The sequence below is a fragment of the Chelon labrosus genome (assembly GCF_963514085.1).
Source record: "Chelon labrosus genome assembly, chromosome: 1".
Taxonomy (NCBI): Eukaryota; Metazoa; Chordata; class Actinopteri; order Mugiliformes; family Mugilidae; genus Chelon; species Chelon labrosus.
Genome location: NC_140337.1, coordinates 8505011 through 8559520, shown reverse-complemented (window position 1 = coordinate 8559520; position 54510 = coordinate 8505011). Strand labels below are relative to the sequence as shown.

General features: G+C 41.4%; 3 protein-coding genes across 10 annotated transcripts; 1 reads left to right on the top strand and 2 right to left on the bottom strand.

Annotated features, from left to right (window-relative positions):
* Window positions 1-1422: 1422 nt before the first annotated feature.
* On the bottom strand, window positions 1423-44889 carry clcn3 (chloride channel 3). Of its 8 annotated transcripts, none has more exons than XM_084544769.1 (15): window positions 44584-44889; window positions 30586-30767; window positions 18802-18962; window positions 16321-16420; window positions 14297-14484; window positions 13789-13911; window positions 12457-12663; window positions 12262-12342; window positions 11901-12153; window positions 11483-11775; window positions 11222-11408; window positions 10720-11118; window positions 10415-10631; window positions 9426-9501; window positions 1423-4514 (listed from the first exon to the last, which is right to left on the bottom strand). In XM_084544769.1, the coding sequence occupies exons 2-15, from the start codon at window positions 30746-30748 to the stop codon at window positions 4308-4310; spliced, it is 2655 nt and encodes an 884-aa protein (XP_084400895.1). In that variant the 5' UTR covers window positions 30749-30767; window positions 44584-44889; the 3' UTR covers window positions 1423-4307. The 8 variants fall into 8 exon arrangements, with proteins under 8 accessions (XP_084400895.1, XP_084400898.1, XP_084400899.1 ...); XM_084544772.1 differs by lacking the exon at window positions 44584-44889 and adding an exon at window positions 29296-29455 and having other exon boundaries at window positions 30586-30714; XM_084544775.1 differs by lacking the exon at window positions 1423-4514 and adding an exon at window positions 7301-7708.
* Window positions 44890-46976: 2087 nt separating this feature from the next.
* nit1 (nitrilase 1) lies at window positions 46977-50745 on the bottom strand. The gene is made up of 6 exons (XM_084554424.1): window positions 50306-50745; window positions 49780-50013; window positions 48906-49009; window positions 48668-48804; window positions 48123-48248; window positions 46977-48053 (listed from the first exon to the last, which is right to left on the bottom strand). The coding sequence occupies exons 1-6, from the start codon at window positions 50392-50394 to the stop codon at window positions 47787-47789; spliced, it is 957 nt and encodes a 318-aa protein (XP_084410550.1). The 5' UTR covers window positions 50395-50745; the 3' UTR covers window positions 46977-47786.
* A 329-nt stretch (window positions 50746-51074) lies between these two features.
* On the top strand, window positions 51075-54002 carry pfdn2 (prefoldin subunit 2). The gene is made up of 4 exons (XM_084552414.1): window positions 51075-51175; window positions 52452-52540; window positions 52736-52859; window positions 53025-54002. The coding sequence occupies exons 1-4, from the start codon at window positions 51095-51097 to the stop codon at window positions 53214-53216; spliced, it is 486 nt and encodes a 161-aa protein (XP_084408540.1). The 5' UTR covers window positions 51075-51094; the 3' UTR covers window positions 53217-54002.
* Window positions 54003-54510: the final 508 nt, after the last annotated feature.

Below are 54510 nucleotides of genomic sequence, written 5' to 3'. Positions count from 1 at the left end.
AAAAGTCCTGCAGGGCTTCTGGGTTCATTCTCCAACCGCTTCCATGAACATGCCCTCCAAGAAGCTGCGCAACGTTAGACAGGCCTACACCCAAGACGTCCTGGTCAAGAGTCTCAACAGTTTTGCTGCAGACCTGCTCAACACCATCGTTGATGTTGCAGCAGCAGAGATCTGTTCATCGTTTCCTCCATCTTTCCTAAACACCGCAGTTGAACCACCAGTGCTGCTGTACACCTGCCTGGATGCAGCGGAGGAACAACGTTCATCCAGTCAAGATTTCTTTGTAATTGTTTCATTTGTTTTGTTGTCTTGGTTTTATTTCAATACATTTTTGATGATTCTGATTAGTAATTTGTTTTTCCGTGTTAGCCCGGTGATATACTGGCAATCTGTCCAGTTCATTTTGAGACCATAGCAGAGTCAATTAGACCCTTTCGGGCCACCATAGTAGTGACATTATATGCATGTTTTGGTTTTTTTTTGACCGACTAGTCATTACAGTAGTTGATGACTAGTCGAGTATCAAGATAGTCGTTAGTTGTAGCCCTAAACTGTTAAACACTACATGACCAAAACAAAAGTCACCACCTTGATTTAACTAAGGAAATAGGTACAAGCCTCCTATTGGATAATTACTGCGGTGATTATCTTTCAACCCCAAATGATGCAACGAGTAGCTTGTCATTTCTTAAACAACCATGTTGAAAAGTTGCTAGTCTGTTTGAGAAGGGTCAAATCATTGGCATGCATCAAGCAGAGAAAACATCTAAGGAGATTGGAGAAACTATTATAATTGGGTTAAGAACTGTCCAACGCATTATTAAAAACTGGAAGGATAGTGGGGGAACCATCGCATCAGGGTAAGAAGAGAGGCAGATGAAGTGATGCACCCATCATGCCTAGTGTCTACTGTACAAGCCTGTGGGGGCAGTGCTATGATCTGGGGTTGCTGCAGTTGGTAGCTCGAGCTTCCATCAACAGAAAATTAATAATTCAAGGCTCTTAAGCACTGAACATTTTCTGTTTTTATCTCCCAAATATTTTTGGGACATGAAAGTCAGAGATGTTTCTTTGAATTTTACACTAATGAATAGTCAAACATGGGATAGGAAACCATATTTAAGACTTAATGACACTATCTAAGACTTAATAATTACGTTAATAATTGTTTACTTTTCCTAAATTAAATTTTTGCGCTGCCTTTTTTTAAAACTTCCCTTTTCCTGTTTATTATTATTTATTTTATTTTTTTTTAACAAACTTTGAACTTACTAGATCTTTTCCAGCTTGAGTCGAATACTTGGGATGTTAACAGTTGAGCTCAACCAGGTGATGAGGAGCTTTAATAAAATCTGTGGAGGAGATTTGGAGAGAGGAAGTTTGACATGAGGCCTGAACCGAGACCCAGAAGTGGAGCAGGAATCGTTTTTTTTTCTTTTAATTTAAAACAAAATTTAATCTTTACATACTTTGTTTTAAATGTACAATCAAACAATCAGTGTAATAATACATAAAATTCTTCTTCATAATAATAATAATAATGCACGACTCTATCGACACTACCCATAAATTAAAAAAAAAGAAAAAAAAAAAGAAACATCGAGATCAGTATGAAATACAATGTTAGGCAACACCACTGGTTAACAAAGACGATGCTCTGCTCCCCGTCAGCCCACAGCAGGACAGTCACTGCAACGCAAAGACGTACACAGGACGACACACACCTTCCTCTCACACACACACGCGCGCGCATACATTCTCTCTCTCTCTCTCTCTCTCTCTCTCTCTCTCTCTCTCTACAGGTAAGGTGCTACTGTTTGTCCACGCCGCTTCATTTCCTTTCACCGTGCCCACTAAACGTGCCAGGCGACAGAAAGGGGAAACACAGATGAGCGTGAGAAGCCTAGAAACGTTTGCCAGGCACTTGGCACGTGGAGAGATCGGAAACCAGCTGCATACGAGAGCAGATGAAGACAGATGTTTAGATTTTCAGCTTTAGGGGTCCAAGATGGGGAAACTTTTTTAAAAAAAGCTGTTGTATGAGAAATCTATTCAGTCTTCACATTAAAAATAATCTCAAATGTCTGCTTTATCTTTGATTTCTGAGCTTTTCTTGACCACATATTATTGTTTTATTTAATTTTTTTCTAAAAGGTCAAGGGAAAAGGAGAACAATTTGAATTATTTTAGTTTTATTTTTGAACTGTGGAGCTGGAGGACATCTGGTTTAGCTTAAACTGTTGATGATCAATCATTTCAGATGTTTATAAAGCTGAATATTTTCTGGTTTTCATCTAAAATAAAAGGATTTAGTGTTTTATGATTTAAACTTTCGGTCGAACACAATTTAAGAGAGATTATTTCTCATCTAAATCAGGCTTCATTAATTGATTGGTTAATAATTACACTTTTTGGCACACAAACCAAATATTAGATCAACTGTGAGGAAACAGGATTCAGCTGAAGTGTGAATCAGATCAAATATCCCTTTTCAGCGAGGCCTGGTGTGAAGCTCAGTCTTTAATGTGGAAATTAGGTCAATCAAAAGAAGACTGGCTTGTATTTACTTAGCTGAACTGAGGGACGGTACCTACGTAGGCCAATCAGCCACAACATTAAAACCACCAACCTGTGAAGTGAATAACACTGATGATCTCTTTAACACTTAATGTTCTAGTGGGAAACCTGAGTCCTGGATGTTATTATGATACGTACCACCACCTGAACACCGTCACAGACCAAGCCCTCTCTCAAGGCGAGGACGAGGGGTTGTCCTTTGCATCCCAGTACCATATGTTCCCCAGATAAATGATGCACTCTGCACATTCATCAGACAGACACCTTCCATCACTCCATGGTCCAGTCAGCATGGACATGTCAGCTGCTCTGTGGCTACACAGCCCCGTACAAAACAAACTGCCTGCTCTGACACCTCTGTATTACAACCGCTGTTGGATCAGACCAGCCTTCACTCCCTGAGAGCATCACTGAGCCCTGGCTACCCGCGACTCTGTTGCTCTCCTTCCTTGCACCACTTTTGATGATAGTGACCACTGCAGACTGCTAACACTCCACAAGAGCTGCTCCGACTGTAGCTATTAAAAGTTAGGCTTTTTCAAAGACGCTCAAATCCTTCAAATATCACACTTTCTGAGATGCAACAATAACGAGATAATCAGTGTTAATCACTTCATCTGTTAGCGGTCATAATATTTTGAGTCATTATATAAAGATGTGGACAAAGGATAAACAATCCCCGTGAAGCGTTACAATCACCCTCCCCAAGCTGTAGGTTGTAGAAATAGTAACGGTTTTCTGTGACACAGTAGAACTCGACCTGGACGCTCTTGCTTTTATTTTACGTACACACTCAGCCTTCCTTCACACTGAATGAATGAACAGGACACACACACACACACACACAGCTCAAGCTGGCTCAGACATGAAAACACAAAAAGGTCTGTGTCACTTCTTTCCTTCAAAAGGGGAACTTCCTTTTTTGTTTTGTACTTGAAATACAGCACCCTCTGTGTCTCTCTACCTCCCTCTCTCTATTCCACACACACACACACACACTAAAGCCATCTTGTTTAGATCGAAACCCGGGGGAGCAGCCATGTGCCATGACGCGATCATGGGATGAGGAGCAGCTGCACATCCTCTCGGTTCCCATGGTAACCTGGCTGGAATGTAGCGGCGCTAAGGTAACACACACACATTCTTCTCTCACACTGAATTCACAGGTAAACAACAGATTTTTCTCTGGAGGACGGACGGGTCAGGTGTGTGCAGGGGTGAGGACAGTGAGTTTTTTTTTTTAAATTTTTTTTAAATTTTTGTTTTTAAACCTGGAGGTTTCGAGGTCCCTCATCGCGTCCCTGATCATCGGCGGTTCATTCTGACCTTTGACCCCCAGCCTGGCGACGGCGTCACCACGACCTCGGCGGAGACAGGACAAAGGGTGAGGCACGTGAAGAGTGCAAATGGGTGTCACTTTACAGGATAGGGAGTCTTGTGTCTGTGTGTGTGTGTGGAGAGACAGCATGCATGTTTGAGTAGTGTGCGAGTGCAAAAGTGTGTGTTGTTGTGTTTTTTTTTTTGTGTGTGTGTGTGTGTGTAAAAAGTGCATTCATTGTGTGTGTGTGTGCCTTCGAGCCGTGACCTCCGTGTGTCCTCAGCAGCTAGACGAAGATAAACAAAGTCTTTTATCGTCGTCGTTTCCCTCTTGTGGCTTGTTAAGTCTCTGGAGGCCACAGTCAGTCCACAAATGAAAACTAAAGTAAATCAAAAGAAACGCGGTCCGAATGTCAGAGATTGGAGCCGTTCAGGAGGCACACCTCTTCTTCCTCCTCTTCTCCCTCCTCCTCCTCCTCTCCCTCGCTGCCGCCTCTCCCTCGCCCCCAGCCGTCCTGGAAGGAGCGGATCAGTTGAACATGATGGACTCTGGATCTTGGTTTGCCATTTGAGCCATGTGACGGAGGATATCTTTTTTTGTGATAATACCAAGAAGCCGCCTGTAGGGGGAGACAAAGGAGAGGAGGACAGAGACAGAGACAGAGACAGAGATTTAGAAATGTCAGGGAGACTGGTGGTCAGCAACCAGAGCAAAGGAGAGAAAACAACATCGCGTTTTTGTTGGCAAGGAAGTTTTCAATCAGAGAGGATGATATCAGTTTGGTTTATTGGATATGAATGATTTTTTTTTAAAAATGGGCCAACAAAAATACGAGTTCCTGAGGAAGCAAAAGTCAGCAGGAGGAGAGGAGGAGGAAGAGGAGGAGGGGGTGAGTGAGTAATCCCGGGGAAAAAAAAGAGATGAAAGCAGGTCAGAAACAGCACCCAGCTGCTACCCACTTCAGAGCAGGGTGTCATTTCGGAAACTGCTACCTCCCCCCGGACCTTTTTACATTTTCGGTCCGGACAAGCTGGTGAGAAAAAAAAGAGGAGCTGGATCCTACAGGGTGAGACAGGAAGTAGTGAACAGGATGTGGAGACGAGTTCGATCCTCCTGAAGCAGGAAATAAAGGGGACGCACCTGTCGCAGGAGTCAGATGCAGATCCCTTAACGTTTCACTTTTCATGATTTAATCTCCAGTTTTTGTCTTTTTCTTTCGTCATGTATTTGTTCACGCAGCAGCCAGAATGGATATTAAATCTGTAGCAAATCTAATTAAATCAGCGAAGAGCATTTCTAGTATGTTCTAAAGGGTAATTCCAGTTTATTAAAACTATTGCTCATCATTTCTATTGATTATTAACCACTCTAAATTAATTGCTGAGATCTGGGAACACAGTGACGTTGCCAGCAATTAATAATAAGTATTATATATACTAAATAAGTATTTAGTTAGAAGTCTTTCCATAGTTTAACAATTTTTTTCCCCCAAAAAGTTAAATTCATAGACTTTTAAAAGTTCCCTACGTAACTGTTTTAATTTTGCATTATTTGTTTTTGTATATTTAGACGTTCAGAGCTAGGGAAGCCGTCCCCTCCTCCTGGAAAGCCCAGTCTGCTCCGATTGGTCAATGAGCAGGTCCGCCCACATAGATAATTAATACACGGCCATTAGTTCAGGATGAGTCATCAACATTTTTCAATACTTTTTCAGGAAATTACAAACTCCAAAATACCTTTAATAATACCGTTGAGTTCCATAGAGAAATGTTCTTTATAGCGCTTTATGATAATGTTTTTCTTTGCATGTTTATTCCAAAGAAGGAAGAACATCAACTCAACTCAAAAAAACAAAGTAGCCCAAGTCTTTTTAAATCCTTAGTAATGTCTGTGGGTGTTAATGGGGTTTTCAATCCCCAAAACAGACATGGCAGCCTTCACATAGCCTAAAAGATAGGACCCAGGGTGGAAAAGATGGTTATGGATTTCTCCAACTGGACAGCCAGAAAACGACTATCACAGAGGTGTTATACTTCTAGATTTAAACGTTTAGCTGTTTCTTGCTTCATCCGATTACTTTTTAGAGATGGCGCCACATTCTGCAGATCTCAGCATTTAACTTGGTATTAGTATCATTCTTCTTTTAATTATTAACAGGAATCCAAATAAAACTACAAAATAAGAGACATGTTGTGATAAACTGGAATTGTGATGTGAAAATAAAAGCAATAAGACCCAATTTCTGACTCCTGTGACAAGATGGTCTCCATCTCTTCTTCTCCCGCTGCTAAAGCATAAAGAACATTTACTTATTTGCTAAGTATTGAGTCAGTGAAGGTTATTCCTGCTGATTCAAGAGCACCAGCGAAGCTTATTATCTGATTTTAAGAAAATGCTATTTGAACTTTAGGAGTGATAACAGAGTGCTCTTGAATTCAGCTGTGAGTGAAGTGTGAGTTCAGGTGAAGAGAAACATCTGAAGCCAGAAAAAGCTGCTAGCAGTGAGAAGGTGCTATTCATCTACCAGAGAGCTCAGATAGTGCAGAGCTGGGTCCAAAAAGCTTAGTGAGATTTGTTTTTATGCCGTCAGGTGTACTGTTGAATTTGAACCCTAAAAGGCAAACAAAACGCTGCAGTAATGAGCAGAAGGAAACGTTTGAACCCAGGTCTGAGTGAGAGGAGATGACCTGAGGGGGGGTTGGAGCTACAACTACTGAGCAACAGGAGGCATGAAACACTGGCGACACATGACAAAGATCAGACCCGGGTTCCCCAAGAACTGCTGACATCCAAGACTGTTGACTTTCTGAGCAGTCACAGATGCTTGGGATACCAGGTACAGATCAGAGTGTATTGGGTGAAAGGGGTAAAAACACAATGTTTCCTGTAAAAACCAGCAGGATCCAGTCCTGCCCCATGTTTCTGTTCCAGATAATGACTAAAAAGGCTTCAGACTTTTTAAACTTCCTTTTAAAGTCCACAAGAAACGCCTAGTGAAGTGCAAAATTTCTCTTTTGTCTGTAAAAACCCAAAGCTATGGAGGGCCCTCCCAGTCTGCTCTGATTGGTCAATGGTTTGAGTAGGCTCCGCCTAAAGGGAGGGAGGGAGTTGAAAATTAAAGAAAGCATGTTATTGGATAAAATTAGTACACACCCCTAAGTACAGGATGAGTCATCAGTATTTTTCAAGATGACAAAAACTTTTTTGTCATTGTTGGGGCTAATACTGCTGCATAGTGGACATACAGAGCAAGATATTTACATATATATATATATATATATAAACTGTTTGGGGACTTAAAATGCTACAGTAAAATGATATTTAAAACCTATTTACAGGGTATTAATTAATCTTGTAAATCTTTAGATTTTCTCCACTGAAACCAACATCCAGCATACGGCTTAAGAATTCCTCATACATACATACATTCATTATATATACACTGATTTGAAGAACCCAAAGGTTTCTTGTGGAATATAAATCTTTGCAAACATTAGTGTTTGTCGAAGGCAGGACACTGCTGGTTAAGAGGAAACATTGTCAGGTTAAAGGACTGTATCAGTCATTATCAAGGGATAACACGCTAACTAGCTAGCAGCTACTAGCAACAATCAACACACCAACGACACTCCACTGCTACCACTACACAATGAGGGGAATATATGAATGATTCATTTGACTACAGAGCATCTCCCTCCCTTCTAACGACAAATACCACCCTGTATATATATTAAAACAACCGTTGTCCGCTTTCCCAAGGCGGCTAACTACTCGCCAAGTGGTTGTTAAGGCGACGCATCAGATGTCGTCAATCTGTGGAGACCCAGGGTGAAACCGTGGGGTCGATAGGGAAGAGGGGTTCAAAAAAACAAAAGAAAACAGAGTCGTTAATAAAAACAGAAAAACTAAAACAAAATAAAATGTTTTGAGAGGAAGATGGGAGGCAGGCATCATGGTTACATGACTGCAGACATGCTGAAGAGGTCAATCTCTAACTTATTACACAAATCCAGCTATACATACAGTAAAGCTAAACGGTGACCTTAAATAAAAGTGCCGTAAAATGGAGTTTGAACGTGAAGCAGCTGACACAGCACTCAGATACAGTAGCTACTAATGCAGTTTAATGGGATGAGCTGCGAAGCTGCACTGAGTCTACGGAGCCCCTTTCAGACATGGAAGGTGCAACGTCACTGGCTTCTTCTGATAATGGCTCTTTGAGTTGAACTAGTATCAGTTAAAGGGTAACAACACGTTGAGCGTGGCAAATGACGTTCAGATGCTGTTTCAGATTCTTTTGTTTGAAAACCTTTAAAAAAGAAAAAAGAAAAGCTTTTTATTAAACCCTGAAAATCTGCGAACAAATAATTTTTGTGTACTGTCTAAAGACACATACACAATTACTTAGTTTATTGATTTATTCTTTTCTCTATTTTTTGTTATTATTATTCACAATTTCTACTTTTTGTGTTTAGATTTGAACTGCTGTTTTATCAGTTATCACTAAAACACTTTAAATGCCACTGATCTGAACACAGGGTGCTGTACAAATAAAGTTTTACTGACGGGGTAATTTATAATAAATTTTATGTTTTGTCTCTTCTTATAGCTAAAAACACAAAAGTAATACTTAAATCATTGCTACAAATCATTCTATACAGTTTAACTTATTTTTAAAAGTCAAATACAGACTGCTGCCACCTGCTGGTGTGAAGAGGTATTTCCTTTCACCCAGATACAGAATCTATGTGCCAGCCGGCTGTATTCAAGTGCAACTTTTTGGCTCAGACACCAGAGGCATGAGGTGACGTCGCAGTCGGACATTGGTGCCGGAGGTTTTTTGATGTTGGTTTAGCGTGTTTGTACCTTTAAGGATTTTCTTGGTGGTTTTAATACCTTTCTAAACTCACTGAACGTTGAACACCTTTAGTTACATATTTACTACATTTCATGATTATTTAAACAGAATGTTTTTGGAGCTCCATCAGCGGGCTGCTTTAAGTTTTTATCATTAGCATCATTAGCATATTGTTAGCTAGTTTTTTGGTACTGCTGGTGTACAAGGTTTTGGCAAATTAACATTGTGCTGCTGTCCACTTAATGTTTGCGAGGTCCTTTCCCAAACATGAGATGAGCCTTTTGAATGCCAGCACATTTACAGTAATGATGTCTGAAAGGGGCTCTGGAGTGATGTGGGTGACAGTTCCCATTGAGGTCCGACATTACAGGACCCGCTAAACGCCACACAGCTTTTCTACACTTCAAAACTGGACCAGCTACCATGAAGATGAAGGTCAGAGGGCGTCTACCTACAGATGACGTCATTAGAGGTGAATCCACGACAAACCAAACCCACGAACAACAGAGTCAAGTAAGAAAGAGGAGCAGGAAGGCTTCATGGTTCAACAGGGAACTGTCAACAGTTTTTCACACCACGTTTCATGCATCCCTCCTGAGAGGCGGAGCCTAAGAGACAGGTGCGAAAGTGGGGGAGAGGAGGTCACGTGTGTAAAGGGGCGGGGCTAGTCACCAGGGGCTCCGTGTGCTGCTTGAGCTCCTCCAGATGCTCTAATATATTCTTCTTAGTGATGATGCCCAACACAATCCTGAAACACACACCCGTTACTCGGTAAACTGCCCAAAACAACAAATAAACAAACAAAAACAGAGACAGAGAGAAAACAGACAGCAGCAGCACAAAAAATACATAACAGGGTGTAAATTAAAACTCAATGTTAACACAAAATGTAACTCAAAATTACACAATTAACACAAAAACAATTAAAGCTGATGTTAGAAATGAATTAATAGTACGTAACTGATAAACTCTTATTAAGTCTGGTTATATTCTGTATTTCTTCTGTCAACAAATCACATGAAAAGACCAAAAACAATCATAAATAGATCGACATTAGATCATTTTTTCATGAGATTTGTTAAAAAACAAAACAGAATAAAGCCAGTCATTTCCATTCAAGACATAAAATCAAACAAAAGTTAACCATAAAAATGTAAATAAAAACAAACACTGCTGCTCAGCTCCTCTCTAGCGGCCGTCACAGCAAACTGACAGCACAGTCTGTCTGGTCATTTCTACGTCACACCAGCAGGCGGCTGAAGTGCGCACCAGAACAGAAGAACTTGGTTCCACTTAAAAACCTCTATCTCTAAACGTTGTCAGATTCAGACCACCCATCAGCTGACTGTATTCACTATGTTCTCCCTTCGTGATACCTGTTATGTACTTGTGGTTAGTTTTAGACAGCAGCTCAGTCTCTTCTGCTGAGGAGACTTCTCTGTTATCGCTTGGTAGAAGGATAAAGGAAGTGCAGCACAGCGGTTAGGCCAGGCCATGCAGATTACAGGGTAAATCTGAGCGCCCATGCAACACCAGACAGTGTGTACATGTGTTTGTACGACGTTTGTCAACCTCAGACAGGTTAAGCAACCGTGGAAATGAGGATGTGAGGAGGATTCGGCGTCCTTCCTCCCGAGACCAAGCGTTCGCTTCCTACTTACCCATTGTGAGTGACCAGGCACTGGCGCAGCCCCAGCTTTCTGAAAATATCCACCACGATCTCCATGGGGGTGTGATCAGTGACGGTGAAGGGGCTCATGTCCAGGATGGAGCGCAGCTTGAGGGGCCGAGGGCTGTCGGCCGGCAGGGTGGGAGCGTGCTGCGTGAAGTACACCCTGGAGTTCAGCATGATGCCCTCCTGCTTGCGGCGAGCATTTTCTGTTGGAAGACATGCAGGCAGGGAAGGCAGTCTTTAGAACTATACATATTTTGGTCGATCATCAGAATATCTTCCCTGCACTCTTACCTATAGCGATAGTGATGTCCCTGCGCAAAGCAAAGCCCACCAGCCTCTGGGACTCCTTGGACACTATCACAGGGAAGCCATTATAACTGGTTTCATTGATGACGCCCTGCAGCTCCTCCACCGTCAGGTCGTCCTGCGTCAGCACCGCTAACGGAGGGTCACTGCGTCGGGGCCTCATCACCTCTCTGGCCAGCGTGGTGTGTGTGAACTCCTCTTTGGCGTCCAGGAAGGGGTATCCGTTCAGGCGGATGTGAGCCTCGTAGATTCCCTCCCGGCCAAACGCGTCGCCCACCCATTTGCTGGTCATGACGGCGGCCATGAGGGGGACGATGTACTCCAGGCCACCGGTCAGCTCGAACACGATGACAACCAAGGAGACAGTCATACGAGTCACGCCGCCTGCAGAGGGAGGGCATTAAGAATATACACATATATTAACAGGCTTCCAAGTAATAGAAGCAGAGATTACAAATAAAGAAATATGTTGTGAATGTTGACTCACCCAGACAAGCTGCTGCGCCCACCATGGCGTAGAGCCCTGGAGTGATGCAGTCGGCTCCCACCTCGCACCACTCTTTAAACAGGAACCAGTCATGGTGGTAATAGGCGAGCTGCTCCACGGCGATGCCAACAATTCGCCCTGCGATCGCCCCGATAGCCATGCTGGGGATGAACAGGCCCGACGGTACCTGAGGATGATCAACGGATTTTTAGCAATGATAAAAAAAAGAAAAACTGCATTATTAGTAAAAAAACAGCTCACCTTCAGTCCAAATGTGAATATAGTCATGATGATTTTAAAGATGAGTGCCAAGCAGAGCTGCCACATGGCCGCGTAGACGCCGGGCCCTGCCGGCCGGTTGGGGTTGTCTGTGAAGGCTCTGCTGCCGTTCATCTGGCTGCGGTACTGGCAGAGCTGCGATGACTCCAGCGGTCCACAGTCGGTGAAGAGCTCCTTGATCAGTTCGCTAGTGTTCTGGCGCGTGTAAGGGTTTGGGAAAGCGACCACGGCGGTGATGGCTGCCACCAAGATCACCTCCAACACCGGGTACTTGCCTGAAGAGAGAGAGATGATTACGTCAGACTGTGCATCTGATTTGTCCTCCCAATCTTCCACACAGACCTATCAATCGCAACACTCGACACATCTAAATTTAAAATCCTGCAGTCAAAGGACTTGCCGAAGCGCGTCGACTTGCGCCGCCGGCACCAGGCGATGTTGGCTCGGATGAAGAAGGCGCCCCAGAGGCCCCCGAAGACTCCCAGCAGGATGAAAGGGATGAGCTCAAACAGGTACCACGGCGTGTGGTACTCCACGTAGAACAGCACCAGGCGGCTGTTGCCAAAGGGATTAATGGAGCGCAGGACGAAGGCCGCCACCAGGGCAGCAAAGAAGGAGCGCCACAGGGTCTTGAGAGGGAAGTAGTAGCTCACCTGGAGGAAAGACAGAGAGTTAAACATTCAATTTACTCTCCTGCAATTTCTTTCAGGATTATGTTGTGGTTGCTGAACGTAAACATTTTCAGTAATTTGATTTTGTACCTCCTCTAAGCTGAAGAGAACTCCTCCGATTGGCGCTCCAAAAGCAACAGACACCCCAGCAGCCGACGCAGCAGAGAGAACCTGAGAGGGCAAAACAAACACACCTCAGCTGATTATGACATGCACTTCCAAACAACTAAATCATTACCATAAATGAATTAATGCTTAAATACAAGGATAATGAGCATATCTCACCTCTCGTTTCTTGGCCTCGTTCTTGCTGTACTTGGGGAAGAGGTAAGAGAAGATGTTCCCACAGCAGCAGGCCACGTGGACCAGGGGGCCCTCCTTCCCCAGGCTGAGGCCAGACGCCACAGCCAACACCAGAGTGATGGTCTTGATCATCAGGGTCCACTTGCCCAGGTATCCCCGGATGATAAACCCACTCAGGATGGTCTTGATCTGGAGAGGAGAGCGGCGAGTAGGAAGGTTAAACTGAAACTGAGCTGCAAGGAGGGGTTTGGTTCCTACTGTACATGGATCAGAGAGGAAACATCTTCACAGCAGGGTAAGGCTTTGTGGAGATGTTTACCCGACAGAACCTCACAGAGAGAAATAAAAAAGAAAGTATCAATTAATTGTCTCTTATTAGGAGAAAAATGTTTTGTGAAGGAACGTTGGTCTGGAGTTGCTCCGTTGGGAACCGATTACGCTCCAGGAACGATCTGCCGGGCCAATCAAATTGTTTGGGCGGGCTATATGTGGTGATGGAAAAAATTAATTCAAATGGCTAAATTATCATATTCATAGTCGGATAAGAACACGATGCCTGAATTGTGCTCTTTTCTTACATTTACTATTAAACTTGTCTGAGATTTAGTCATGTTTAACACATCAACACATTCTTCTATTCAAACAGTTTCAAGTGGTCTTCTCAGGTGCCCTTTCTTCTATTCTGTTGTAAACATACTCAAAGTCACCCACTAACACCGGCTTTGCTCTCCTCTAGCAGCTTTTATGTTCCCATGGCAACTAAAAGGACATCTCTTTCAAAGCTCTGAGCACTCACCTTGAAATAGCTTTTTCATAGCAAACCTTTCACATCTCAACCGCTACCCACTGAATTAACAGCTCTAAAGCACTCTGAGACTTTATAGTCCACTGAGAGTGGATCCCTGAAAGTGCACACAACCAATTAGGCCACTTCCACGGCGTGTTTGAGGGCGCTGCAGAGAATTCTACACTTTTTTTTCTGTATTATTTGATGTGCTGCTCTGGGACATTCACAGCAAATCGATCAGAGGTTGAGAAAACAGAAGATAAATAGTCTGGAGAAATCCCAGAAAGACAAACTCCTCACTCAGACACAGGAAAAAAAATCTGTCAAAGTTTGGGCTTATGTCACTGAAAGAAAGATGTGATCTTTCACTGGAGGAAGATGTTTGGCAAAAATACGATGCCGTTTCAAAGTTTCCGGAAAGAACGGCAATGTATCTTTAAGAAAAGGTTTCAAAATGGACCGTTACTAAAAGGTGTCAACCATACATTTGAAGAAGGGATTTACAAAAGCGAAAACATTTTCCTCACCTCGGGTATCCCTGAGCCGCAGGCGTATGGAGCAAACACCTTGACCAGACAGACGGCCAGAAAAGCAAAGGACAGAGCCCAGTAGATGTACATGAAGTAGTTCATGATGTAGGAGCCAGGACCCTGCAGAGAGGAGGAGCAGGAGAAATCAAAATCCAGTGTGTGGACGCCTGAGACAGCGTCAACTACTCCACAGTAAGAAGTGAATTATCTCTGAAAACATTCTTCTTTATCCACTGCTTTCTGCTACAACAAGCTGAAGTCTTGTTCTTTAACACTCAAACCCATAAACAGTAAAATGACTTTTAGGGTGGTCCAGGTAAATGAAAATAAATCAACACATTTTTGATGGTTAGATGTTAGCGATAAATTCAGACAAAAGTTTGGGGATCTACTACATGGTTGGGGAGCCAGAAAGTGAGTAGTGGCTACACTTATTTAGTAATACAGTGATCCATTTAGTTAAATGTTCGGGGAAAAAAGCTTTCATATGCCTGCGCTAATCTACCTCAGCCTGCCCCAGTATTAGCTCAGCCCAGCTATTCCACTGAGGACACTTGTCCCTCTCAGCGAAGGTGGTCTCATTGGAGGTCCAGCAGCACTGCTCGTGGTTGAACCACATGGCGCTCAGGCACACGCCCTCCTTCAGGTCGTTCAACCAGTCAGCAGCAATGTCAATCAGGCCAGCCAAAGCACCTGGCAGGAGGAAGGGACCAGGAAGGAAGGGAGGGGCAAGGAAGTGAAGGCAGGGAGGACATAGAAAGAGAAAGGTGTTTGTTGGTACATCTTGGTAGTTATACTACCACGTGTTTTATGAACCTCCGCTTGTTACAGGCTTATTTAAAGAGACTGGAGAAATACAAAATAAAACCTGATAAACCACCTCCAATATCTGTTAAGTATCTGCGTGCTAATTCTGACTAGAATCATGCTCTCTAAGGCAAAGTCCTCACCTGGTATTAACATACGTCCAAAACAGTCAGATCATAAGTACGCTCTAAGTACAAAATGTGTCTCCAAATGCATCTTGAGCCACCACATTTCAGTTTTGCTCTGTATGTGAATAAACTCCATCATCTTTTGGGACACAGCTGCTGCCTCTAATGAATCTCTACCTACTCTTGTTTCAGAACAATGAACACCGCTCTTCGTTGTGTGTCCATCCAGACATGGGGATCAGGGGTCGCGTTAACCAAATATTTTCCGTCATCGACCGTATTTTTAAAACAGTGACGGAAAAATCTGAAGGCCATCTGTCATTTTGACAGATTGCAATTCACACCCCTGACCACTTGGTGGCGAGTGACGTCATTAATTGGCTTTTGTCTCTAATTACAGTTTGCGTTCCAAACATCGCAGAACTTTTGGCAGTACACCATTTCCTGGTACACCGATTATACTAATGCACACGTCAGAGCTTGGCTAACCATAACAAATAAATATGCAATATATATGTATATATGTCTATGCGGCTAACGGCTAGCAAAATGGAGGACTCGGATGAAAGCACGTTGCTAGGACTGATGGAAGGCAAATTTTATTTTAAAAAACTACCTGATGGAAACCTCGATAAAAGCAGAGTTTTGTGCAGATTGTGCAAAAAAAAAAAAGTTTGCATACCATCAAAGCACAACAACCCTACGCTGCCATCTAAGAGCTGTTAGCGATAGCAGTCCCGGTCCGAGTACGGACAAGACGTCTTTTCTGGCGATCGTTATGAAAAACACATTGTGTGTTATATTCTGAATGAATGAGGCAAAACTCTGCTTGTGTTTTCACAGCGCTAAAATAATGTGGTCGCAAACGGCCCAGACCATCTCCAAATACAGTCTGAGCAATTTGAACTGCAAATGCATCCCCGATGTGCGTTCACACCTGTACGGAAACTGGTCATTTGTGATCAGATCACTCAGGACATGTTAAATGCTAGGGCTGAATAGGGACTAAGGCTCAACCTGCAAAAACTTAAAATAGATGGTTTCATAACCCTGAAGGAGAGGCTTTAATCAGTACAAAGGCTCTGCAGACTCATTTTAGGATAAATAAAACTACAGATTTTGTTTGAAACAATTGAAATCCTTAATTTCACCAGTGAGGCTGACATGTTCCAGATCAAATTAGCCTTTAAGGTGCTTTTAGGCTGAATAATGCCAATCTGTACCCCAGACAATTCATGAGTGGAGAACAGTAAACTCAACTGGTATGTTCTGAAAATATCTCCCCCTCTGAAAACTGGATCTTTCCTTCTTTTCATTAGCAAGTCAGCAGCTTGATACAAAGGCTTGTTGATGTTCCCTCTTTTAATAGTCATAAAGACATAAATAATTGAGGCTTAGAGAAATCGGCTCTGTCTGGTGAAGCTCCGCAGGAGGGACCGCATGCTTATGAATGGTGGGCAACAGACAGAGAGAGAACAGGAGACAGAGTGAGCGTGAGCTGCCTGAGGCGAAGCATGTGAGAGTCACCAGCAGAGCAGATAACAGCTGAGTGCGTCTGTGTTTTTGTACGTATGTGCGTGTGTGTGTGTGTTACCTGATGCCAAACCAGTGAGCGTGACCACCAGCCAGCCAGACCAGGCATCGTACAGGCTCTTGGTGAACTCCCATGCTGACTCCTTTTTCTTACTGTTGATCTGTGCATGGAAAAAAAAGTCTTTAAGAAATGTTTCATTAACTGAACATACAGTAATGGAAGTAGGTCAAAGGTTTCTAACTATCGAATGACAAGTCATTCAACAATCTAGTCTGGTGGCAGCATTTCCATTGTTGTTTCAATAAAACGGCCGATTATCACATTTCCTGTACGGCAGGTAAGACCAGGTTACCAGGTAAAATATTTAAATAACATTGGAATAAATTCTCAGAGCTGTTGCTTCCTGTGCTATAACACTTGGTAGGGTGCTATAAAACTGAGTCAATATTTGAACAAAAGTGTTGACAGAGGGAGGTTGAATCAGAGACAGGGAAATGAAGGGCCGAAGGCCGACAGTTTATTGTGCGTCCATCACGTTCTACGAGTGGTGAAAACATAAAATATATCTAGGCAGTGGATATTTGTAATGTGTGAGGAGTTTCTTTATTTTAATCTAGAAAAAACAGTGGTTGTCTCAAATAATTAAAAAAAATAATAATTTTAAACCAGTGACATTTGATATTGTTTTGTTTGGCTTTTCTGCTTGCGAGCTTTTCCTGCGTATGAGTGGTGTTAGTTTCTTCCTCTGTTAAAAGTGCTGATTCAGTCAACACAATTCTGTTTGTGTGACCTACACAAACTGTTGCTGCTGCACAGGAAGTGTGTAACACAATGCTTCCTGTGCAGCAGAGGATATTTTTTGCTGACACTGGCTAGATAAAGTCACAAGAAAATAAATCTGTTGAGTGCTGTGGATTAGTTTGAATCACTTCATAGAAAGAAAACCGTCCATATTTTGTTTACTAGAGACTTCCTGTACACTTAAAACCATAGACTGTATAAATATGGACAACAAGTATGTTGTCCATAATCAGAATCAGAATACTTTATTAATCCTTCAAGTTCCCACGTCCTTGCATTGGTCAAACTGAAGCTATTTTTGCTGGGATACGGGCAGCGCCATCTTGCGACTTTGGAGCCAGAGCCTGCACAGTACGGTCTGAGCCACGATATCGATGACCGAACCACACTTCCACCAAATGCACTCGCGTTTTCATTTAATTAATACTGCACTCTGCTCTATCTCCACCAGTTGCAACATTTTTTTAAATTTTCTTTTATAACTCTCACAGTCCCACGGGACCGCTTTACAGCACGGTTGGCATGGCAGCTGGTGGTCAACATTAAGTCACATCCTGTTTCCATAGCATCAAATAACTAACTAAAACCAAACGTATCCATAATCTAGGGCTGCTGGGCAATAAAACGATAACGATATCTATCGCGATAGACATGTGATCAATATCAATAGAAAATACGTTCGACAGAATGTTCGATAATTTCACATGAACTCCGTTAGAGCAAAATAGGAAGAAAACTCTGAGCCAGAACTGCGTCATTCTGGGGGATGTAGGCAGAGGAAGGGCTTTAGCCTCTCGATCTATCACGGCCCAGCTAAGCCAGGTTGGTGGCATCAACAACAACAACAACAAAAAGAACGGCGTGGAGTGAAAGGAGAATATGAGTGTGACAGCGCGAGAGGAAATTGTAGATAAAAAGGGAAAGGTCACGTCACCAGTTTGGCAATATTTTGGTTATTTTCTGCAAACTTGGTGACGAGTGAGCGTATTAATTGGCTCTTGTCTCTCTTGATTAGTAGTGTAAGAGTCGGTTGAGTTTCGTTTATCTGCCAGCGGAGTGAGTGGCTGCTGACTTTCGGTTGAGCAGGGATCCACAAGCAGCGGTTATGAGTCGGTTAAGTTTCGTTTCTCTGCGTATTGTGCGTAAGAGAGCGAGTGTCTGAGTGCCTTAGTTTGCAAGTGGTCAAGTTGGGTAGTACGTTTTGTTTCTCTGCCGAGTGAGATGAAGATGTTTGAATTGTGCCGTTTATTGATTATATATCAATCAAACGTGGTAGGACTCAAGAATCATGAATCTAGAGTCTCAGCTGATGATTCTTGAGTCGTCTTTGATGGCTGGTTATATGAGCTGAATCTTTTTTTCCACTGCTACTGAATATTAATTAAAAATGACTTTTAATTACTTGAACATGCATCAACCTTATATTAACTACTTAAAATGACAGAAACCATCTTGAAAAAATAAATTTTTGATGTGTACTTCAGTGTTTTAGTTCGGCGCAAGTCCCATCCACTAACATGGAGGGGGTGGAGCTTATGACCTATACTGCAGCCAGTCACCAGGGGGAGCTCTACTTGCTTTGGCTTCAGTTTTAAGGAGCAGTTCCGACGTCCATATATTTATGCAGCCTATGCTCAAAACCAACTACTGGCAGACCCGCTATCGAAGTTAGCTTCTTTAAGGCGTCCTTGTATTTTAAGTATACTTTAAAAGGTGTAACATTGCTCTCTGCGCCCTCACCTTCCGGTGTCTCTCGCGATCCTTGCACTTCTCACGGACCCAATCTATGGTGTGGAAATCGTCGTAGGTCCCCACACCTGGAATGGGCTCCTCTAGGAAGTCCAGCAGGTGGGTGGTGCTACTCGGGGCCCCGCCTCCGTTAGACATGGCGTAGTTAGACGCTGAGGAGACAAAACAGGGAGTAATGAGCAAAAAAATTAGCAAAATTCCATAATTCTATTTCCACAAAAACAGTGAGATTCATTTTTTAATTATCACAATATATAGCTCATCCTTTTAAAAGTATAAGCTAGTTTCTCAGTAGGCCTCAGTGTACATGCGAAAATCACCACAGGTATTTATTCTGAAGTAATGTCTGATGTAATATCTGTACTATTTGTTTTTTATTTGATTAAATAATGCGCATCTGGAAAAATATGCATCTTGGCACAAAAGACTAATGTCGGTAAATTATTCAGATGATAAAATGATATCTAATCGATGCTTACAACAAGGACAGACATACTGTATTTTGGCCATGCTGCTCTGCCGTTCATCTGATACTTAACGATACAGAAAAGGAAAAGAGCTCCTTCACAGTGTTTCTTGCAGCTGGCTGCACATTAGAACTAAACCACCTCAGTAATCCAGCCCACTGGAAACACTGCAGAGCTAACTGCACAGTCACCACTGAGATTTAATGAGACCGCTGGAAACAAAGTCCATCATCTGCTGAAACATTTTACAGAGTAAACCCAGCTGAAATGCCTGGTGGAAATCTTTATCTATCAATAATCACACCTACACTGGATGCTTAGGGTGAAGTAAGAAGCACGTATGCATTGTAGCAAAGCAGCAGATTCTCTCTGCAGGTCTGAGGTGCAGATCAGTAGGTGTGGGTGGACGCTTGACATTTTGCCACAACTTTGCTTGGGTCCTTGTCCACTTGGAAGACCTATTTGCGACTAAACTCCAACTTCCTAGCAGCTGTCTTGAGATGTTGCTTCAATTTATCCACATTTTCTTCCTTCCTCATGATGCCATCTGTTTCCTGAGGTAGACCAGTCCCTCCTGCAGCAAAGCAACCTGAGAACACGATGCTGCCACCCATCATGCTTCACGGATGGGACGGTGTCGACTTGCAAGACACCACATATTTCCATCAGACATAACGATAGTCATCATGACCAAAGAGTTCTGTTTTTGTTTCATCAGACAAGTTCCAGAGCAGTGGCTCGTTGTTAATAAGAAATCAGTTTTAATGAGTTTTAAAAAACTCCCAACTTTGACTGTAACCTTTAAAAAGGCCAGCTCAGCGACTACAACTCAAACCTGTTTCTGTAAAAAACCAAGCTGGTTATTTCTAAGAATTCAAGTACATGACATTTTAATAACATTTGTGGCATTTCTCAGAGCCCTAAATATGCTCTATTTTTACAAACTCTTTCACCCTGCTCTATCGACAACAGACTGCAGAACGATGCCACCACTTAGAGACCACATAACCATGTAGAGTCAGTGAGAAATGACTATGTTATAGCATTTATTAAATGATGAAGAAACAAAAAAGAAAGAAAACATTGTCCACTGCCCTTTTCATACATTCAGTACACTGACTAGAACTGCCGAGCATCAGTGGTTAAGTCTGATATGTTCTGCATGGATGCACAGACTAAACAGAAGAGGCTAACATCAAAACATACTGACTCATATCTACACACAAACACACACAGACACACAGGGTGAAGAAAAGCAGCCAGGGGGCTGGTTCTCTCTCCATCTTATCTGAAAAACACCACTGCCATTTTGCTTTGGCGACGGAAGTTGGAGGATGAGAATTTTCTTTCCATTAAAGCAACGGCAACGATACGACCTGTGGGATGATTAAAAATCCTTCCACATCATCCTCGTAATGCAGGAAGTAATGCAATTCTGCTAGCTTTAAAAAGCACTGCGCCATGTTTAATCTGCCCCAAAGCCTGTTTGATAAATGAGGGAAACCATCCTCTGACATTTGAAAATTTCTAAGCCTCCTACTCCTGATGTCACAAATATTCATCTACAAAGGCAGTATTGTCCCACTGAGATGAAATGAAAAAAGCTCCAGATAAACACAAATTGCTGTCAGTCTAAATACTAAAGTGGAGCCTTACATGTTCAACTGGTTTCTGCTCCTTGTGCACAATCGAAGACATCAGATTAATTCATATGGAGTAATTGCTGTGCTTGTTGGTTGCAGTCAGGTTGACAAATACAATAAGACAGCTCAAAGAGCTGTAGGGTACGTTCAATGAGGAAATTACAAAAGAGACAAAAGATAAGACCTGGTATTTTTTGCTAACTTTTAGAGTAACGGAGCCAAAAGGAACAGTTTCACAAAACATTTCTACATGCATTGAGGGGCTCTGCTGGGTGTGGTATCAATGCTGCGAGGTGAACATTTCAACTGACAGAGCTGAGAAACTAAATATTGCCCGATGGTGTTCCTCTTCAAATATCTATAGTGCACAGTAGAAAGCACATTTAAGTTTCATCTCCACTTCCTCTGCCACTATCATTCATTCATTCATTCACTGAGGTGTGACCTCACATCACCCAGGTACGCTGAATTCCTCAGCATCGTGTGATGAGACACTGTTGGCAGCAGAGGCGATTACTGAGGGTTTAACAGATCCTAGAGAACAGATGATACAACTTTAGAATAAAACCTTAGAGCTGCAGTAGGACGGTTAGTTTCTGAGGGGCGCTCTCACACCACATCAACCGAGTCGACAACGGTTAGAGAGAAAGTCTCAGCCCGCTTGCAATCACACGGATTCAACCTAGTCTACTATTTATACGCTTACACTGTAATTGTATAACCAAGCAGCACACTTGATGTCCCAATCAAGGTTAAGCTAAGTTGAAGCAGAGGCTACGGCGACAATGCAGAGACCTACGCAGAGCCTAGTGCTGTAACTGACGTACATCTTGCCAGAAATGCAACTACGCGACGCATAGCGAAGGGCTGTGATTGGTCCGCTTGGTAATAGCGTGTTTCCGCTTTCGTATTTCCAACTGCTTCTCCATCTCCGAATTGATTGGTCTGGATCAAAAAAATCTGTAAGGTTAACTGAGGAGGTTTGGAGATTTGGAGACATTTCTATGACTCGTGTTCTCCAAAATTCGGTCAAAATTTAATCGAAAGCTTCAGTTGCCATCGTTGAAAGTGAAGCAGGAAGTGGAAAGTGAAGCAGGAAGTAACCCGACTGGCAAAAAAGACACAGCGCCGACGAGCATTTGGGTGGCTCAAGCCAGTCATTTTGAAACTGCCTGGATCAGCCCTGATACATCCTTAGTTGTACACCTCAAGAGCACATCTCCTCCTTCTGAGATACCTGGCAGCAGCAGTGAGACTTCTCAGTATATACGCTACACATACCATAGATGCTCGATCAAACTGAACATGTTGTTCATGCACAGAACACTAGTACATGAACCACAGAACAGCAATAAATGCCAGTTCCCACAATTGCTACGGATTATGACCAATCACTAAACTGTTTGCAAGCACGTTGGGTTGACAGCGGGTCAGAACTTTGTCTCGATTGCCCTCTGAATATAAACCGAAACATCGTTAAATGCAACGTTGCGACATATTGTCCACATTCCAGTCCACATTATATACTTTCACCCACGTTTTTAATCCCCTGTGAACAACTGGGACAGGGCCGTGACTATAAAACAAAGGTTTGTTCATAGCTGTTAACCCTCTGTGACCAGCATTAAACATAAAAACCCTCTGAAGGTTTTGAGTGGGGCTGTAAAACAGGTCATAAAATGACATCAACACATCTGCATGATTTTCCTACTAACACTTACTCAACTACAACATCCGTACTACCACTAATAAAGGTCATGATGGAGGCCGTAGACGGAGCTACTTATTAGCTCATATAACTCCCTTTGATGCTTGATGCAACGTGGGAGCGGAGAAATAAGTCAAAATTCCATTGGCAAGAATTTCACTAAGACTCAGGGACAACGTGATCAAGAGTATCTTTCATCTGACTAGGCAATCTATATCCTGTGTGGCAAAGAGAAAAGAGAAGTGAGTGTATTGTAGCTGTTGCGGAGTCAGCAGCAGTAGGGGGGGGCTGACAATTTTACTCTACAGTTAAATTCCAAAGCAGATGGTGACAGTGAATGAAGGGGAGCTGGGATGAAGATGATGACTCAGTTGTTGACCCAACAACAGCAACCTGATACAGAGATCTGGGTTTAGTTTTGTAAAGGACTGATATCTGACATTGCCTCTGCTGTCAATGAACCAAATGCAATTTTAAATAAATAACCATTGATTATAGTACACTGTATATTTTCCTGTTTCCTTTAAGCCATCTAGTTTTACATCTGGATAGTAAACACAAGCGAGCGACTAAGGACCAACAATCTTTACACAACATCTCTTGAAAAAATTTAGTTTAAACACCGATCAGCAGAAGTTGGTTTCAGTTGAACGCCCTGTAGCTACAGCAACCACAGCTGACACAGTTCAAATTTAGTCAACATTAGGCCTTCCTCAATAAAGAGTACGGAAAGATTGAACTCAAAAGAATGGACGGATGCAGGATACGCTTAATTAACCTTTTTGGACAACATGGTCAGATTGCACTTTAATAAAACAGTAGCGGTGAGATGAAGTCAGAACATATTTCTGTTCTCTCTCATATTTGTATCTGCACTAACAAAAAAAAAAAGAAAAATTATTAAATTCAGATTTGAAAATTACTTTGAAGGGACCGGAGTTTCAGTTTCTGTTGTCAAGTCAAAGAGAATCAAAAAGTTATGAGGTTGTAACAGGCCTTTCAAAAGCATTGACAAAAGGAAATGGTGGCATTAATGACTTTGCAGACCATCTTAAGGGGTGTACACATGGGAAGAGACTAGCAAATGATTTGGTGACAACCAATAAGTGCTACTAATGCAGTTGATTGACACAAAGAAAAAGCTCCACAAATAATTTACAGTACAACACCGTGCATAACTTTGGTTCACCCACCAACTTCACCAAGGTGACAGCGAGCTAGGATCGTCCGGTGAACCCAGATGGAGCAGCTAGCTCTGTCCATGGACAAACACAGCTGACATAAACAAACGTCAGTCTGACAAACGCAGTTAATTTTGGCCAGTTATCTCACTCTAATGATGACAGAAAAAATTCTCCTGAAGGACACATATAATAAGATAAATGCTCCGTAAGCTTCAACAGAGAGGTAAAATCCCAACGATCCAAGCTTCATTACTGTTCATCGTGGAACCACTGTAGATAATTTATGAGATAGTGGAACTAACCCAGTTGAAGAGTGGCAGAATATTCACGAAAAAATAAATGAATAAAAAGCACATCCTGACACCAACATTGCAGTGTCAGTCTATGACGACAACATATGACCAAGACTTCTGCTTCAGAATGAACGTATGTTATTTGGAAAGGAACATTTTCAGCTGCTATAAAGAAAACCACAAATATGTCTGATGAGATAAACCAGAAAAGCCCATCCTGATGACGCTGCGCTATTAGAGACCCCTAAATTGAATCAGAAGCACAGAGCCAAGTGATAGTGACGCCGCAGAAAACAGAACCCGAAATCTACGTCGCCAGCATCATGCTTTTACGGTTCAGCTGTCAAGTCGACGAAATGCCTTTTCTCTCACACACACACATAAAAATATGGCTTCGGTTTCATTCTGTGCATCACTACGGTGATGCTGCGGTTCTGTTTTGACTGCATCAGGGCAAAAAGCCACGTCAGTGCGCACACTTCTCTAAATGAACAGCGTCTGATACAACTACGGTCAATGAAGTCAGAAATGACCATCAGGCAGTCGCTTGGTGAATTACTCCATGTTTACTTCTCTGCATTCCTCTCTTAGGCCTACCTTGGTACTGTTGAGTAAATCAGATCAGAAAGGTTTAGAGGCAACTGGGTAGGACACCCTGGATCAGCAGGGCTGGAGTAGAGTTAGCCTGCTCAGCCATCATGTGACCAGCATCATAAACTGACCCCGACAACCTCATTACAGCCCAAAGAGCCCTGCTGGTGAATGACGCCGGCATGCTGACCAGACGGGTGGATTCCCCGCTGGTGGATAAATGGATCGGAGTCCAAAAAGACAGAGGACTCCAAACTTTTACACAACTTCCCCTTGTTTGTTTACACATGCTGGTATTTGAGACAAGGCCAGTGTGTTCAAGGTAAATGAACTGAAGGTGAACAAATTCATGTTTTGCAATACACTCAGTATTGTGTTCTGTTATTTAGTTATATGAGGACACATTGTATATCAAAAAATGTGTCTGCATTAAAGTGTCTGTTTGCATAGTGGAAAATATCCAGATATGTGACTACCACAAAAACTGAAGACTCTAAAACTGTATGTCTGCAAATAAAGTAAACGCATAGAGACGTTTGCAGACTGAAGCCTTTGTATAAAGTGAATGCAGGCATCAGGGGATGTGTCCTTAACTCACCAGGGGTCTTTTGTCTAAGCTCACTCACCGCAAAAATCTAACAAGGCCTGGAGGAACCAAGAGACGCACACCCATAAATGGGAGGAAAACTCCCTAAAGGCCACACGTTGTAAGAACCTAAAATTGTTATATAAAACTGATGATAATTTGGCAACAACCTGTCCCCTAGGGAGCCTGTTATATGTGATGTGCAGTGACATCCTGAGTCTCACCAACAGGTGTCCTCACTCTGCAGGAAGATGGTGAAATCCTCCAAAAAGACAGCTTAGATATATAAATGCCCTGCTAATGCATGTTTGTCTTTCTGCGTGGACATTAAAATGGATGCCCATGAGGTTCTCTTACGTCGTTGCTGCTGCTCACAGGCCCAAACTCAAGCCCCCACATCAAATAAAATCTATCTCATTATCTTGAGCTGACGTGCACACACTGCGGGTTAATCAACAACAGAGATGGTGGAATGAGCCGGCCAGATAGCTCCTGTCGTTAGTAATGGCAGCTACTAATCCACACTGGCTCTCCGGTTTCCATGCCTGACTAGCAGCAGAGGAGGAGGAGGCAGCGTTTGTTTAGCCCTGCACTGCCATATGGTTACATGCACTCGTTGCACAAGAAGAAGGAGGCCGGTGATCACAGCACCAAGAGGGAATAAGAGGGAAGGGGGAGAGAGACAAGAGGGGACGTGGCGTACCTCTTTTAGGCATCTCCTGCAGGGGGATGGTGTCCCCTCCCCCGTCGTAGGGCAAATAGGGGTCGGCTGCTGCGTCCTCCTCCTCCATGTTGACAGTTTAGACGGAGGCTAAGCTAAACTAGGCTAGGCTTCACTACGCTCTGCTTGCTGCGTGTCTCACTGTCGCTGCCATGTTTACCGGAGGAAGACAAGCGAGGCTGTGTTAGTGAGAAAGAGTGTGTGTGTGTGTGGTGTGTGTGTGCGTAAGCGCACAATCCTCTCTCTCTCTCTCCCTCCCCTTTCTTTCTTGCTCACCCTCCACTGCAGCAGCTGACTGCTAGAGCTGATGTCGTCATCACACACACACTCACGTCTCCATCTTTGTGAGGACCTTCCACTGACATAATGCATTCCCTATGCCCTAAACGTAAATGTAACATTTACAACTGAAAAACCGTGCTTAACATGTTTTAAAATGTCTTAAAAAGTTGTGGGGCCCAGAAAGGTGGCCCCTCAAAGACAACATGTCCCCACAACATTAGTATTCTACAAGGGTTTGGTCCCCACGACCTAATAAAAACAAGAATACACACACACAGCGAAAGACGATCACACCAGGCCGGTCAGTCCTCCCTGCCTCGTTGCTAGGGGAGATCAGTCAGCCCTGCCTGAATGGGAGAGACCATAGTGCAGGTCACACGGTGTGTATGTGTGTGTTTGGGAGGGGTGAGCTCTAAAATGGAATATACCATTGTGAGCAATGCAGGGGTGGTCAAAGTAAGGAAATTTACTAGACTGATCCATATTAAGTACAACAGACTGAGAGAAGCTATCAATAAAACATTAATTAGCAACAAATTTGATGAGTCAATAAGGACGAAATAATTTTTCCCAGAAAAAAATACCAAAAATTAGCTTGAGCCTCTCAAATGCCTTGAAATTTTGACTGGTGATTGTGTAAAACCAGAAGATTTGTGTAGTATTTTCTGGCATTATATAGATCTCAGCAGTATTAGCAGATTCATCAGTTTAAAAGAGGAATATGAGATGGGGTTATATATGCATTAGGCGTCTAATCCACATTAAGAATATTTTTAAAAAAATCATTAATTATTTTGAATAAAATTATATTTCTTCTGTTTTTAAGTTTAATCTTATCTTAGAATTAATCAATAACTATTCCAGTGAGTTGAATACAGTCAGGCAGACTTTAAATTTACAATACAAGTTGCTTTTTCACTAGCATGCCTAGTTGATTTTTTGAATAAAATCAGTACAAGTGCTGCCTTGCCTCCAACATGCAAGGACAAAACTATAAAACTTTGCTGGTGGCTGTAACATAATTGCATGTTTACAGATTTATAATCCCTCAGTCAGAGAAGCCGATTTCACAGTTAAATCCAAAAGTGAGCACAGTCACTGCCTTTCAAAGGTGTTTTGTAAACTTGACGTAGTTAAGTGTTATTGTATGAAACACAAAAGCTTAGTCAGGTTCCTCCAAATCCTTTGCGGTTCCAACGTTACAAGGGGATTCTGAGATTTTCAACCAACCTTAGACCTTCGTGTCCCCTTACCTTTCTGGCAGGGCTTCTGTTGCTAAGCAGCAGCACAGGTGATATTGGCCATAGTTTGCCAACTCCCTCCTCAGGAATTCCCAGTGAGCACGTCCAAACAGCAAATCCTCAACAACATCACGTCAACACATCAAGTTTTTGTAAAATCCATTTTCCGGTCAAGGACCATAGTTTTTCAACTCAGTGCTGTCTTCATCTCCGGTACTTCATCTGAACCAACAAAAAATTGAGAACAAAACTCACAGGCACTATACAGAGTGAATCAGCCCCTTGGTGACACTGCAGTCTTAGCCCTGAGGAAGGCTTGACAGTTTTCTCTGAACCCACCCCTCACCACTACGTAAAAATAGCACAGAGGCAGGCAGCACACCAACTTCAAGGAAGGATATTCACCCAGAGACTTCCTGAAACACTCACTCACACCGGTTGGCAGCAAAACTGGTTCATGGGAATGTTGTTGTACATACATTATGCAGAAATCAAGAATGACGAGACAGGTAGGTGCAGCCCCGGATATAGAGTAGTACAAGTATGGCAGAGCAAATAATGCCTGATTGTTGCAATATTAGTTACGATAATACTCTGTCTGCAGTAGTAGTGACAGTGTCAGTGGTGGAAAGTTAGGGTTACTCTATGCTTTCACCTTTTGAAGGCTGAAATGGATGCCATTATGACATGCATAAACTCACACACGGTACATAAATGTAACCTCTACTACCTCTGCAGATAAAACAATATGGCACAAACACAAATCATAAAATATAAAACCCCAAAGAAAGTAGCACCTAATAAAATGACATTATAATGCCATTTTAAAATACAACTAATAATTTGGGTACTACATTCAGCAAGTAGCTCAAATAACAAAGAGTCTGGTTTTATCTTTCTGTAAACACAGTATATCGCCACTTCCGACGTGTATGGAATTTCCAAACACTGCATTCATTCAGTACATATCTTGGTCAGTGAAACAAAAGATCAAGATTGATGATGTGTTTATGTAAAAGCTGATTTTTGTGTCACAATCAGTATTGACTGTGTAAATATTGATCAGACCAACACTCTTGGTTGCTAGTGTGCGGATGAAGCTAGGTATTTAGCCATCACTGTTATATTTAAAGTTGTACACTGTGTTTTTTAGTAGCAAAACATTTGTGGAATTTTGTGTCATATGTCAATTAACTGTCACATTAATCAGTCACTCCAATAGGTCACCACCTTAGTCGCGCCATGTCAAAGTTGAGATTACTTTTACTTGGTACCTGCCCACATCACATTGCCACTGTTTTTTTGCCAATCATCCCCACAACTCTCTATATTTTATTAACATTCAATGGTTTCTTGTCACCACATCACTGCTAGACTCTTCCTGTGTGTACTCCTCTTAGTCAGTCTAGACACAAAAGCTGTTATACTCTTGATTGTTGAGCAATTCTGTCAAAGCAAAGCCTTTATTTATACTTGAGTGTGCTCTAAACTGGTAGAGTTGGTCTATAATATTGTAGTTCTTAGTGGTGCTTCAAAGTACAAATAAATGTTGTCAAAGGATTAAAATCCATGCAGTGGCGTGGCATGAAAAGGTAAGTACTACAAGTACTTGAAGTTAATAGTTGTACCACAGAAAAGGAAGATTACAGTCAAACAAGCGCAGAGAAAACCTCACTGTTCTCTCTGTCTTGAATCCAATGAAAACAACAGATTCCAACTATCCAATTCAAACAGGAAAAACTATTTATCCCTTGAATAAATGCACTCACCAACTACAAAGCTCATTGTGCATTCAAAGAGCAGCCACTTTAGTGCGTAGGGATTCTAACTGAAGACGAAATGTTCATATTTGAAGAGTCAAGCTCTGCCGGCACCTCTGACCCGATCCTCAGCATGTGCATTTTCTGTTTGACCAGCTGCAAGTCAAAGCTAGAAGAGAGTCCGCAAATTTACTCCGACAAGGAGGAGCAAACAGGAAGCGTCAGGTCAGATGATGCTGATGGTACAGATACTACTGTAGAGCGCTCACGAGGCACTGAATGAAAGACAAAACTGGTGATTGTGCTGAAAATGATAGGCATGAGTAGAATTATGTAACATGGCTAAAATCACCTGCAGCAGTTTCACTGTGAATGAAAGGTAATGACTGTAACCTACCATCTAACTTTATGCATCCTGAGTAACTCACACCACAATTCAGTCATTTATCAGAGCATTTTTGACAGGGAAAAAATCCATGTATGCAAAGAGACAGAAAGTAGGGGAAACAACAACCAAGGCCAAAGGAGGCACATGAGTAGTAGTGACGCCGCAAGGCAAACTGCAGGAAACAGGAAGCCATTCAAGAGGTGATCAGCTCGAGATGCTCGATAGAAACAGTACAGTGATATATAAAGAGTGGAAAAGAAATGGTGACAAATCAGGAAACAAAAAATATGAAAACATGCAAAGTTCAGTGGCAGTTATGAACAAAACGATGAGTAACATGTGCAAAACAACCAAACAAATGGCAGTACGTAACAAAAACCAAACCTTACAAATGGTTATAAAGCCATTAATTAACTAATGGTTAAACAAATTTACAAGTGCACAGACTAAGTTGGTTACAAATAAGTGAGCTTGGCTCTCTTTAAACTCATTCCCTCAAAGGTAAATAACACTTTTTATAACCATTTGTAAGGCTGTAAAGGTCAGACTGTGATGATGGATGGACGGATGGAAGGCAGAAGGCTTCTCCAGGGTTTGACAGATCACCTAAAGCAGCTGATGGGGATGGACGGAGGCGAGGAGCCGAAAGACAGCAGCACACATAAGCAGACACACACTTGATGCATCTTCAGCAGCAGTTTTGCTTGGCCGAGAGTGAACCACAAGATAACTTCCACTTTGGATCTGAAGAAGATGCAACAGAAAGGATGGGGCACGATGGGAAGCTCACTGAGAGTTCAAGGAGAAGTCCTACGAAAGTTCACCAAGCTTGGGATATGGAGGGGAAGCTCAAGACGTTCAGACCAATCAAACTGCTTGCGGGGGACTTGGAGGCATCCCATAATCCCTACCTGGGGAGGCAGCGTCCCCATCCAGCAGGTTGTCGTCCTCGGTGGTGTGAAAGTCCATGATGACGCCGGCTCCATCAAGCAGCTCCTCGTCGCTGCTGGCGCTGGCGATGCTGTTGTAGCTGTTCCTGCAGTAGCCTCTGTGGTACAGCTGCTCCGACTCCATTTAGCAACGCGCCGGTACCCTGGATGATAAGGGGGGAGGAGGGGAGTGGTGGAGATATACATACTGTGTTGTGAGGAGGCTAGGTTACAGAGTCTACAAAGTGAAGGGAGTCTATCAGGTAGAAAGACGAGCAGGCAGGCGTTGTTAACATGCATGTTAAGAGAACTCCCTAGCGAAGGTGTCAAACCTTTATAGTCCAGAAACTCCACAACACAACAGACAAACAAGGTCTGGAACTAGTTCTCAGATCATCGTTCAACTTTCAATACTGCAAGGTCACACAGCCCTTCATTTTATCCAACTATTAGGAAACCCAAATAGCAAAGGTACCCGCAAAGCTGACAAGGTTCATCTTAAGAAACTTTTTTCATCCACAATACAGGTTTATCCATCTTTTATCTTTATTTTTATTAAGGGATATTTCGATTGTAGACAAGGCAGCACACAGACAAATAGCTGCAACTAACCTTGAAAGGTAAGAGATGCAGTTTGACAGAAATACTGGAAAAGTGTTCGGTGATGGAGGGTAAACTAAAACAAAAGATGAGAGGGACGGATACGGCCATTAGGCAGCAGGATGAACGTGGAGTATTGCGGCTGATGAGAAGACTTAATTCCAAAGATGAGGCAGCATGACTGATGACAAATACTTCAATACCAGACCAGAGAGGCAGGAAGCAGTAGGAAAACAGATTTAATTGTCGAATTCAGATCATCGATTAAATTAGCATTACCTTTGATGTCATGTCATTTGGAAATCACCCCCTATATGTAGCACTCTGTGTTTGAATCTACCGACATTATCCTTGGATTTGACATCAAGGCTTTGTGTCCACTCCGCCACATGTCGGAGGTAATTATTGTACACCACTAAACCATTAGTTTTGCAATTTTGAAATAATAATAGAAAATATATTATAAAAAATAATACTGATCCCGCAAGAAAATTCCCAACTGCTCCACCTTGGCCTGATGAGATGAAAGCAAAACGCATCAATAAATAAAATCCAATGCATTAATATGTGCCGCATGTTATCCATCCCATCACTGTTCAAGACTTTATCAAATATTATACTATTCCTATGGCCTATAGATGGGTCTCCATGCACCCAAACTGCTTTCAACGTGTTTATTCGAAAAGAAAACGAAAGAGGCAGGACAAAGATGCAGAAAAAGAAAAATATGGTCGATAATGTGCTGTGTAATTTATACTTTACAAATTAAAGACAAGGCCAGTTCGCATGAAGATCGCAGTTGTTCGAACGGATATCGTTTTGGCTCACAACTTGGGATCATATTAGTTAAATTGATCTCCAGGTGAAATACTCCTGGGTAAATTTAGGTGCTGCTTAGGGTCTGGAGTTGCAGTTAATAACTGAAAATAAAATGTCAAATGCTACAAAAATATTTATAATCCTTTAATTACTATGTCTAAATTCTCTCTGGTAATACTGAACATAGCTGATATTAAGCTTAGCTATTGCTTTCTATTTTTTGTTTCTTAATTTGTTTCTTCCGTTCACATAATGCTTGCTAAAATTTTAGATCAAGATATTTGGCAGGGATGATGTAATAATCCAAAAACCTTTGTGCGCTGTACAGCTAAGTGACATATTTATAGACAGAGATTAAAAGGGACATGCTCACTATGACGGCGGGATGATCATGACTATATTCCTGATGGAGTCAAGAGAGCAAGCGACACACAGAACCGTCATTTGCTCTCAAATCTCGCCCCCATGAGGAAAATAGGGGAACTACACCCCGTGACTCAGAAAGCGACATGACCTAGAATGATCCTGGCTGCACACAATGACGGTCCAGTGACGCCTGAAAATAAAAGATAAGCTTGTGATATGAATAGCAGTATCAGCCACGAGACATGATGAGTCACCAAGTAATAATGAAAAAGAGAGACAGAGGAGCCCAGCTGATCTTTATGAATCCTTCAGTGCCTGACAGGTGACTCCTTATTCCTGATATCTTTGTGAAAGCACACCTAGGCGTAATAGGTTTCTTAGCTCCCTCCATGCTCCCTCCCTTGCTCTTGATTTGTGTGTGTGCGCTGTGTGAGGCATGGCACACCCAGAATCAGACCAGGACTGTTGCTGTTCTGACACTGATGTCACCTCTGTCTGAACACTACAGCCAATGGCCAGCTTGTACAATAGTTCTTCACTGGCGTAAAAGGAAATAATTCTTCAGTAGGTGGCAGTAGTCTGTTTTTGTCATTCACCAAAAGAGCTACTATTAGCTAGGAGGCTAGGATTAGCTAGGAAGAGCTACAAAACATCATACAGATCTGGCCTCTCCTGAATCATGTTGATCAGCAGTGCCCTTTGAACTTAGTTTTGTTTACTTCCAGTTCTCTTCTTGTGCACGGATTTGCTAATTTGAACAGGAAATCACAGTGATCCGTCTCACTGACCACTTCCACTGCCAGTTCAACATGTTGGTTTAGCTGAAAAGTCAGGGGCAGGGGTCAAACTATTGTCGACAGTGTGGTACACCAGGGAGAACCTAGGGCTCACTGATGCTCACTGACAGCCCAAGACAGGAAAATGGCTGATTGTCAGCTTGTCATCGCATACTCACTTCTTTTTTTTTTTTGAACTTTATTGCCCATATAAAACTTTGCAGGCAATTTAAGCATTACAAATCAATGCGAACACACACAAAACTAAAAAAAAAAAAAAAAAAAAAAAAGGTTCACCTTGTAATACATCACATTCAACACATATTGGTTACATATTCACACAGTATGTCTACAGTATTTAGTACAGTATTAGTGTAAGTTCATGCCTAGAATGACTGGGGTCCATCGTCTTATGAACAGCGATACTTTCAACTGTAATATAGCTGTCATATTTTCCATTATATGAACTTGTTTAACTTTTTCTATCCATTGATCTTTTGTAGGGGCACAGGGCTGCATCCAATTAACAGTGATCATTTTTTTGGCAGTCATTAGCAAAATATGTAACATGTAACATTGGTCCTTAGAAAGCAAGTCCTCAGGTACTTTCTCCAGTATAAAAATTAAAGGGTCCAGTGGGATATCAATCCCAAAAATGTTGTCTAATTCTTCTTTAATGTCTTTCCAGTATGTCTGTATCACCGAACAGTCCCAGAATATGTGGGTATGATCACCCACCATGCCACAGTTCCTCCAGCAAACATTGGGGGCATTGTTTTTAAACCTTGCCACCTTAAGGGGTGTTCTAAAGATTCTCAGTTTCATCTTCCAGTCAAATTCTTTCCACATCTGACTTCCAATCCCTTTATGACTCGCTATACATATATTTTCCCAGGTATCATCATCTATCATTGTATTGAGTTCTAATTCCCATTCACTCTTAATATGATAGGTGTTATCTGATGTGTCTTTCAGTAGACTTTTATAGATACGTGATACCTGATGCTTTGTTGATACCAACTGTTGGGAAACATGTATAAAGTACCTTTCAACCTCTGTTGGATCTCTCTTAAGACTATCCCAGTCTGTGTGCTTAGTGAGGTAGTGTCGTATTTGTAAATATCTATACAAGTCATTTGGGGGCAAGTCAAATTTCTCTTGGAGTTGCGAAAATGATCGTAGTGTGTTGTTTTCAAACAACTGGCTAACAATGACCAGGCCCTTTTCCGCCCATCTTCTATACGCTAAGTCTGTCAAGGATGGGAGAAAATCGAGGTTTCCAAGAATGGGCAATGCCCTTGACAGAGGCAAAGACCCTTTTAATTGCTTCTGTACACTGTTCCAGACCTTTAATGTGTGTTTGACCCAGATATTATTTATTTTTATCTTCCTCTGAGTCTGCTGACTAAGAAAGGGAAGAGTAGATAGTGATATCCCTGTCAACGAGTTCTGTTCAATAGATACCCATCCAGTTTCCTCATCTTTGGTCATCCATACCACTATAGTTCTAAGTTGGGCTGCCCAGTAATACATTTTGAGATTAGGTAAACCCAGGCCCCCCTTTTCTTTACTAGCCATCAATATTTTTAGGCGTATTCTTGGTCTCTTATTTTGCCAAATAAATGTTGATATACGTTTTTCAAGAAGCTTTAGTGCCGATTGTGGAACCTGAATTGGCAGAGATTGAAATAAGAATAGGAGTCTAGGTAGAATATTCATTCTTACGGACTCTATTCGGCCAAAAAGAGACAGAGGCAGCACGTCCCATCTACTTATGTCTTGGTTGATCTCTTTGACTAGCTTGTTATAATTAGAGGAGTAAAGCTGTACTGGTTTTGGTGTCAGGATGACCCCTAGATATCTAAATCCCTGCCCGGATCTCCTAAAGGATACCAATCCATCTAATTGCTGGGGCCATTGGCCACTTATCATCATTGCTTCTGATTTGTTGGTATTAACCTTATATCCTGACACTTCACTATATTTATTTAGGACATTCAAGAGTTCAGGGATAGAATCCATGGGGCGTTCTATGAATAACAAAATATCATCCGCAAATAGAGCTATTTTGTGTTGAATCATTCCCTCATCAGGAATGCCCAGTATGAGTGGATTTGACCTTATTAATTCCGCCAGTGGTTCTATGCTTAAAGCAAATAAACAGGGAGACAAAGAGTCTCCCTGGCGAGTGCCGCGTCCCAATGGAAAAAAGTTAGAGCAGTGGCCATTCACTCTAACTCTAGATTTGGGTTCTTTATAAAATAGACATATCCAGTTAATAAGAGTATCATTAAAGCCCATGCACCTAAGAGTCTGTTGTAGGAAAGACCAATCAACCCTATCAAATGCCTTCTCAGCATCTAAGCTGAGAAGCATTGAAGGGGTGGTCCTCCTAGCTGCAATGGATTGCAGATTTAGTGCCCTCCTGATGTTGTCCGAGCCTTCTGTGGGCTGTGTTAGAATTTCCTCACTATCTGGGCTTTTGATTTTATGAACTGTCCTATTACTTTGTGCTTTCCGTAGTTGAAAGGCCAATAGACGGCTTGCTTTGTTCCCCATTTCGTAGTATTTCCTATTTATGAATCTCAAAGCTCCCTCTGTTTTGTAAGTTAGTAGGTCATCCAGTGTTTTTCTTGTCTCTTTCAGTGTATCCAATACTTCTTTTTTCTTAGATTGCTGATGTTCTGTTTCTAATTGCTTGATTTTTTTCTCTAGCTCATTCTGCTCACTTAACCTTTGCTTTTTCAATATAGAGGAAATGGCAATAATACAGCCCCTCATCACAGCCTTAGACCCCTCCCACAGGATTGTTGGAGAGATGGTATCATCCTCATTTATCTTAAAATAATGTGTTAATTCCTTGTGTATTTCTTGTTTAATCAAGTCATTACTTAACAATGAAACATTAAGTCTCCAGTACTTAAATGATTTTGTTTGCCCTATGTTTATCTTTAAGGTGACTGGAGCATGGTCTGATATGGTAATTGGCTCTATATTACACTCAGTGACCCTATAAAGATCCGGACCTGGCATTAGCAGCATGTCCAACCTAGAGTAGCTGCCATGTACCTGTGACATAAAAGTAAAGTCCTTCTCTTTGGGGTGTAAGCGCCGCCATACATCTACCAAGCCAAGTTCACTCATCATCGCCTGTAATGTAGAGGACTTTCTAGATAGTGGGCCCACTCCTGCAGGTAGCCTGTCCATATTTTGTCTAAGCACACAATTGAAATCCCCTCCTATTAACACCACTCCTTCCATTGTGTCTGCCAATAAAGTTGCTATGTCTTTGAAAAAGACAGCAGTGTCCTCGTTTGGAGCATATAGATTGAGTAGAGTTACTTTTGTGCCACTAATATCTCCCTTTACAAGAACATATCTACCATTTTTATCTCTGTGTCTGTATGATTGAAGTATACTGATTTATTAAAGAGGATGGCCACGCCTCGTTTTCTGCCGTTTTCGAAAGAAGAACTGAATACCAGATCCACCCATTCTCTTCTAAGTTTTAAATGCTCTTTTTCTGACAGATGAGTTTCTTGGAGCATGGCTATAGAACATTGTAATTTCTTGAGTTGGCTCAGTATTTTTTTCCTTTTAACTGGATTCCCTAATCCCTTTACATTATAACTAATACAGTTTAAACTGTTCATGCCTATCCTTATGCTTTCTTATTAGGGATGCAAATTATCGAGTAATTCATTAATCGATAGTTGTTTCATCTTATCGATCGATGATCGATTAATTGATAAGCGGCAATTTTTCTGAGAGGCTGAATTTCCCTCTGAATAGGTTCTATCTACAGAATATGTTTGATATGCTACCAAAATGTTATTCCCTGCCCTCAAGTAAGGTCAGAATAAATCTTTAATTAATTATAAAATAATTAGTATAGTAACACAAACTACAGCTAATCTGCACAAAAAATTATATTTTAAATGAATAGCTTATAAATAGAACAATTATACACTGACTTGTAACCAAAACAGTCACAAGAAACAGTGAAGCAATTACATGACTTGTGTTAAAAATATACTTGGTGATGCATGATGTCCACTTCATTGGACACATGGTTAAATGTATTTTTCTACATATTGGAAGTAAAAATTTCATATTCCAAACGGATAATATGCTTCCTTAGATGTTACTGTATATCATCATATTTATTTTTTTTTTTTACCTATGTGGTTCTTCAAGAATAGAAGCTTTGACAGGATATACCAGCAGTGGTCGGCACGGATGGCTTTTTAGCGGCCACGTTGGATTCAGAGGAAGTTTACTTGCAGTTACACCGACTCACCACTGAAAAGACCTTAATGGAGTAGGGCAGCAGAGAGCACTCTAGAGGCTGATATGCAGTTCCACCGTAGAAACCACTGCATTAAAGAGAAAATTACTTTTTAGTAGCTGTCCACTGTCGTGACCGCTATGCACGAGAGGGCTAATTAAAGATTTATTCTGAGCTTACTTGAGGGCAGGGAATAACATTTTGGTAGCATATCAAACATATTCTGAACCACTCGCTGTTTGTAGCACGGCTGAATGTGACATATTTAGGTGGTAATTTAACGAAGTTGTGGAGTTGTTGTACTTTAAAATACTTCCACATATTGTGCATTTGGCGTCGTTGTCGTCATTGACCAACTTTTGCCCTCTTCATCCTGTCAGTGTACCGCTTCTCGTTTGTCTGTTGTTGTCGTTGTCAGAGCCCTGCTTCGCTTGTGTTCCCGCGTGTGCATCAAGTACGTCTGGCGTCAAGAGCGCCCCCACGAGGACTGCCGGGGAATTACGGGTTCAAAATGCAATTAATTGCAATTAATTAATTTTAATCGAGTAATTTCTTATCGACAATTAATCGATAATCGATTAATTGCTTGCATCCCTATTTCTTATATCACCCATTCTTGACATTTAGACATACTTATTAACATAGTTATACCAATAACCCAACTAGTGATAATTTCAAGGTGGTAGTAACAAACAAAACATAACACAGAACCTTTAACAATATGAACACTAAACTTCCAAATACCCAAATGGTTTGCTATAGGCCTACAACAAGGTAAGAGAACAATGGCCTCTACACTAAGCAAACCACATCCCGATGTAGCTTGGGCAGAGGATGGTGACAATTCCTCTGTGGGATTCGCACAAAGTGCCTTGGCTGCTGTCGTCCAGGTTGTGGAACGGTTGCTGCTCAGTATGCACGTATACTCACAGTTCCGCTGATCTCCGTCCAATAAGGAAAATAGAAAAGGAGAAATAATCCTAACGTTTGATGTATCCAGAGGGGGGGAAAAAAGTCTCGGCGTTGACATCACTTCTTAGTTATAACGGGCCGTGTCCGCGGAAGGAATCCCTCCCGCTGCGCCTTCCCCGCTTCTCTCGCCCACGACATTCCACCTGTAGCTAGATATCTCGTCCTCCATCTGTGATCTTTCGTCGATCTTTGGATGTATGTTGTACTCAGCCAGGACTGGGAGGGCCTCCTTAAGCGTAGGGTAGATCTGATCTCCTTTTTCCGTTGTCAGTTTTAGTTGCGCCGGATAGAGGCATTTGGCTTTAACGTTCTTCTCTTTTAATTGTTTGATGGTCTCTCGCACTTGTGCCCTCCTCCTTTGCAATTCCGGAGAGTAGTCGTGGTCAAAGTATATTTGTTTGTCTTTATACATTAATTTTTGGCTCCATGCTTGTCGCAAGATTTTGTCTTTGACTGAGTAATCCACAAATCTGACGATCAGAGACCTCGGAGTAGCATTGGGGTCTTTCGGCTTGGCCGCCAGGGAGCGGTGTGCTCTTTCTATTTGCATATTCACGTCTGGCATTGGTTTAAGTACAGATTGAATCATCTCCGCGACAAACTTCTTAACATCTTTTCCTTCACTACCCTCCGGCACCCGATAAATTCTCAGATTATTGCGCCTTGTTCTGTTTTGCAAGTCTTCACATCTAGCTGTTAGATCTCTCTCTCGGTGTAGCAGATAACGTATGGCTCTCTCATACCTTCTTCCATCGTCTTCAGTAGCACTTATACGATCTTCCGCCTCTTTGGTTCTTTTCTCTAGTTTGGTCATTTCCCCTTTCAGTTCTTCCATTGATGTTTCCAGCTTCTTAAGGGACATTTTCGTTTGATTATGTCCCTCACGGTTTTCTGCCCTTAGCTTTTCTAGCTCGGCTAATATTTTGGCTCCTGAGCTAGCATTATCTGTAGCCTCCTGTTGATTTAGCTTCGAACTATCATTTTTCTCTTTTGAGGTCTCTGGTTTCGTCGCAGTCCTGCCTCTAGCAGATGTTGCCATTATCAATCCGTGATGTAGTACAAAGTTTTAAGTTTAATTAGGTTATTTACTATTAAGTTAGACGGAGCTCAACTTCAAGGTTGCTTTTCAACGCATGACGTCACCGGAAGTCCGCATACTCACTTCTGTGCAAGAATCATATTTTCAAAATCAAATCTGAAAGAAACATATTTCCGAAATTAGATTTCCCAGATGTATGCTGAGTGAGTGTGTGAGATTGCAAACTTGAGCTAAACCAAACCTATTTTTTGGTCTTTTGAAAATGGTCAGATGACTTGTTGTTGTGAAAGTCACTCATCTCTACCAAATAAGTGTTGACACTTGCTGTGACAGTAATAATACACTACAGCCAGTGCTGCGACCAACAAAAGCCTTCCGCAGACGCCAACAGTGAAACTGAAGGCCAGTAATCCGCACTGAAATAAACTCCACAATGTGAGGCAAAGAAGAAAGAGAAACTTTTCCTGAGCCAACAATCACTCGGATTCACAGTGAGACAGGACTTCCCTTTGAGCTATATCAAATCAGCGTAGCCAGGAAATTCAATTCAGCTCATTTGCCGAGCCAACGCCGATACAGAGACGTTCTAGGTGAGCTCATTGGCTTGTTTTTTTTTCCTTTTAAAACATTCTACTTCTGCTTCATCACCTCAATGTTGTTTCACCACCTTTAACAATTGACCCTTCGTTGGCCATGGGATTGTTGTATTGGTGTGCTGACCACCAACTAGTGCCATCCTACCCTTTGGCAAACTTCCTATGCTACAGATGCTAGATTCAACCAACAATAGCCATGCTATGGGCCAATTTCCATCGAAAACATTGGAAACCTGTAATAACAGAGTCTAGTTGGGTATCGGGAGATCAGCATTTGGGCCGATCCAGGCATTTTTAAAATGATCAGATCAAGGTTCGACCGAGACCGATCTTTTGTAGCTATTTGTTTTAGGTCTGCCATAAACCAAACCCACATCTCTGTAGCGTTAAAACGTCATCTAGTGGGGGTTGGCTAGCGCCAAAGGTGCCAACATCGAAGATGAAGAGGAACCAAAATCATAAACATGATGTGACTAAACATGGCTGTTGTGTGGAAGAACTAAACTCTGGAAAATTAAGTCAGTCAGACAGCAATATACAAATTATGCAATGTGGATGTTTGGCGAGGTGGCAGTAGGAGATCGTTAGTCGATACTACCAACTTGATGTGTCACCTACAAAAATAAATATTGACAAAATGGAATATGTTGAGTACACTAAGGCAAAGGCTACACGGAACAACAAACACTGAGCGCTGGGGAGAAGAAAGTTTCCTTGAGATAGTGTCCAGATGAAAAGTACGCCAGTGAGGTTTACGTCATTTATGATTGTTAGATGTCCAGCCCATTTCTGTTGTACACAGGCTTTCACCGTCTGTTGGAGATTTTGGAGCCAAGGTAAGAGCTACTCCTTCAACGCTACATGTCAGCCACGGCACTACCGGAACTTTAGTTTAGGTGTTATTATCACATTAACTCTGGGAGCACTATTTATTGGACTTAATACAGTCACACATGATCTAGGAGAATATAAATAAGATAAGAAAAGCTGTTATGAATCTCAAGGGCAGGACATTTTGATTATATAAGATTGCATTAGGACACTCAGATCGCCTGATGCTCAATATTAAAGCATCTGTTTTGGATCCAGAGTGCAAAAAAACTTGATCGGGACACCTTGAATGGACCGCCATATTGCTATTGTTTGTCTAACCTAGAAACAGTAACATAGGCAATTAAGACTTGACAAAGGGAAGGAGGTCTCTGGTTGGTGGTCTGCAGACTAGGGCTGCAACGACTCGTCAACATCATTGATTACAACGACTACTTAAATACATCGATTTGCATGAAATATGTCAACACATCACAATGTTTGCTAAAAAAAGACCTTATCAAAATGTCAAAAAAGTGAGGAAAGTCAGTAAACAGAAAGCCAGATGCTTGAAAGACGTTTCTCTTTGTTAACTAACCAGCAGAGGGCTCAAACCAGTAGCTCAAACCTGCCAAAAATCCAAAAGAAGGCGGCAAAGTGGTTGCATGCTGAGTAAAGTTAAAATGACTCCTAACAGTAAAGCCACTGAATATTTGAACCATTACATTGAGTTTAGTCTTGCCGTAAATTTCCCTGTACATTCCGCTTCAAAGGATTTTTGCATCCTTTAGCTGCGGTTATCATCACAGCATGGAGGTCCATACGTTCGTTTGAAAAATAATCAAAATAATAGATTAGTCGATTGAAAAAGAGAATTGTTTGCTGCAGCCCTACAGCACACCAATCAGAGAGCAACAAAGGATCAATTTTGTTTGGACTCCAGGTTTTGTGGTAATCTTAACATTGTAAGCAAACCCAAACAGCAGGGATGCTGACTCATGGAGCTCTGTTAGCCCGCACAAATTAGAGCGAGAATATAAAATAGACATTAACAGTGTCCTTTTATCTTCTCTGCACTGCTTTATAAGCCTTCCCTTTCTTTCCTCTCTGTTTGTGAAATTTGATAGCTGTAATTATGACAATCTGCTTAATTCATGTTCATGTTTCCTCTCGTTCTTCGCAACAGAAATCTAAACAGTAATTATCTCAGAGAGACTGGTGTGGGCTGATTATTGAGGAGATGCCACGGTTCTCAGTTGGAGGATGTCGAGATCAGCAGCGTGATCAGCAGAGAGGGAACAAAGTGTTGCTGATGTTACACAACTAGTTGAGCAGCGTGGGGGCCTTATCTCTCACCGGTCGGTCACTATGGAGGTGTTGCCCAGGCGACCGTTGCTGAGATGTGACTCAGCGTTTTGGCCGCCCTCTATCCGACAAGACTCCTCCACACTGAGCACGGACGTCCCTCAGAGTGCAGCAGGCCGTCAATGTATTGACCACTTTGTGGCAAAACATTCAACGTACAGCAGCTCCAACGCAGCACGGAGCTTTGACTCGTTATAATTAATAGCAATTCGTCAAAATACAGACAGTCGGCAGCCAACACGGACCGCGTCACTGACTGTTGAAGCTGTGAATATGAGTAGAGACTGAGAAAATACTACACAAATATCATGAACACAGTTAATGTCAGATATGAGAAGATGAAATGGATATAACTGTTAACAAATGGCACATAACAGATTTACATACCAGCTCCACAATACAAAAGTCAAAAGTCAGTTGATCAAAATCTCACAAAAATTTTTATGTAAAATTAAAAATTTGAAAAAAAAAATCCTGATCTGATGAATCTCAAATGTTAATATAATGTTAGTGTCTGTCTCTACTATTGATTGACAATTGATAATTTGGGGTCATTTTTAAACAAAACTACTCAGAGTATGCTGGTGGTGGTTGCACTAATTTGTCTCTGTTTCTTATTTCAAGGTGAAAAAATTCTTTTTGGGCCACTCGTCAGGTCAAGTACATCAACTAAACTTGTACAATTGGCAAAATAACAAAACAGATCCAACAGATGTCATGACATATTCACAAAAAGTGAATTACTCTGGGAATGACTACAGTGCAAGCCCTAAATATATGCATGTAAAGTGTTTGCATAACACGTCTGTGATGGAGGAAATGAATGTATTTATAGTTATTTTTACAAAAGCCTGTAAGCGCAGGCCACGCAACATCTGTTATCTTCGCCGGCATGTGTAGTGTAACCTTATACTTTCAGAAGGACTACAAAGCAGCAGGAAAACTGGGTCATACTGATGAGATGAGGGAAGAACAATTTCGTGAGATGTCATGACCCCCTGACTATGAATGAAACTCAAACATCACGGCTAACAGAACGGAGCCAAGAGGTCCGGACACGCATAACACAGTCACAGGGGTGCTGATCAACTCGAGAGGGAAAGGAAATCAAATTAAGAGTGTTGCAGCATACTGTTTGGTCTGAATGTTCTGTAGCCTCTGCTTGACTGCAACAGACTCTGCTGTGATATGGCAGCCAGCTAATCACAGATCACAACCTGAGTATGTGAGCACAGAGCAGGGAAACATTAACCTGAGTTTCTGATTGGCATTAAACTCTAAACGTCAAGGCCAAGAAAAACGTGATAGGGCTAAGTTAATATGAGGACATAAACACGCTCACTTGCCAATTCATTAGATACATTAGAAAAAACAAATGCATCCTCACATAATAGTCCTGCACTAAATCCTCCTTGATGGTTTTAATAAGGTTCAGTTTACGTTGAAGCAGCATCAGAAAGGTGGCAATTCAACTGGATGGTCAGTGTGGAGGATGTAATTTGTGATGCTGTTAAACTGGATTGAATTAAACACTCAAGTGTTTGTTATTTAGCCCAGCCCACTGGCTGAAATGGGGTTGCCAAAATAATAGAAACACGTGTCTGTAAAACAAGCATTCTGGTCACAGCTACACAAATGTGTCTGTGTCTTATTTAAAATAAATAAATAAATAAAAAATAGGGTTGTAACTAATTTCTTTTCATGTTGATCTATAAGATGCTGAAATTGTTCTCGTTGAAATTTACTAAAACCAAAGTTGACATACTTTATATAAGTGTTTTATCCGCAGCTACGAACATAGATATAAGTATTTTTTCTTTTTTTACATATATGAGGTAAAAGTTAAGAAGAATTCATTTTTTTAGAATACAAACTTGACATGTTAATAATAATGATGAAAAACAGCCGTGACACAGCCAGCATGGCAGCTCACTGACAGTACTTTCTAGCACCGCTCAGCAGTTAGCCATCCATGCGTTAAATCTGCATTAAATGGTGAAAAAAAGAAATAAAACACAGCATTGTGAGACTGTAAGCTAAGTCTAACAGCTTTGCTTTGCCTTGGCAGCAGCAGAGCGCCCGCGTCCACAAAATTATCCCCCAAAACTACCCGCGAGACCACAAGCTAACGGTTCATTTCAACGTTAGTTCCCACTCACCCCGAGCTAGCATGCTAACCTCCACGGCTAGCAAACAAGCTAGCACCTGTTCGGCAGCAAGAGGGTTCGGGTTCACAACATTTGGAGGAGGATGCAGGGATGGATGGCCTCGGATGGTGAAACATTTCCATTCCCCAGCAGCTAACAAACCTCCACCTCCGCTGCCGCAACAGAAAACGGAGCGACGTACCTTCCTGATGCCTCGAATCCAGCTCGGACGCAGCAATTCATCCTTTATTCCTGAGTTGAAGCTGGGAACTTGTTTTTCCTACACGAAGGGATTTGACATTCTCCTCATCATGATGGTGTTTTCTGTTTGCGGTCCCATTCCTGTGTCAGTGACGTTCACTTCCTGTTCCTAACCCGACGGCGGCGGCGGCGGCGACTCCCACCCTCCGTCTCCGTGGTAGTAAAGCAGCTCGATCAATTATTCAGACGATCTCTGCGATCAAACCTCTGGAGAAGACACAATGGAGCCACCGACTACAGATGACTCTAACAATGACTCTACGGTCCGTATTAGTCAGTCTAAATGGAGACAACATGGATAAATAACTATTTTGAAAATAGATTAATCGATTAAGCAACTTGATTATGATATATCAACGCTAGTAGAATTCTATTCTGATCAACCAGTTTTCTTTTAACATTTTTAACGCTTTGCCTCTAACAACAAGTCGAGGCAAACTCAACAAAAGTGAGAATATTAGTCATAACAATTAGTGGATTTGATAAGCTCATATTCAAAAGGTTGGTGGGAACATATGGGGTGCCGTTTGTAAAGCGGCTCATGCTGAAAATAACAGCAACATTTTGTCACATTTAGCTTCAATGTTTAAAAAACTGGTGTGAATTTTTGAGAGTCACTTTTTTGCACATTTATAACAATATTTGTCAACTTAGAGATATTTTAAATATTTAAATCTAAATGCTAAATCTAAATCTAAATGTTAAATGTTAAATCTAAATGCTAAATCTAAATCTAAATGTTAAATCTAAATGTTTAAATCTAAATCTAAATGTTAAATCTAAATCTTAAATCTAAATCTTAAATCTAAATGTTAAATCTAAATCTAAATCTAAATCTTAAATCTAAATGTTAAATATAAATATAAACGTTAAATCTAAATCTAAATCTTAAATATAAATGTTAAATATAAATATAAATGTTAAATCTAAATCTAAATCTTAAATCTAAATGTTAAACCTAAATCTAAATCTAAATCTTAAATCTAAATCTTAAATCTAAATCTAATTCTAAATGTTAAATCTAAATATTTCGGGTGAAACTAAATATTTAACTAATGGTCAGAGTGTGTTTATAGTGGCAAATAACGAATAAAACCCATCTTATCCGGGGAAATGGACTCTTGAACGTGGATTATCGTGATAATAACTACCTAAAATAACAAACACGTTTGGAGAAACTTTATTTAAAGAGTACTTTGAGTTTTTAGTGTCACTTTTATGAAGGGTGCGGGACTTAAGACTTATGACCTGTAGCCACTATAGCCAGCCACAAGGGTACGTTTTTTCCAAATCACGTAGCATTGGATTCTTGTCAAGGCTAACTTAACTAAACTAGCTAACGGTAGCCAGTAGAGATTTGCTACTAGCACCAATGCACTTTATGTGTAGCACATATGTTTCTATAAACAGTAAAACTCACAGCGGTAGATTCAAATTTCGCGTAGTAGAATTCTATTCTGATCAACCAGTTTTCTTTTAACATTTTTAATGCTTTGCCTCTAATAACAAGTCAAGGCAAACTCAACAAAAGTGAGAATATTAGTCATAACAATTAGTGGATTTGATAAGCTCATATTCAAAAGGTTGGTGGGAACACAACACTAATTTGTTGATCTTCCTATATAGTAGTGTTGAGGCTTCTGTCCAGGGGTGGTTCTAGGTTCTGGGGGGCCCCAGGCAAAGTTGTACTTACAGGCTCCTTTAACAAGTGTCCAAACCAAACCTAGGGTAGGTTGAGGAGTTTTGTTGAGGCAGGTTTAAGGTGGTTTATTCTATTATTATTTCTAATTTAGATTTTTCCACAGCGTCCCAAACGATTGCTTGGTTTGTCAAGTGCACTAAATAGTCTAAAAGGGCTTGACTGTTCTCACTGATGTCCTCCATAGTAATCTTGATGTCTGCTTCACTCATGTGTTGTAAGAACATTTCCACCTCCTGTGTTTTAATCTTAACCCAAATGTACTTGAACCAGTGCTGGGTGGTGGTTTATGTGAGAGTTCAGGGCTCTCTACTTCTATAGAGGTTGACAACACGGGTGACCCCAGCACACAGCCGTTTCTTTGCCCGTAGACACCCCCCAAGACATATATGTAGTCTAGGGAGAGGTTGGTTGCATATACACCAATCAGCCACAACATTAAAACCACTGACATGAAAAGTAATTAATCTTGTGGTGTTCTGCTAGGAAACTTTTGGTCCTGGCATTTGTGTGGATGTTACTTAGACATGTAGCACCCGGATCCCTTCACTAGATCCCAAACTGATCAAGCATCTGTGGGATGATCCACAGAGCCCCCTCCCCTCAACCCATAGGACCCAAAGGCCCCCACTTACAACATCCTGTTGCCAGACACCACAGGACACCCTCAGAAGGCCCATGTCCATTCTCTGATGAGTCACAACTATTTTGGAGACACAAGGGAGACCTACGCAATATTAGGAAGGTGGTTTTAATGTTGTGGCTTGTCAGTGTATATACTGAAACCTCAAACTGAGTTCTTATTAAAATACGTAGTCAGTGCATAATCCAAGATTTTGTTTGCCAATGGAGCTGACCAAAGAAAACAGTAATAATCTTCCTTTAAATTATATTTAATTTAATACTGAAACAATTACAGGTATATTTTACACACCCCTTCCTCCAGTTTCCTATGTTCTTACTGCCCAATAGTACCATCTATTGATCTGTATGGGTAATGTCATAGTTTTGAGCTGGAGCTCTGAACTGATTTCCTTGATTTGAATGGATAAAAGGCTTGAATTAACTTTATTAAGTGGAAATTAGATTATCTACTGCAGGGATGAAAGGAGGACTCAGACTTTAAACCGATAAAGCTCAGATCACTGCCTCAGCCACCGTCTCCTCCAGTGATCTACAGTTCTTCTCATCAGAGCAGAACAAGTCTGAATAATTAATATGACTAGATTCCGTGCTGCTTCTCTCACGGAAAGCCTTTTTGAACAGACAAGCTGAACGTCATTTCTCTTGATTCTTCATTAATCAAATCACTTGTCGCTTTCATCCTGCAGAAAGACAGAAATGTGACTTCTGCAGGCTGTTAATTAAAGACTCATTCTATTTAGCCTGTATCAGCATGTAATTGTAGTCTTTTCCTGTGATGCAGTTTTACACTTGTGTCATAATCAGGTTTGATCCAGGCTGTGGTAGAAAGCAGCGTCTCTGCGGTGCTGTTGGACCGGCATGTTCCTCCTGGTTCTCCTGACTTTCTCCAGGTCCACCTCCACTAGAACCATGCCGGGCTTTTCTCCTCCACAGTCACCGAGCACCTCGCCCCAGGGGTCCACCGCCAGGGCGTGGCCGTATGACGACCGCTTCTCGTGATGCTGACCGACCTGTGCCGCCGCCAGGACGAAGCACTGGGTCTCGATTGCCCGAGCACGCAGTAACACCTGGCAACAAATACATTGTAAAAGCCCATTCTTATGGTAATCCATGTGTGTTTTATTGACTCAACCTACCTCCCAGTGAGCAGCTCCTGTTGCTACAGTGAAGGCTGATGGGTATGTCAGGATTTCAGCCCCGTGTGTTTGCAGAGCCAGTGACAACTCAGGGAATCTTAGATCGTAGCAAATGCCCAAGCCCACCTATATGAACAAGAAAAGGCTCAGTTGACGTCAGGCTTTAAATTGGAGCAGCAATATCCCTCATTTCTGCATAAAATGAGCCCAATTACTTTGGAGCCCCTGAATATAGGGGATACAAATATGTTTCCAATTCCTACTTACACCTTTCCTCAAATTTGAATGTGCATATACAAATTAAAGCTGCTCTTTAAGCCCATATTAATTATATATCCGTAGCTTCAATATATTTTGACGAACAGCTAAGAAAACAAACTCTGTGTCCAAACTGTATGAGCAAAATAAAGACACTACATGTAAAGTTATAGGGACACAACAAAAGCGTTTTCCTCTCAAAGCGAGACCCTTCATACTATCACCTAATCCAAAAAAAAAATCAAGAGCATTTTCAGCCCCACACACTGTGGATATTATCTCAGGACCTTGCCGATTGGCGTTTGAACCGGGGAGACGAGGGATGGTCCAGGGATGGTGAAGGCACTTTCTTTGAGGGACACGCCCTTTTCTGGCAGTTCTACATCAAACAAGTGAGACTTCCTGTAGACTGACACGACGTCACCTGCGGGTGCGATGAGAGCGTGTCAGTTCAGAGTAAGGCATGCATGTACAAACTGGAAAGTGTGAGAAAAAAGCAGGGAGGGATTGCTCAGTGGACAGTACCTCTATCGTTGATTATGATGTGACTGTTGTAGATTCGTCCATCTGTTTCCCAGTCGTGTCCTCTTTCGTGAAATCCTCCGAGAGACAGCCACACCGCCAGCTTCCTGGAAGAAAGGCAGGTTAAAATAACTATAGAAATTCTACACAGGATATTACCTTCAGGTAGTAGAGAGGGCTTTTCCACAAATCACAGGCTTGGTGGTTCAATCACTGGCCCCGGCACATGCCAAAGTGTCCTTGGGCAAGACACTAAATCCCACTTTGCTCCAGACTTAAGCGTAATTACAGCATAGGGGGTTACGTCATCAAAAGCATTTATACCTGTGTGGTGGTGTGTCTGTATTGTTATTTGATTACATCAGCGAAACACTAGGCAGCAACTGGTCAGCTGTGTTGACTTTCATTCTGCATTTCACACAATGGCGAGTGAAACTGAGCAGCTCATGTTGGAGCTGAAGTGAATAAATGTGGATCAACAGTTAGTTTCACTAAAATCCCTGCAGAACAGAACATAGAGAAGACTTAGAACTTTCTGTGTTCGTTCAACCACTGAGTCATGTGAACAAGGAAATGCATTTTAGACCAATCACAGGCCACATAAACTGCACATTATATTGCTGGTTTCTTGACTCCAATTTTTATTGCACATATGACGTCTTAATTAACTTATTTATCAGATAAAAAGCTGTGAAAGAGTAAGACTGCACAGGGATTTCTTACTTTCAGAAAACTGAAAAATATTGTGTAGGACTCAACAAACTTTACAGTCAGTGTGGCTCAGTGAACATATATCAGTGTCACTGTTTGTTTTTGATATCACCAACATATCAACCTTTTCAAATCTTTCCTAGAACAGAAATAGAAAACTGTCAACCTGGCCAGCTGAGTGTATCTTGAGATTGTGTCCCCTTCCAGGCTCTCTGACAGCGACAGCGTCTCCTCTCTGCTGGATCCAATGTAGTCAAAGGCTTCAGGTAGGAAGACCATGCTGGCCCCGCGCTGCTTGGCCTCCTCCACCAGCTGTTCACAAGCAGAGAAGTTGGCCTCTTTGTCCGGGGTAGCTGTCAGCTGACAGAGTGCAGCCAGTGGGTGAGGTGAACTGGACATCCTGAGAGAAGAGAGAACAAACAATCACATATCAGCTATTGTTGATCATTGACTGCACAGGTTAATCTGTTATATACTTGTTGTTTTGTACTGGAACAGGTTTGCACTCAGTCATTTTTCTATAATATGGTGACATTTAAATAATCTACTTAACAAAATGATCTGTTTTCAATCACATTGCATTTTAATTGCATATTTCACATTAACTTTGCAAAATAATTAAAATAACAGGAAACTCTTTTCAATCAAAGCTATAAAATCAATTCATTCTCTTGTCGCAATAATAAACATACCTGTTTTGTTGCTTTATCTTGTGTCTCAAAGCTGAGCCTGAGGCCAAACGCTTTGCAGATGCTCCCAAAATGCACCTGATTCTGAACATTGATCCCAGACAGTGTCACCTTCCTTGTTCAGTCCATGTCAGTATCATATTTACTTATGAGTCCGCGTTCAGGTTCAACTCAGCTGAGTCCTTTGCTACAGGAAGGCGCAATTCTTCTTCTCCTTTGCTATTTGTCATTGGTTAGAAACCTGCATTAGACACACTACCTCCACCTACCGGAGAGTATTTGTGTGTCTGTGTGATCAACAAGGTTCATTTTGCAAAAATATACAGATTCAGATGCAATATAAAAAGCAAATTACACTTCAAAATTGGAGCTGCTCCCAGAGGGTTTATGCTGGTGTAGCTGGTTGGTGCTAGGTAAACATATTATTTTGTTGGGGGAAAAAATAATAATGTTTTAGAAAATGTTTTCTTTGCAAAAAAATGAATATTTTGTAAGTCCTATGAGGAATTATGGTGATTTTCTAATCAAATTTACCGCATTATGAAAGATAAAATCATGGGGAAAATCGTAATGCTTATTGCAAATAAACTGCTGCTCCATAACTATTACATAAAAAAGGCAACATGTTTCCAACAACATTTATAACATTTAGCTTTGTAGTTTGAAGGGAATGGGAACCAAAATATAAATACATGTATAATATTTGTTCCGGACTTTATTTACAGACAGGCATTCACACCAACCAGCCCTGCACTTCCTGGCCGGGGTCCTTCTCAGCAACACCCTTCCAAGATGGCAGCCAACAGTAGCAGCACGGGTAGCAAATCCAGCAGCAGCGCCGGCGGAAAACCGTCCGGTCCCTCAGCTGAACAGGTACATTCACCCCCGGCTCAGGCTGCTTTAGTCCAAACATTCGTTGTTGTTGTTGTTCATCCGCGTCCGGCGAAGCTAAAGCCGCCCAACCGACTCCCAGCAAGCTAAAGCTAACGTTAGCTTCCCCATCGCCACCACCCGGCCATTATTCCGCTTTTTCGCTTCAAAACGACACAACAAAGGCAGACAAAGAGAAGCCATGTATATTATTTGGATATTTAACATGTGTTTCTGACAATTGTGCTTCTGGCTAAAATTTAAACACTTTCAGCTCTATTTAAATGTGCGCACGCCTGTGGAGGGGTGGTGTGGTTTGGTGAATGGGTCTGCCCACTTAAATTAGCTGCCTCACAGTGGAAGGAGCTATAATTAACACTGAAGACCTCCCGACCCTATTTCATGGATGTAGAGGCATGCTACAAGTCAGATCATTTTCATAAACAGCAATACTGTTATTGTGTAATAATCTGTCACATAAATCTTGCAACCAAGATGCTTTTGTTGTAGTGATACACAATTTTCACGTAACTTTACTAAGCAAGGGGATGTAACTAACGATTAATTTCCACTTAGTCTGTCTGTTAATTAATATTTAATATTGAAAATGTCAGAAAATATTAAAAAAAAAATCCCCACTATAACTTCGCCACATACACATAGTCTGTAATCCCAAATATTACTTCCTCAGCAACAAAACCAGACATTTTAAAGGCAGCTCTAGCATTTACTTATTTATTTTTTTTGCAGTTAAATAAATTAAATGCTAAATTCAATTTGTTATAGTATTGTATCAATGTCAAATACATAAAATGTTATGTACTGGTAAATACTTTTACGGATGTAGCATTTAGGAAACATCAGACTAGTGCAATAATTAGTAACTACAGCTATTTTATAAATATGTCAGATTAAATGATTTAAAAGTAGTTTCTGAAATGTAATACTGGAAAATTACAAGTACGAGCTTAATATTGTACTTCTGTAAATGATAGTCTTAAACAGAGTTTATTCAAACTGGAATTTCTGATTCTTCTTGCTCTATAGCTAAACATTGCAGTATGCTGTGTTTATGTTCTAGTCTCTAAAATAAGTAAAATTATGACATCTCAAACAGTCATAAATCCAAAGTACTCCACCCATGTGTTTGTCAATTTGTACCTGTCAGTTGTATTTTAGTCAATGAATAATTTATCAACTACACAATTACAATAACTGCAGCAGCAGCAGCACATTGCAGAGTAAAATGAACCAGTGTGTTTGTGTTTTTGTGTGACAGGTGGTGGCAACATTTCAAAGGATGCGTCAGGAACAGCGCACCATGGCGTCTAAAGCCGCAGACTTGGACATGACCATCAATGAGCACAGGTTGGTGACTGGTGTTCTCACGTCTGCTGCATTTTCGATCCACTCTGCCACTCACATTTAATCAGCAGAGCTATTTCCTACAACAATAAACATGTATGTGAACATATACATGTGAGAAATGAACATTTCAAACCATTACGAGATGTCTTTGGATGAGATATGTTTTAATTTTTAACGTTGCTGCTTTGCTTTCAGCTTAGTTATCGAGACTCTGAAGGAGGTGGATCCTTCTAGAAAGTGTTTTCGTCTAGTAGGAGGGGTATTGATGGAGAGGACGGTAAAAGAAGTTCTACCCGCCTTGGAAACCAACAAAGAACAGGTCACGGATAAGAAAAGAATAATAAATAATAATTTGTACAAAATTTTTGGAGATTCAATTTTGGAAATGTGATAAACGTTTTTGAGATGAGTACATTCAGAAGACAAAGTGAATCCTTTGCCTAATTATTTGATTTTGAAAAATGTCCTTCGTTTCTTCTCACAGTTGTCCAAACTAAAGGACACAATCAACACGCAGATGCAGGCAAAAGGACGGGAACTCACAGAGTACAGGGAACGCTACAACATCCGGTTGGTAGGCGAGGGTGAGGCGGAGGCACAGGGCCAATCAGCGGCTTCCTCCAGAGAAAGCGAAGGAGAAGGATCTAAAGGCGGAGCCGGTGTTTTAGTTTCATAGTATGTAAAGATGGACAGCAACAAGGCCCTTTTCATTTTCTCTTTTTGAAGTACTGAAAATGTTAGATGGAGTCACAAAATCTAGATGGGAAATCTGAACTCTCCGCAGGACAACTTTGGATTTGGACTTGTCTGTTAAATAGAAAAAATTCTGTAATTTACAACTGGCCGAAACCGTATACTTAGTGCTCTGCTTATATATGTTCAGTGTTGATGCTAGTGTACATCACATTTGTTTGTTTCACGTCTGCCTTTTTTCATTGCTTGAATACTGTGGTATAAATTTCACAATTAAATGCAAACCCCTGAGTACTTTAGCTAAATATTGTTTTTCTAAGATGGCAAAGCTAATGTCAAAAACATACACATGAATACACATATTTGTTTTAACTTTTAACTAAAAACTTAACTGGGGTGAACAATTTCAAGGCCCTGTAGTCAGTTAAAACTGTGTAAAAGTCATCCATACAGATGTAGAACAGGTCCTGGAAGACGTTTATACAACACGTCTTGAGCATGAATATGAGATTATACTGTAAACACATGACTGTAGATTGTGCAGATTATCGTCATCCTCTAAAAGAGGTCCCTAAATTTGAGGACAGTTTGTGTTCAGTTGTTACTAAAGCGCATGCTGTGCTCTATTTGACCAGAAATGTCAATGCCACATCTTCATAATAAAGCCTTGTCAGTGAAAACACAATGAAACCTGGTGTGTTCTTTTTGAGCAGAGGCAGTTTAAACTGAGGGAATCTCCCAGAACCTGATGTGCACTGTCCATGTGGTTTATACAGTATGTTGTAATGATAAAATGTTTTTGTCAATGGTCATGAATTACAAATGTCAAAATTGCATTGTGTTTTTTTTGCACACAGTCCTTTGTAGCTTTGTCCATGGACTAAACTCTATTCATGAATACTTATTAATTTATTATTTTAGGACAGGTACCGAGAAACACTGACAACATCAGGAGCATTGTCTGATGAACTGTGTGCGTATAGTCAAGCTAATTTCCAACACTAGAAACTTAATGGGCATCCGTAAGTAGTCACTACAATACAAAGTGTATTTATAATTTATTTATAATCCAAGTGTGTAAGTACGTAAAAGCAATGGCAGCAATCTGCAATAAACAAATATACAGAATCTATTTAAAAACATATTTAAAAAGTTCTCATACAGTATACACAACTAATGATGACTTGATGTCACAGTTGCAGTCCTAGTCAGTGGTTGTAGTAGAGAAAATTTAAACGCTTCAATCTTTTTTTGTTACTCCATGGGTGAGAAACAGT

Coding starts and splice junctions, on each gene's coding strand:
- clcn3 (XM_084544769.1), bottom strand. CDS start 30,748: ATGGAGTCGGAGCAGCTGTACCACAGAGGCTACTGCAGGAACAGCTAC. Junction 12,664..13,788: donor GCGGCTCAGGGATACCCGAG/GTGAGGAAAATG, acceptor TCTCCTCTCCAG/ATCAAGACCATCCTGAGTGG. Junction 10,632..10,719: donor GGACATCACTATCGCTATAG/GTAAGAGTGCAG, acceptor GTCTTCCAACAG/AAAATGCTCGCCGCAAGCAG.
- nit1 (XM_084554424.1), bottom strand. CDS start 50,394: ATGTTCAGAATCAGGTGCATTTTGGGAGCATCTGCAAAGCGTTTGGCC. Junction 50,014..50,305: donor AAGATAAAGCAACAAAACAG/GTATGTTTATTA, acceptor CTCTTCTCTCAG/GATGTCCAGTTCACCTCACC. Junction 48,249..48,667: donor TTCAAACGCCAATCGGCAAG/GTCCTGAGATAA, acceptor TTGTTCATATAG/GTGGGCTTGGGCATTTGCTA.
- pfdn2 (XM_084552414.1), top strand. CDS start 51,095: ATGGCAGCCAACAGTAGCAGCACGGGTAGCAAATCCAGCAGCAGCGCC. Junction 52,541..52,735: donor ATGACCATCAATGAGCACAG/GTTGGTGACTGG, acceptor CTTTGCTTTCAG/CTTAGTTATCGAGACTCTGA. Junction 52,860..53,024: donor TGGAAACCAACAAAGAACAG/GTCACGGATAAG, acceptor TTCTTCTCACAG/TTGTCCAAACTAAAGGACAC.